Source organism: Coregonus lavaretus (assembly GCF_964263955.1).
Source record: "Coregonus lavaretus genome assembly, chromosome: 15".
Taxonomy (NCBI): domain Eukaryota; kingdom Metazoa; phylum Chordata; class Actinopteri; order Salmoniformes; family Salmonidae; genus Coregonus; species Coregonus lavaretus.
This window is the reverse complement of record NC_140002.1, coordinates 26,059,779-26,131,867: the sequence shown is the minus strand read 5'-3', so window position 1 is coordinate 26,131,867 and position 72,089 is coordinate 26,059,779. Positions and strand designations below refer to the sequence as shown.

The following is a 72,089-nucleotide window of genomic DNA, read 5'->3' as shown; positions in this document are numbered from 1 at the left end:
GACCCAGGTTTGTCGTTCCCTACATTGGTATCAGAAATGGGATGGCAGCAATGACTGTGAAACATCTGATAGTCTAAGCTAGTGACTGGTAGCCGAAGCTAAATTATATTGTGGAATCTCCTTCTACTAGCCCAGAATTCCATCCTACTTTAAGATTTGTGGGAAGTACTATAGTGAATGACTTTCCTTTGGAAAGTATTCAGACACCTTGACTTTTTGCACATGTTGTTATGTTACAGCCTTATTCTAAAATGGATTAAATAAATAAAAATCCTCAGCAATCTACACACAATACCCCATAATGACAATGCAATAACAGGTTTTTAGACATTTTTGGAAAATTAAAAACAGAAATACCTTATTTACATAAGTATTCAGACCCTTTGCTATGAGACTTGAAATTGAGCTCAGGTGCATCCTGTTTCCATTGATCATGGCACACACCTGTCTATATAAGGTCCCACAGTTGACAGTGCAAGTCAGAGCAAGAACCAAGCCATGAGGTCGAAGGAATTGTCCGTAGAGCTCTGAGACAGGATTGTGTCGAGGCACAGATCTGGGGAAGGGTACCAAAAAATGTCTGCAGTATTGAAGGTCCCCGAGAACACAGTGGCCTCCGTCATTCTTAAATGGAAGAAGTTTGGAACCACCAAGACTCTTCCTAGAGCTGGCCGCCCGGCCAAACTGAGCAATCGGGGGAGAAGGGCCTTGGTCAGGGAGGTGACCAAGAACCCGATGGTCACTCTGACAGAGCTCTAGAGTTCCTCTGTGGAGATGTTAGAAACTTCCAGAAGGACAACCATCTCTGCAGCACTCTACCAATCAGGCCTTTATGGTAGAGTGGCCAGACGGAAGCCACTCCTTAGTAAAAGGCACATGACAGCCCACTTGGAGTTTGCCAAAAGGCACCTAAAGAATCTCAGACCATGTGAAACAAGATTCTCTGGTCTGATGAAACCAAGATTGAACTCTTTGGCCTGAATGCCAAGCGTCACGTCTGGAGGAAACCTGGCACCATCCCTACGGTGAAGCATGGTGGCGGCAGCATCATGATGTGGGGATGTTTTTCAGCGGCAAGGACTGGGAGACTAGTGAGGATCGAGGCAAAGATGAACAGCGCAAAGTACAGAGAGATCTGATAGATGAATTTGTATGTTGATGGTAATGACTAAAATTGTTCCACCCCGATTCTGTATGACTGTGTAAACTGTGTTAGAGTTGTAAGGTAATAATAAACCCGCTAACAGAGAAGGGGGTTAGAAACTGCTGAGACAGACATTCCAGGAGAAAGGAGACCTAGAAACAGTCTAACTTAACCATTCTGTACTGTGGAAAGTCACAGGCCAAAAGAAAAGGAAAGCCGCACACTCTAGGAGCTCAGATGCAATAATTTAATATCTTAATAACCAACGTTTCGACAGACAAGCTGTCTTCATCGGGGTATAATGATAGGATAATATACCCTGATGAAGACAGCTTGTCTGTCGAAACGTTGGTTATTAAGATATTAAATTATTGCATCTGAGCTCCTAGAGTGTGAGGCTCTCCTTTTCTTTTTGAAGTGTTTTACGCCGTCAGCCAGCACCTCGCCTAAATAGGTGTGCGTTTCTTTCGCCTTTATCGAAAGTCACAGGCCGCCTAAAGGTGGGCGGAGCAAAGTTCCTTTGTGTGAAGGCATATAAAAGGGCTGTGTGTGTTTTTAGCGCCAGAGGACTCTCTGAATAAAAATGGTTTATTTCTTGCAGACTGGAGAAGTTAATTCTTATTTAACTAGAGTCTTACAACCTCTGGGAATTATTCAAAGCTTAGTATTAGAGATAGAAATTCTCATGACAAGATCCTTAATGAAAACCTGCTCCAGAGCACTCAGGACGTCAGACTGGGGCGAAGTTTCACCTTCCAACAGGACAACGACCCTAAGGACACAGCCAAGACAACGCAGGAGTGGCTTCGGGACAAGTCTCTGAATGTCCTTGAGTGGCCCAGTCAGAGCCCGGACTTGAACCCGATCTAACATCTCTGGAGAGACCTGAAAATAGCTTTGCAGCAACGTTCCCCATCCAACCTGACAGAGCTTGAGAGGATCTGCAGAGAAGAATGGGAGAAACTCCCCAAATTAGCTAAAATTTCTAAAAACCTGTTTTTGCTTTGTCTTTATGGGGTATTGTGTGTAGATTGATGAGGATAAAAAACATTTTAATACATTTTAGAATAAGGCTGTAACCTAACAAAATGTGGAAACAGTCAAGGGGTCTGAATACTTTCCGAAGGCACTGTAGGCCTACACTTCCCACTAAGCATTTACTGACGGCGACATGTTTTGGACATCTTTTTTTGGTGCAATCCAGACCGGCCTTGATTTTTAACATCCAAGGACGTTGATTGTTGATCCGGTTCGGACCAAATCTGAACCAATAATAGACGTCTATGTTACATTCAGATTTTGTCCGGTCTGGACCGGCCTATATTTGGCCCAAACATAGACGTCTATAATTGGTTCAGATTTAGTCCAGTCTGGACCAACCTTGATTTGGCCCAAACATAGGCGTCTATAATTGGTTCTGTTTTGGTCCAGTCCGGACCGGACTAAATCTGAACCAATCATAAACATCTATGTTTCACAAGTTTGGACAGCACAGTACAGTACACTAGAGCACAGCAGAGTACAGTACATTAAAGATGGCGCTGCAGAGATGGACAGCTGCCGTCTTACAGGCTCCTGACCAATTCAGCAGTTTTTTACGCTGATCACAACTTTTTTTGTACATAATATTTCCGCCATCATTTCCTATGACCGAAAACAGCTTCTGGACATCAGAATAGCGATCACAAACCTCAAATTGGATGAAGAATTCTACTTCAACGAGTCAGCAGGTGTGGATGTACTGCTCATTCCGGACCAGGCCCTAATCCCCGGGACGCGAAAGAGGAAGAAACGGCACGAGAGGCAAAGGAGCTCCCTGACAAGACTTGGCCGACAAGTAAATAAACCGCCACTACCCTCCGTTCTATAGGCGAATGTACAATCACTAGAGAACAAACTGGACTAGCTCCATTTGTCACGATCGTCGTAATAAGTGGACCAAGGCGCAGCGTGATATGTGTACATCTTTTAATGCGTACTTTGCACAATACAACAAAACAACAAAACGAAACGTGAAGTCCTCGGTCATACAACACAAACCTAAACGGAACAAGATCCCACCAATGACAAGTGCACAACAGGCTGCCTAAGTATGGTTCCCAATCAGAGACAACAAGACACAGCTGCCTCCGATTGGGAACCACCCCGGCCAACACAGCACAGAAATACACGATCTAGAAAAGAACACATAGAAAACAAAACATAGACACTACACATAGAAACTAACACCCTGACTCAACATATAAGAGTCCCCAGAGCCAGGGCGTGACAGTACCCCCCGCCCCCCCAAAGGCACGGACTGCGACCGCGCCAACTAAACCCAACAGGGGAGGGGCCGAGTGGGCATTCCGCCTCGGAGGCGGATCCGGCTCCGAGCGTGACCACCACTCTCTAACTACCCCCCGTAGCGCCCCTGGTCTGGTCCCGCTGGCTGGAGCTGGACTGGACATCGGTGGAGCGGATTGCTTAGGCTCCGGTGTGAAGCAGCTGACCGGTACCTGACCAGGCACCGGTGAAACAGGCACGGGCTGTGCCGGACTGATGACGCGCACCACTGGCTTGGTGCGGGGAGCAGGAATGGGCCGGACCGGGCTGACGACGCGCACCACTGGCTTGGTGCGGGGAGCAGGAACGGGCCGGATCGGGCTGACGACGTGCACCACTGGCTTGGTGCGGGGAGCGGGACTGGGTTTCCTCATAAACCTCCGCTCCCTCTGCTGCCTACTCAGTTCCTCTCGCCGTGCCTCCACACTCTCCTTCTCCCTCCTGACCAATGAACCCCGTAACCTGGTGGCCTCCTCTCCTAGTCCACAAACTCGCCCTGTAGCTGCCTCCAGCAGCCCTGTCGTCCATGCCGTGTGCCCCCCCAAAAAATGTCTTGGGGTTGCCTCTCGCCTGTCCGACGACGACACTGTTGGCGCCGTACCTCCTCTCTCACCAGGGCTTTAACTTTAGCCCATGGCCCTTTGCCCGCGAACATGTCCTCCCAGGACCACCATTGGCCCACCTGGGCCATCGCCAACCTCTCCAGCTCCTTACCCGGCGTTTGCTCCTGCACACGCTGCTTGGTCCTTGTATGGTGGGATCTTCTGTCACGATCGTCGTAATAAGTGGACCAAGGCGCAGCGTGATATGCGTACATCTTTTAATGCGTACTTTGCACAATACAACAAAACAACAAAACGAAACGTGAAGTCCTCGGTCATACAACACAAACCTAAACGGAACAAGATCCCACCAATGACAAGTGCACAACAGGCTGCCTAAGTATGGTTCCCAATCAGAGACAACAAGACACAGCTGCCTCCGATTGGGAACCACCCCGGCCAACACAGAAATACACGATCTAGAAAAGAACACATAGAAAACAAAACATAGACACTACACATAGAAACTAACACCCTGGCTCAACATATAAGAGTCCCCAGAGCCAGGGCGTGACACCATTCGAGACTATCCTATCAACGGGACCTGAAATACTGTAATATCCTATGTTTCTCGTAGTTGTGGCTGAACAAGAACATGGATAATATACACTGAGTGTACAAATCATTAAGAACACCTGCTCTGCCCTTGACATAGACTGACCAGGTGAATCCAGGTGAAAGCTATGATTCCTTATTGATGTCACTTGTTAAATCCACTTCAATCAGTGTAGATGAAAGGGAGGAGACAGGTTAAAGAAGGATTTTTAAGCCTTGAGACAATTGAGACATGGATTGTGTATGTGTGCCATTCAAAGGGTGAATGGGTAAGACAAAATATTTAAGTGCCTTTGAACTGGGTATGGTAGTAGGTGCCAGGCGCACAAGTTTGTGTCAAGAACTGCAATGCTGCTGGGTTGTTCAAGATTTTCAACACAAACCAATGTGGGATATGTTAGTGCAGGCTAGGCCACATAAGGATAAAGAGGGGAATTTCCCAAGAGATGAGGGGCAACGAAAGTTTTCGGTGGCCCACTACAATAGGAGGATGGCGAACGGGGAGAGAGTGGAGATACCATGGCTTGTCAATTCCAAGCAAAACGATGCAGCCTTCTGTTTTTGCTGCAAACTTTTTTCACACGAGTGCAAATCTGCGCTGGCCAGGGATGGAACCAGGGACTGTAAGAATCTGTGCCACCTCCTCAGCTCGCATGAAAAGTTGCATGAAGACCTAGATAGTTTCCAAAGGTGGAAGGAGCTGGAGATCAGGCTGGTGTCCAAGCAAACTATCGATGCCCAAGCCCAACGGTCTATTGACGGAGAGACTCTCCACTGGCAGCATTGCGTTATGTGGGACCACCAATAGGCTGAATGAGCCAAATAATGGGAACTTTCTGAAGTTTGTGGAAATGCTGGGTATCTTTGATGGAATCATGAAGGAGCATGTAAGGAGAGAACAGTCCAAAGAAACATGTGCACTACCTCTGTAAAATAATCTTTGAACTAAATCATTGACATGCTGGCACAAGAGATCCAGCAGACAGTGTGCAGTGATCTAAAAGCAGCAAACTATTTTTCTATAATTTTGGATTGCACACCAGACAAGAGCAAAACAGAGCAGATGTCCATGGTGGTGCGTTTTGTTTCAACCGAGGATGATGGGTCAGTGCGCACGAGAGAGCACTTTCTGGAGTTTAGTGAACTGCTGGACGCAATGGGGTAGGGCATCTCAAAACTACAGAAACATTGCATCGCCATCATGGACATAGAGAGTGCAGGATATCAATCCGAGGGCTTTTTTTGTGCCATGCAGCGCGCACTCACTGAACCTGGTTCTCTCTGATGCAGCATCGTATTGCTTGGAGGCGGCTGAGTTTTTAAACACCATCCAAGAGATTTATACATTTATACAAGGTTGGAGGCAAACAGCATTGCCGCCAAGATGAACAACTTTGGCTTCATGTGCGCAGTGGTCGTTTGGTATGACATCTTGTTCGAAGTGAACATCACCAGTAAGAGTTTGCAGGCGGTGAGTTTTAACATTTCACTAGCAGTGGAGTACATATCCAGACACCAGAGTTCTTCTCACACTCCCGGCGACAGTGGCAAGTGGAGAGCGCACATCCTCCAAGCTCAAACTCATCAAAAACGACCTGCGCTCTACTATGAGTCAAGAGAGACTCAATGGACTCGCCACCATATCAATTGAGCACGAGTTGTCTTACGAAATCAACCTCCAACAAGCAGTGCATGCTTTTGCTGCCAGGAAGGCCAGGCAAGTCAACTTGTCTTTGAATAAAAGGTACATCCTAATCTCGCTCTCTCACTCTCTTTCTCTCTCTCCCCTCTCGCTGTCTCTCTCAGATGTTTTGATTTCAGGACCATGGACAGCTACCGAGAGAAAACATCGCTGATTGCAGAGGAAAGAGGCCACTCTAGGCGGAGACTAAATAAATAAATGCTGAAACTGATGTTGGACAATCAAATTCGCTATTTAAATAAACGAAATTCGTTAAGGCTGGGTCATTGACATAAAGCTTATTTTACACTGCTCCAGCGAAACGAGGCCCGCCATGCATTTATGAAAGCACTTGTTTCTAAAGCTCAAATGTTCTCACTCTTTTTTACAGTTCTACAGGAATATTAAAATATATGTTAAATATGTTATATAATAGTGTTATTTTTATTGTAATTGTAACAATTATGGGATCGTGCCATGTGGGATAACAGGTGGCATATTATTAATAAGAAACTCGGTTTCCTACTATAGGTAGTTGGCTGCAAAGTGATAGCAACATTGTAACTCTCCGATGCAGGGGTTAAAGTAAAATTCCCTTCTGCCTGGTAAGGGACCTCCTATATGTGCACGCGTGCACCAACATTACATATATAATTGGAGCCTATTTCTTCCTATTCCAAAAAATAAGTGGTAAGCCTACCTGTTTGACCGACACAATTATGCTATCCATAGATGTCGGTATAGCCAAATACTACAATACTGTCGCATGCACTGATTAAATACCTAGGTGCCTGGGGAGGGCTTGGTGTGTTTGGTTAAAACCAGGGCTCGAGTGAGGGTTTCACATACCCTTTGTTAAAGAAAAGGGCAAAAAGGATATCTATTGTTTGCTTGATATTTTGAAATAAATGCATAAAACGTATCCAAATTATATCAAAAGTTATATAAGGATGCTTAACTCCTGCCTGCGAAAGACGTGACTCAGATGCTTATGGGGATATATTGATTCCTCTATGACATTCTTGAAACTGAGCTGCAGCCTATAATGTTCAAGGAGATTTTAAAAAATGGACTTTGCTATTCTATCCCTATTAATTGAGCTTTTCTCTTTCTGAAAAGAGAAGATGTTTGTTTAAACCCAGGCAGCTTTTAGGGAAGCACTTCTGTTGTTGGGTTATACAACGGACCAGTAGTCAGCAGTTGAAGCTTACATTTTTCTGTGTCGGTAGAGCCTCTGTCTGGGTGGAAAGCTAACTTTTGAAAGTGCCATGCTTAGATTCATAAGGATGTCTATTATGTAATTATTTGCAAACAGCGTTGCAAACAAGACACTCTGGTTTGACATTTAGATTTGTTTCTCCCATAGGGCGGCAGAACGTCCAGGGCCGGCCCTTCTCTTATGACTCATCATATATACTGCTGTTACTGTTTATTATCAATCCTGTTGCCTAGTCACTTTATACCTACATATATTTACAGTGCATTCGGAAAGTATTCAGACCCCTTGACTTTTTCCACTTCTTGTTACATTACATCCTTATTAAATTGGTTTTTCCCTCATCAATCTACACACAGAACCCCATAATGACAAAGCAAAAACAGGTTTTTAGAATATTTTTGCACATTTATTAAAAATAAAAAACAGAAATATCACATTTACATAAGTATTCAGACCCTTTACTCAGTACTTTGTTGAAGCACCTTTGGCAGCAATTACAGCCTCGAGTCTTCTTGGGTATGACGCTACAAGCTTGGAACACCTGTATTTGGGGAGTTTCTCCAATTCTTCTCTGCAGATCCTCTCAAGCTCTGTCAGGTTGGATGGGGAGCATCGCTGCACATCTATTTTCAGGTCTCTCCAGAGATGTTCAAACAGGTTCAAGTCCGGGCTCTGGCTGGGCCACTCAAGGACATTCAGAGACTTGTCCCGAAGCCACTCCTGCGTTGTCTTGGCTGTGTGCTTAGGGTCATTGTCCTGTTGGAAGGTGAGCCTTCACACCAGTCTGAGGTCCTGAGTGCTCTGGAGCAGGTTTTCATCAACGTTCTCTCTGTACTTTGCTCCGTTCATCTTTCCCTCGATCCTGACTAGTCTCCCAGTCCCTGCCACTGAAAAACATCCCCACAGCATGATGCTGCCACCACCATGCTTCACCGTAGGGATGGTGCCAGGCTTCCTCCAGACGTGACGCTTGGCATTCAGGCCAAAGAAGTCAATGTTGGTTTCATCAGACCAGAGAATCTTGTTTCTCATGGTCTGAGAGTCCTTTAGGTGCCTTTTGGCAAACTTCAAGTGGGCTGTCATGTGCCTTTTACTGAGGAGTGGCTTCCGTCTGGTCACTCTACCATTAAGGCCTGATTGGTGGAGTGCTGCAGAGATGGTTGTCCTTCTGGAAGGTTCTCCCATCTCCACAGAGGAAGTCTAGAGCTCTGTCAGAGTGACCATCGGGTTCTTGGTCACCTCCCTGACCAAGGCCCTACTCCCGCGATTGCTCAGTTTGGCCGGGCGGCCAGCTCTAGGAAGAGTCTTGGTGGTTCTAAACTTCTTCCATTTAAGAATGATTGAGGCCACTTTGTTCTTGGGGACCTTCAATGCTGCATAATTTTTTTGGTACCCTTCCCCAGATCTGTGCCTCGACACAATCCTGTCTCGGAGCTCTATGGACAATTCCTTCGACCTCATGGCTTGGTTCTTGCTCTGACATGCACTGTCAACTGTGGGACCTTATATAGACAGGTGTGTGCCTTTCCAAATCATGTCCAATCAATTGAATTTACCACAGGTGGACTCCAATCAAGTTGTAGAAACAGCACAAGGATGATCAATGGAAACAGGATGCACCTGAGCTCAATTTCGAGTCTCATAGCAAAGGGTCTGAATACGTATGTAAATAAAGGTATATCTGTTTTTTATTTTTAAGACATTTGCAAAGATTTCTAAAAACCTGTTTTCGCTTTGTCATTATGAAGTATTGATGAGGATATTAAAACAATTATCAATTTTAGAATAAGGCTGTAACGTAACAAAATATGGAAAAAGGGAAGGGGTCTGAATACTTTCCGAATGCACTGTACATGTATCTACCTAAATTACTTCGTACCCCTGCACATCGACTCGATACTGGTTACCCCGTGTATATAGCCAAGTTATCGTTACTCATTGTATATTTATTCCTTGTGTTATTATTTTTCTATTATTTCTCTTTTTTTCTCTCTGTATTGTTGGGAAGGGCCAGCAACATTTTATTTGAGTACAGTAAAGAAAAGTAGAGTATAGTACAGTACAATACAGTAGAGCACAGTAAAGTATAGTGTACTGTATTGTACCCTACTTTACTTTAATGTACTCTATTCTACTGAACTAAACTGTACTGTACTATACTCTACTTCTACTGCATACTGTACTCTACTGAATTAAACTGTACTGTACAAAAAATATATACAGTATATATATTGCCACGTACACCGGATAGGGTGCAGTGAAATGTGTTGTTTTACAGGGTCAGCCATAGTGGTAAGGTGCCCCTGGAGCAAATTAGGGTTAAGTGCCTTGCTCAAGGGCACGTCGACAGATTTACACCTTGTCGTCTCAGCTATTCGAACCAGCAACCTTTTCGGTTACTGGCCCAATGCTCTAACCGCTAGGCTACCTGCTACCCTACTGTACTCTAATGAATTAAACTCTACTGTCATGTACCATACCGTACTGTACTGTCCTCTACTGTACTAAACAGCCGTACTGTAATGTGATGTTCAAACTTGTGAAACCTATGCCTAGACATCTATGATTAGTTCAGATCTGGATCTGGTCCGCACTGACCAAATTTGTACTTTTTTGGGGGGCGGAGCTCATTCAAAAAATACCCAGCATGTGTTGCAAGTGTTTGTTTTTACATTGACATTTTTGTCATCCAGCAGACGCTCTGACAGTCAATGCATTCAACTAATGTAGATAAACAACAACATATCACAGTCATAGCAAGAAGGAAAACCATCTGTTACTGAGAATGTTACTGTAGTTGAAGTGGTCTGTTAGTTTATTCTGTAGGTTGGACTACTTTAAACATTATTGCTGCCAGTTTTAAAGCTTTTGAAAAAGATAACATAAGTGCCAGATGGGAGCGATAATAAATAGGGAGTGTCTCCTAATCTGTGACCGGATCTTTTATTTCTGAGGCTCTGTATCTGTGAGTGTGCAAATTCTCAGAATATCTTGATGGAATTTGGGACTTCAGTCATTTCTCATGCCGAAACCGGATTAAATACAAAATGCCAAAAGACGATATTCGCAATGTCACAAAAAACAAATATATATATATAAAAAATAAAAATAAATGATTTTGTCATGAGTTCAGTAGCATTTGCATGATTTTGTTGATCCACGACTATGTTGTATCGTCATTAGCTAGCGAAGCTAGCGTTAGCTAGCTAGCCAGCGTTAGCTACCTAGCTAGCCAGCCTAGCAAGCTCTAGTCTAGTCCAATGGAAACCGATGCAACCCGGCTGGCTAACGTGGCTAGCTAGATGACCAGTGGTGACAGACAGTGAAATCCCTATGAGATTCAAGGCTCTATTTTCATGGTTAGGGAGAAATCAACCATACGACCATCATATAGCCACAGATCAAATTGATTTCAACCAGTGGAGGCTGCTGAGGGGAGGACGGCTCATAATAATGGCTGGAACGGCGTGAATGCAATGGTATCAAACACATGGTTGATGCCTTTCCACTCATTCCACTCCAGCCATTACCACATGCCTGTCCTCCCCAATTATGGGGCCACCAACCTCCTGTGATTTCAACAGTACTTGATAAAGTCCGCTAGCTTGCTGATCTGGTGTAAAATGTCACTATTACATATGATTTGTATATTAACATATCTGAGACATTTTGGAGAACACTTATGAATCTGTTAAACATTCATACATCTATGTATTTAGCAACTGATTTGCATTTATGGGGTGAGGTGGGGCTAACTAAATAAGAAATGGCAATCCAGGCGAAATGGCAATACAGAAAACATTGTAATATCAAATGCTTTCTTACACTTTAAGATGGGGGGTGCAACTAAGCTCACGTGAAATCATGCATGAAGACAAATGATCTGAAGTATGTAGGCCCCTACCTGCTGAGTATAAAAAATGAAGATGATTATAAATACCCCAAAATAGATTGAATGGGGTTGTCATTCACACAGTACTGATTAAAAATCAAGTGCATTTGATCTAAATATGGGTATATAAGGACATCTAGTGGTCACCGGGATTTTCATTCAGTCACCAGCTACAATAAATGTGTATACCCCTTTACAAGCTTTATGTTGGGTGAGTTCCCTTTCCTATGCAAAAAAAACACAACTAGAGATTTTATGCACTAGCATGCAATGCAATGAGATATTTTATGCAGGTATTTACTTTGCAACATTTATTGTCAATCACTAGAACAAAAGATAATTGCATGAGCTATGCATCTGTGTACCAGCGTTTTTGTAGCGCTCTACTAGCTAGCTAGATGGGGCAGTCCAGTCCCAGAGACAGTCCGTTCTACATGCCTTCTTGACTTCGATACAATGTGTCGTCAATAGTCCCCCACAGTGGACGCGTCATAATACCCATAAAACCTAGCAGTCAAACATGGAAATGGTTCTAATCGTCTTTCCACCATTCATTTTTCACATAGTGAATTTTACAAACACTTCAAATTAAGTATGTGTTTGGTGTAGGCTTACCTTGGCGTGACGTTTTGATAACCGTGTTATTCTCTCTCAGACAAGGTGAGTTTTATCAATATATTCGCCTCAATTTACGCTAATTAGCAACAGAGAAGACCTCAGCAAGACTATAAATTCCTGCAGGAAACTCCTGCACATCATCTCTAGCTGACACTGTCAGCTACCATTCACCAGCGCGATCAAATACCTTCTGTGCCCAATCCATGATGAATCCATGTGCAGTATTGAAATTAATTGAATAGTGTTTAACTTCTTACGTCCCCTTTCTCTGTCTTAGCTAGCCACTCACTACACTTTAGCTAGCTAGTCAGCAAAGCAGTAGATCAAAAATGTATTTTATTTTACTTAGCCTAGATAATTGTTTGTACAGTATGTAGACTTTGGTGTCTATTTCCTGTCATTCATGTTTTGAAAAACAAAACAAATAAAAAATATATTCTACCAGTCAAAAGTTTGGACACACCTACTCATTCAAGGGTTTTTCTTAATTTTTACTATTTTCTACATTGTAGAAATAGCCACCCTTTGCCTTGATGACAGCTTTGTACACTCTTGGCATTCTCTCCGCCAGCTTCATGAGGTAGTCACCTGGAATGCATTTCAGTTAACAGGTGTGCCTTCTTAAAAGTTAATTTGTGGAATTTATTTCCTACTTAATGAGTTTTAGCAAATCAGTTGTGTTGTGACAAGGTGGGGGGGGGGGGGGTATACAGAAGATAGCCCTATTTGGTAAAATACCAAGTCCATATTATGGCAAGAACAGCTCAAATAAGCAAAGAGAAACGACAGTCCATCATTACTTTAAGACATGAAGGTCAGTCAATACGGAACATTTCAAGAACTTTGAAAGTTTCTTCAAGTGCAGTCGCAAAAAACATCAATCGCTATGATGAAACTGGCTCTCATGAGGACCGCCACAGGAATGGAAGACCCAGTTACCTCTGCTGCAGAGGATACGTTCATTATACACTGCTCAAAAAAATAAAGGGAACACTAAAAGAACACATCCTAGATCTGAATTAATTAAATAATCTTATTAAATACTTTTTTCTTTACATAGTTGAATGTGCTGACAACAAAATCACACAAAAATTAACAATGGAAATCAAATTTATCAACCCATGGAGGTATGGATTTGGAGTCACCCACGCTCTGGACACTACGCTGACAGACACAGCAAACCTTCTTGCCACAGCTCGCATTGATGTGCCATCCTGGATGAGCTGCACTACCTGAGCCACTTGTGTGGGTTGTAGACTCCGTCTCATGCTACCACTAGAGTGAAAGCACCGCCAGCATTCAAAAGTGACCAAAACATCAGCCAGGAAGCATAGGAACTGAGAAGTGGTCTGTGGTCACCACCTGCAAAACCAGTCCTTTATTGGGGGTGTCTTGCTAATTGCCTATAATTTCCACCTGTTGTCTATTCCATTTGCACAACAGCATGTGAAATGTATTGTCAATCAGTGTTGCTTCCTAAGTGGACAGTTTGATTTCACAGAAGTGTGATTGACTTGGAGTTACATTGTGTTGTTTAAGTGTTCCCTTTATTTTTTTGAGCAGTGAAGTTACCAGCCTCAGAACAGCCTCAGAAATGCTTCACAGAGTTCAATTAACAGACACATCTCAACATTAACTGTTCAGAGGGGACTGTGTGAATCAGGTCTTCATGGTCGAATTGCTGCAAAGAAACCACTACTAAAGGACACCAATAAGAAGAAGAGACCTGCTTGGGCCAAGAAACACGAGCAATGGACATTAGACCGGTGGAAAGTTGTCCTTTGGTCTGGAATCCAAATTGGAGATTTTTGGTTCAAACCGCCGTGTCTTTGTGAGACGCAGTGTGGGTGAACGGATGATCTTCGCATGTGTAGTTCCCACCGTAAAGCATGGAGGGGGAGGTGTTATTGTGTGGGTGCTTTGCTGGTTACACTGTGATTTATTTACAATTCAAGGCACACTTAACCAGCATGGCTACCACAGCATTCTGCAGCGTTACGCCATCCCGTCTGGTTTGGGCTTAGTGGGACTATCATTTGTTTTTCAACAGGACAATGACCCAACACACCTCCAGGCTGTGTAAGGGCTATTTTACCAAGAAGGAGAGTGATGGTGCTGCATCAGATGACCTGGCCTCCACAATCCCCCGACCTCAACCCAGTTGAGATGGTTTGGGATGAGTCGGACAGCAGAGTGAAGGAAAAGCAGCTAACAAGTGCTCAGCATGTGGAAACTTCTTCAAGACTGTTGGAAAAGCATTCCAGGTGAAGCTGGTTGAGAGAATGCCAAGAGTGTGCAAAGCTGTCATCAAGGCAAAGGGTAGCTATTTGAAGAATCTCAAATATAAAATAACACTTTTTTGGTTACTACATGATTCCATGTGTTATTTCATAGTTTTGATGTCTTCACTATTATTCTACAATGTGAAAAATAGTTTTTAAAAATAAAGAAAAAACCTTGAATGAGTAGGTGTGTCCAAACTTTTGACTGGTACTGTGTATATATATATATAATTTTTTTTTTGGCATTGTCACGGTTTCGGCCGAGGCTGCTCCTCCTTGTTCGGGCAGGTTTTGGCGGTCGTCGTCCCCGGAGTACTAGCTGCCACCAATCTATGTTTCATGTTCGTTTGGTTTTGTCTGGATGTTGTACACCTGTGTCTAGTTAGTCCTCATTAGTGTCCTATTTAGTTCTCGTTGCTCCTCTGTTTGGTGTTCGGAGCTACGTATTCTTCCCTCCGTGTTTGGAGAGGTTTTCGCACATGTTTGTGCGCCCTTTTGTTTGACGCCTGTGTGCGCCGTTATTTCGCCTCCGGGCTTAGTGTTCTCGTGTACTACGTGAAATACTCACTAAAGTCTTTTGGACTTAGCTTCTGCGTCCTGCGCTTGATTCCTGCACCACACCCACCTTCAGCACCCCATGACAGGCATGCCTGTTTTTTTGGAATTAATGTGTCACATATCAGTTTGCAAACAACGTAAAAAAAATAAATAAAGCCGCATACAAACAAGTTCTCTTCTTTGCTTTCTTGAGTAAGGGAGCTCCAAAATGCAGGTGTTTCAGCCTAGCTCAGTGCTTTCTGTGGTGGTGTGTCACTCATGGGGACACTACGAAAATTCAAGCCCCTTGGGTGCTGCCATAGTTACATTAGAAGTGCCCATCCAAGAAGGCTCAAGATCATTAACCACAGATAAAATGACGTCAAATCACGTTATATCTACAGTATCTTTGATTGGACTGATCATGTCAACATCATAATTTCAAAATCTTAGCTAGCAGTCATAATCACGAATCACGTCGACAATCTACTGGCAAATCCTTTTCAATCCTTGTCATATAAAGAGAAATTATAGATAAAATGTATCGGTGCTCATTAGCCATTGGACATAAACATTACACAAGTTGAAATCACAAATTCAACAATGAGTGGTTTGGAAGGAATCAGTGGCTAACTGCAAGAAATCACTAGCCTGCTATTCAGTGGAGTGGCTGTGTGGTCCCAAGTCTGGGATTAAGGGTCTCTTTTCCAAGATTAAAATTATAAACATTCAACAGTTGCCATGCTGTCAATGAAGCATAATTTGTGCCACGCTCAAAACAACTGTTAACTTGGAAGTGTGAAATCTGAGCAGTGAGTTCAAGACAACAGGGAACTCGGGAAAAATCGTGCTCTAACTGGGAAAATACGTTTTGAACGGTCATCCAACTCGGAATTGTAAATCCGGAACTCGGGCCTCTGTCTAGAGCTACGACCTGAAGATCACTGACGTAATCATGATTCGACCTTGTTTTTTCCAAGTTCCTAGTCGTCTTGAAAGCGACATAAATCCAGAGAACGCCAGACTTTGATGACAAAATTTGCCCACCAAGGACGGCCGCGCCACCTTTCTGTTCAAGTGAGCACAGCACAAGGTGAGTCCAAAAATGTATTGTATGCTGCTGCATAAATGATGTAATATGCCAGGAAGATATGTATGCAGTAGCTAAGATAGTATTACTAAGTGTATGTTGTGTAGTAAGCTGTTAGTAGCCCATATGCCTCACCCTAATAATTTGGTATATTTTCCCCTCTTAATTTCGCCTACTGTTCTGTCTTGGTGGTGCACATGTAGCCTATAACCTGTTTTAGAGATATGTAATCATCAAATATTGTAAGAGCTTTCATTGTCTGCTTATACGTCCCCTTTATTTATCCTACGGTTCTGACTTGGTGTACAGGGAGAACACTAAGAACGGTCCATGTTCTGAATTCTGTCGCTGTACATTTCAAAAGTGCTGAAAAAATAGTTATATTGACCATGTCCGTCCTAGCTTGCTCATTAATGTCTTAATCGAAATTACGGATTGCCTCTTATCTGCTTGTCGTCCCCTTATGCCATAGTTTGTACATCTCAATTGTCAGTAGAAACCGCATTTCTTTAAGCACGTCAGCCATGTTTTTTTTTTAGGCAGTAAATGAGTAAACTGTTTCGCTGCCAGACAAGGCTCCGCTGATAGCCAGGTGTAGCAGTGGTAAGGTGTTGGGACTCTGCTGTTGGGACAGCTTTATGTAGGCCCTAACAGTTTGTGGGCCCTGTTTGTCACCATTATAGTGCAATTAATGTATTGTTTAGTGTTGTGTAGTGGCTTTGCTGGCATGCATCCCACATTGTTAATTTTTTTGCCCCACCAGGATTTACATGCTAAAATCGCCACTGTGTAGTTCAGACCTTATGGCATTTTTCAAGGATGAGCATAAGAGCATTAAAAGGGGAGAAGACCACTGTAAGTCTGGCCATGTGGAGAAGTGCAGCTATAGTGAGGGGAAACTTACCGGTTTGGTCAGGGCCAGCATGAGGGATAAAGTTTATCCTGTGTTGGTGAGTGTAGCTATTAAGTTAAGTTTGAGCATTTTAGCAATACAATGTTTTCTATGTGTTCTATACAGCTGTCAACATTCTACAAGGAAAGAGCCACTTAATAAATTATATGATCATTAACCAGATTACCCCGGATACCAGACTTAGATGAGTGATAACTCAGTTCTAGAAGTTACCATTGATGAGAACTAATCAAAAAAATCTATTGACATTCAGAATGATTGACTTTGTTTAGACATCCAGCCTGTATTGTAGTTGCATGAGCAGAGACAAATCTTCAAAGGCACAGTATTCCAAATGAGAAGTAAGTAGAGTTGGATAGGACACACTATGAAAATAATTTGGACGGCTTAACTAGAGAGAGACAGAGGTAGAGTGCATCTAAGGATGGGACAGCCATCACTTCCAGCAGATTTCTTTGCTGAGGGTGGCGTTGATCATGCACTGCTTCTCGTGGGGTGTGCCTGATGTTCCGCATGTCACGCCTCAGGTCTAAAACATGGGGGAAAGGGGACATAAAGTCAACATTTCGATGCATCTAGAAATGCAATGTTTTACAATTTTTTTAATCATATTTGATGAGTTACTGATCTGTCTTTCCACAGGCTCGATGTGCTGTAGTCTCCACAACTGGACGCTTGTGCTCGGATCACACTGGCACAGGATGTCCATGCACCGGATGGCCTGAGGGATGTACTCCTGTTGGACTGGAAAACAAAGTGACATTTGGTCAGTGGTGAGTCTTTTTCAATGCCGTATTAACATCTTTATCTGGACAGAAAATGCATTGTTTATGATAACACAAACCCACCTTGGACAATGACACAAGTGGTCCCTCAACACCCAATCCTCATGCCTCATTGTTTGTTCTTGTTTCCCAATCAACAGCTACTTCTCTGATGAGTGGGTCTTGGAGGTTTACAAGTGCACAGCAAGTCTGCACTAGCAAATTACTATAACAATGCAGATAAAGTGGGCTGAATCTCAGGATTAAAAAAATATTTGAGTCAAGCATTTGCCTTCTCAACATGGATCCTGTTTCCAGCTATGTCTTTTGTGAACTATATCTCACTCTCTGTGAACCTTCCGTGGTTCAGGAATGTTCACAGTGACTCCTGCAGGTATCAAGCTCTAGATCAAGAAGCCTTTGTCTGCAAAATCATGTCTCCAGATGTGAAGACCTTCTCAAACCCTGACATCTGGACAATGGCTGTGTCCGACACAGATCCTGGATAAAGATCACTGCAGTATGTTATCCCCGCATTAGGTGCAACTCCCAGGAGTAGATTGAAGGAGTGCATTGAATGGTACACAGAGTAGGTTTGCTTCTGCCGATCCATCTGACTTGGAGTAGTAACTTCTAGGTTAGTACAGTCAATGACCATCCTGCAGTTTCTGCTGGACCTCTGAAAAGACGCAGGCAAGCACGTTTGGTTATTCTCCCGACTTGGAACAGTCTTCATGATGCTAATGAAAAAAGCTTGTGGATCACATGAATGAAAGTGATGGCAACATTGCTGACAGTGCTTGCACTACAACGGAATAGTTGACGCAACTTCATAAGCGCCATAAACACTTAATCCTCAAATAACAGCACATTGACGCTCCACTTGGCAAAGTAGACAACGCAGTCCATGTAACTTTCCAAGTATTCAACAACGATGTTGAACATGTTATTATATTTTTTTATGTCTTTGTGTGGAAGTACTTTATCGGACAGCTGTGATGCTGAATACCTTTTGTGTGTATACAGCTGATTCTCCTGTAGAACCTTCAACTGTGCTAATGTTTCCTCAAGATGAACCTCAGTGAGAACATTCTGCAACTTTGCAGACAGCAGTCTCCTACATTCTTCAGCAGCCGAGGGGCCTGGAACTTCATCGTCTACCATGGTGGATGTGTCTGGATCTTCTTCTTCTGCCATGGTGGATGTGTCTGGATCTTCTTCTTCTGCCATGGTGGATGTGTCTGGATCTTCTTCTTCTGCCATGGTGGATGAGTTTGGATCTTCCTCTTTTGCCATGTTGGATGAGCTACCTTTTCTGGTAAATACGGGGCCATTTCTCTTTCCCAGCGGAATATGGCAGCTGTAGACCCAATGGTTGTCACTGGGTTTCCAGTCCGCCCGTCTGAAAGACAAAAAAAGAAAATTTTACTAGCTAGGTTGATTACTAAAATACCATAACCCACAGACTTGACTATAGTAACGGTACAATTGACTGGGCTTTGGTCTATCTGCACATCTAAAATCCTACTATGAGGATGGGACATTTCTGCTGGGATGGAGAATTTATCTGGAATGCTCAACTAGATGATCAGGACAGTCTAGGATACTACATTTAAAAAAAAGTCATTTTAGCAGACGCTCTTATCCAGAGCGACTTACAGTTAGTGAGGGCATACTTATTTTTTTCTCATACTGGCCCTCCGTGGGAATCGAACCCACAACCCTGGCGTTGCAAACGCCATGCTCTACCAACTGAGCTACAGTTACTATTAGCCCGAAGAGGTATTGCGATGAGCTATATGACTGTACTTATGATTCTAATTCTCAAGAGGAAAGTTAAAACCCTCAGCCGTGAGGTCACTGAGGAGGACTAACAGTGGTAGGGGGATGTGAGGTCACTGAGGAGGACCAACAGTGGTAGGGGGATCGTCTGAAAGGCACTGACATGCAGGGATGGAACATAAGGATTTTGGGCACTGGCCCACAGACCACGATTTCTACTAGCCCGGGTAACATTCAGGTCCTAAATCTGTGGCATGCAATGTTTGTAAAGGCAAAATTTCACTGCTGTGTCAGACTAGTTTGGCATATTTTCCACTAGCCATTTCACTGCTGTGTCAGGCTAGTTTGACACATTGTCTACTAGGCCAGTCTGAAAAGAACTAGCCTCGGGCTAGCTTAATTGCTATCCCAGCTGACATGTCTGACTTCACAGGTCATTTGATTAGTCATGTACAACAGATGCACTTGTGGAACAAAACTGTTCTTTGTTTTGTATGGGGAAAACATTTAGCCCACAAGTCCTTTGTGAGCTAGCTAGCCAGCTAGTTAACTTTAGCTAATGTAGCTATCTAGCCAACCAAGGTACCTAACTAGCTAGCCCACCAGACGATATTTAGCTAGCTAGCTATTTAAAATTAGCTCACCGTTCGTGTAGTCAGACTTTTCTAAGTGGTGACATGCTAGCTAACCAACTATCCTTGCCATGGTGCCAGCCTAACGTTAGCTAGCAAGTCTGACTACAGGAACGGTGAAATAACGTTAACTAGCTAGCTAAATATGCCTTCCCTGGTGGGCTTACTCTAGCTAGCATATCACCACGTGAAAAAGTATAACTACACAACCCGTGAGCTAACATTAACTAGCTGGCTAGTGTGGGGATCTATTTTCTTATAACTGGATGTGATGCCTAGCTTAGAAGGAATGCATTAATGATTAAACATAATAGGTTTGTGCTGTACTGATATAGACTGTTTAACATAACAAGCTGTGATTCATGTGAGGAGCTGTTAGGGAGTAGGGGGAGATAAGAACTTGTGTCTCACATACACAAACACTGCCTCTTTGTTAAACTGCGCTCAAGGACATGTGTTCTGCTACAGTGGAGAGGAACAGACTATGTCTGAAGTTGCAAAACAACTAGACACCTGGCAACAGTGAAGCGCCAAGGGGCTGGGACCAGCCTGTGCGCCAACGATAGGCTGAGTAAGTCTAAACCACGCTCAGTCTCTACTCTGATTGGCCAGCAGAGAGCGGGAACTATCTCTGTCAGAGTATTTGGAGAAGAACTTAGAACAATGGATCAGTTCTCTGAGTGCCCTGTGTGGTATTTCAGGGGACCCGTATATACGAACATCATATTTACCATTGAAGTGTTTTGCATTAATTAAAATACTAGTATATCTTAGAAGTCGTGTTGACCTCTTTTGTTCCTAATACCAGATTTGAATTGACGCAAATTAACAATTGGTGACCACCGACTGTGATCTGGTAGAAGGGACTTCGCTGGGTATTGTCCGGCCCATTGGACATCTCTGTCATTGGACGGTGTGTTTCACAAAGAGTCCGGACTACTAAAAACAGGTAAGCAGACACCTATTGTTATATAACTAAAGTTCTGCACATTGGCTTTATCCAAATTAATTTTGTGAAACACCTGTCTGATGTAAGTGTACTAAATTATGAAACTATTATGAGTAGATAAGCACAATATTGTGACATGCAAACCTTTGGTGAATGTGATGTTAAACCATGGTACCATAGAGTATTTGTTCTACCGGCAAGGTCCGTAACTACGAGGGTACGGCTAGGTTCGGGGAAAATACTGAAATCTATCGGCAAGGTCCGTAACTACGAGGGTACGGCTAGGTTCGAAGATACAGGGAATAATTGAATTAGTAATTGCTATCGGCAAGGTCCGTAACTACGGGGGTACAGCTAGGTTCGAAGAATTACACCGGCAAGGTCCGTAACTTCGAGGGTACGGCTAGGTTCGGGAAATTTTAGATAGTGTTGCGCTATCGGCAAGGTCCGTAACTAGTACGGCTAGGATCGTAGGAGCACTTTAAAGTACACTATAGTGTTGCGCTTCGGCAGGGAGCTGTACTTGGGGGTACCGCCCAGATCGGAGGAGCACTTTAAAGTATAGGGTGTCATATGCATGAGAGTGTGAATGATCCCAGTGTAATAAAAGAGTGTTTGCAGACGAAATAAAAGAGGGAATGCGGGTTACTAAAATGAATAAACCTGTATACCTTGATAGAAAACTAATTAGGAATTAAAGACGTCTGTGCCTGTCCAAACTGTATAATTTGTGAATAACTGTTGGGTTTGTGGTTGCTTAAACCGTATAACCCGTTAATAACAATTGGGAACATAAATGTAAAATAATGAATAACTAGTATGACTAAACTAAAATGTTTGAACTGATATGATTGAACTGTAACGTTTGATGTTTGACATAGCATAATACTGGTTTTAAATAATTATGTTGAAGCAATTTGGTTTATTATTTGATTTAATGTTTGATGTTTGACATAGCATAATATTGGTTTTAAATAATTAAGTTGAAGCCATTTGGTTTATTATTTAATTTAACGTTTGATGTTTGACCCTGCAAAATACTGGTTAAATAATTAGACTGAAATAATTTGGTTTATCGTTGAAATATAAATATGCACCGACTTTAACTAATTAGGTGGGAATAATTTGATTTAAATAAATAGATAGACGTACTTTAAATAATTAAATAACGGACAAATATTACTAATTAAAACGAAAAACAGACAAAACCTGTTCCGACTGGACACAAAAGGAGGAAAACGCGAGGGGAGGGGCTGGAGACAGCGAGAGTTAGGCTTTTGGAGAGTCAGGAGAGACAGGGGGGTGATTTGTGTCGATTGGGAGTTGGCTGGGAACACCACGGGGCGATTGTTTGAGAGGTGCCTGTGGGTTTCTGACGATATATACGTATGGGCTTGCTTGCCCGAACGTAGACGTACGTAATGGGCGAGAAAGTAGAGAATATGAGTTTAAGGTTGTACCGTTGTTTGATAATGTGATGGGGTTTGATGGGTGATCGGACCATGGCTGGTGTGGGTATGGAAGTAATGTATAAACAGTGGAGAGCCAATAGGGGGCTCCATTGAACTATTATGTTTTGTTGGGCATTTCGGTGGCATAAGGTGAGGTCTGTGTGTATGAGTGAATTCGGCGGCTGGTATGGGTGAAGGGAGAGAGAGCATTATTTTGTGTTACTGAATGAGGTGAGAGTTAAATTACTGAGAATAGAGAAGTATAATGGACACTCCGTAATAAATAAACTGAACCAAAGATGACGTTACTACAGCAATAGAGGATGGTTAATGTTGTTACGTTAGTTTTTAAACCCGATGATAGAGGTAAATGCAGAACGCTGTTTGAGAGTGTGTTTTATTTTTGCTACTAGGGGATTTAATGTTTGAGATGAAAGGGCTGGCTAGTAGGGAGTGATGACGTGGCTGGTTGTGCGACATGGAAGTGGTTGTTTGGGGTACTTTGAAAGCATTGCGGAATGTGTGGGGTGACTGGCAATGTATCTAAAGGTCCCTGGTTCGAACACAGGTAGCGACAGTGGGTAAAGCTTTCGCATTGGGGCTATAGACCTAGATTACTACGTGGATTGAGAAATGTGAAAGGTTGAATTAGATAGCTTAAGTAGAAGTATTCTAGAAAGGTCTATGAAAATTTGTTACAAGGTCCCCCCCCCTCCGCGCCTTCCCCGTTGTGTAGGAAGGAGCAAGGGGAGGGGTGAGAGATAGTTCAAATGATAGGAATATCATTAAATGTATGCTTATCAACGATAGCAAGTATTTGTTTTATTAATTAGGGCCTAATCAGAGAGAACAGTTAAAGAAATTGAATAGCGAACTGAAATGGCGATAGAGCTGTGAAAATTGAGTTGAGGACAAAGGAGAATAATTTATGGCTCTGGTTAGCGGGAGAAAAAAAATAGAGACAGTCAAGCGAGTTGGGTTGAGCTGTGGAATTTCAAGTGGAGGTCTGAATGCTTGACTGGAAGGCAGTGCTTTGATAAATTCTAATTGTTATTACTTTATTCGAGGGGTTGCTTGACGCCAGTGGTGTATGCAAATAGTTGGTGAATTCTAGAACAATAATTTATTTTAGTTACGGGGACCAGGGGATGCAAGTGGCTTTGGCTGTTGTGCTGGGGGAATAGCGCCAGCCTGTGGTGGGTTCTAGATTTGTTAAATAAACAAACTTATATTTTAAACTAAAGTAATGCAATAGGCTACAATTATAACATTATCAGAAAAAGGGCACAATATAATGTGTAATAGTTATTACAATTATTATTGATAGTTATTACAGTTATTATCATTGATCCAGTAATGATAGAATGATAGTAGAGGAAAGGCAAGGGATTCAATCTCATTTAGGGAAAGCAGAAGAGTATGAAGATATATTAGGGAGAAAATACCATTAACTGAGGGATATAAAAGCTGAAAAATATTTTAGCTGAAAAAATATTTTAGCTGAAAAACACAACAGGAATAATTTACCTTACACCCTAATATAGACATCAGACCACACCAGAAGTAGAGATGGCAGGATCACCAGTAGCAATCATGAAGAGAAGGTTCCCAGAAAATAGTGAAGATATTGGTAATATCTCTAACAAATGAGAAAAAGGACCAGAAAGTTAGTAACTGTAACAAAGGAGGGAACATTTGATGTAACCGTGATTGTATTGGCTAAAAAAATGAAATGGCATTTACAGGGGGGACAGGAACAATAGAAGAGGAGACAGATTTTCCTAGGGGGTTGATCAAATAATTGATAATGGATCATTTGAGATGAGATCACATGTAGCAGGGTTAGGGTAATCAATTAAATAATCATTGTATACTCAAGGAATTTTGAGTGGTTTTATGGATTAGTTATGAGGAATTAGATTGATACAAACAATTATTGATGGGTTAGGACTGGGGATATCTGTATCATGTTTTGTGTGTACTACCATCTTTAGATTACTGAAGGTAATTGAAGGTTAACAAAATTATAACCAGGAGAAAGAGAATTAGCTTATCTCATTGGAATGTTGCAAAGGGCTAGGGGGAGCAGTAGTGAAGTTAGGCAGTATTTAGGTTATAAAAATGAGCTACCAAATCAAGTGGGGCCTGGCTATTAGGGGTTGTTGTTTTTCAAATTGGGTTTTTAAAACAAAAAACAACACACCTAGTATGATGTTTATAAAGCCTTGTTGTTTCAATTTTGGGGGGTTTTCAGCAGGTCAAGGGTGATAGGTCTTAGAGTTTTTCGGTTTTGGCTGAGTTTGGGTTATATATAGGTTGGCAGTGTCTTCGGCCGTGACACTGTAGGTTGGCAGTGTCTTCGGCCGTGCCGGCTGTAGCACGAAGCGAGCTAACTTGCCGTTTTTCGAACAGAGTCAGAGTCAACACAGTAGCCATTGTGTGCCGGGTGTAGCACGAAGCTAGCTAGCTAGCCGTTCTTCAAACAAAGTCAACACAGTGGCCATTGCTAGCTACCCAACACGACCAGCTAACTGTACTGTAGTAGCTAAATACAATATACTTGTCCTAGCTAGCCAACGTTTAATCATTGCTGCGTCATGAAAGGAACTTGACACAGACACGAATGATCTGTTTAGTGTGTTATCACACTATTGGTGTGTCTTGGCAGTGTCTTCGGCCGTGCCGGCTGTAGCACGAAGCGAGCTAACTAGCCGTTTTTTCGAACAGAGTCAGAGTCAACACAATAGCCATTGTGTGCCGGGTGTAGCACGAAGCTAGCTAGCTAGCCGTTCTTCAAACAAAGTCAACACAGTGGCCATTGCTAGCTACCCAACACGACCAGCTAACTGTACGGAAGTAGCTAAATACAATATACTTGTCCTAGCTAGCCAACGTTTAATCATTGCTGCGTCATGAAAGGAACTTGACACAGACACGAATGATCTGTTTAGTGTGTTATCACACTATTGGTGGTTTGTTGTGACCAAGTGTTGGTGCTAAACTGTGTGTTAAACTGTGTGTTATTGGATGCTAGCATGCTAGTTAGCTATGGTGTCATAGTTAGCTAGCTGAATAAAGTGGGTTGAGTCTATTCCTTTAAACATTGAACCGCTGTGGTTCACAACAATTCTGATTTCTAAAGGTGGAAGTTGGGAGAGTTTTTGTTCGGGTGGTTCAGTGAAACAATTTTAGTTTCTGAGGTAGAAGTTTTTGGTGAGGGAGGCCCTGCTCTCTCCTCTCCCAGATGCTTAGCTCATTTCATTCCGATCTCCTCTGCATTTTTATAGCCATTTGCTACAGCCTGTCAACTATGCCTCTGCCTATCCCTGTTCTCTCCTCTCTGCACAGGCTACACAAACGCACCACACCGCGCGGCTGCTGCCTCTCTAACCTGGTGGTCCCTGCACGCACCCCACACCTGGATTTCCAGGTCGCAGGCAGCCTCTGGAACTGCAGTTCTGCTGCCAACAAAGCTGACTTCATCCCAGCCTATGCCAACCTCCAGTCCCTCGACTTCCTGGCGCTGACGGAAACATGGATCACCACTGAAAACACTGCTACTCCTACTGCTCTCTCCTCGTCTGACCATGTGTTCTCGCATACCCCGAGAGCATCTGGTCAGAGGGGTGGTGGTACAGGAATCCTCATCTCTCCCAAGTGGACATTCTCAATTTTTCCCCTAACCCATCTGTCTATCTCCTCATTTGAATTCCATGCTGTCACAGTCACTAGCCCATTTAAGCTTAATATCCTTGTCATCTATCGCCCTCCAGGTTCCCTTGGAGAGTTCATCAATGAGCTTGACGCCTTGATAAGTTCCTTTCCCGAGGATGGCTCACCCCTCACAGTTTTGGGGGATTTCAACCTCCCTATGTCCACATTTGACTCATTTCTCTCTGCCTCCTTCTTTCCACTCCTCTCCTCTTTTGACCTCACCCTCTCACCGTCCCCCCCTACTCACAAGGCAGGCAATACGCTTGACCTCATCTTCACTAGATGCTGCTCCTCTACTAATCTCACTGCAACTCCCCTCCATGTCTCCGACCACTACTTTGTTTCCTTTTCTCTCTCGCTCTCCTCCCACACTACTCACTCTGCCCCTACACAGATGGTAATGCGCCGCCGCAACCTTCGCTCTCTCTCTCCCACTACTCTCTCCTCTTCCATCCTATCATCTCTTCCCTCTGCTCAATCCTTCTCCCTCCAATCTCCTGATTCTGCCTCCTCAACCCTCCTCTCCTCCCTTTCTGCATCCTTTGACTCTCTGTGTCCCCTATCCTCCCGGCCGGCTCGGTCCTCCCCTCCAGCTCCGTGGCTTGATGACTCATTGCGAGCTCACAGAACAGAGCTCCGGGCAGCGGAGCGGAAATGGAAGAAAACTAAACTCCCTGCCGACCTGGCATCTTTTCACTCCCTCCTCTCTACATTTTCTTCATCTGTTTCTGCTGCTAAGGCCACCTTCTACCACTCTAAATTCCAAGCATCTGCCTCTAACCCTAGGAAGCTCTTTGCCACATTTTCCTCCCTCCTGAATCCTCCCCCCCCCCCCCCCCCCCCCCTCCTCTCTCTCTGTGGATGACTTCGTCAACCACTTTGAAAAGAAGGTTGACGACATCCGATCCTCGTTTGTTAAGTCTAATGACACTGCTGGTCCTGCTCACACTGCCCTACCCTATGCTTTGACTTCTTTCTCCCCTCTCTCTCCAGATAAAATCCTGCGACTTGTGACTGCAGGCCGCCCAACAACCTGCCCGCTTGACCCCATCCCCTCCTCCCTTCTCCAGACCATCTCCGGTGACCTTCTCCCCTACCTCACCTCGCTGATCAACTCATCCTTGACCGCTGGCCATGTCCCTTCCGTCTTCAAGAGAGCGAGAGTTGCTCCCCTTCTCAAAAAACCAACACTCGACCCCACTGATGTCAACAACTACAGACCAGTATCCCTTCTTTCTTTTCTTTCCAAAACTATTGAGCGTGCCGTCTTTAGCCAACTCTCTTGCTATCTCTCTCAGAATGACCTTCTTGATCCAAACCAATCAGGTTTCAGGACTGGTCATTCAACTGAGACTGCTCTTCTCTGTGTCACGGAGACTCTCCGCACTGCTAAAGCTAACTCTCTCTCCTCTGCTCTTGTCCTTCTAGACCTGTCTGCTGCCTTTGATACTGTGAACCATCAGATCCTCCTCTCCACCCTCTCCGAGCTGGGCATCTCCGGCGCGGCTCACTCCTGGATTGCGTCCTACCTGACCGGTCGCTCCTACCAAGTGGCGTGGCGAGAAGCTGTCTCCGCACCACGTGCTCTCACCACTGGTGTCCCCCAGGGCTCAGTTCTAGGCCCTCTCCTTTTCTCCCTATACACCAAGTCACTTGGCTCTGTCATATCCTCACATGGTCTCTCCTATCATTGCTACGCTGACGATACACAACTAATCTTCTCCTTTCCCCCTTCTGATAACCAGGTGGCGAATCGCATCTCTGCATGTCTGGCAGACATATCAGTATGGATGACGGATCACCACCTCAAGCTGAACCCTGGCAAGACGGAGCTGCTCTTCCTCCCGGGGAAGGACTGCCCGTTCCATGATCTCGCCATCACGGTTGACAACTCCGCTGTGTCCTCCTCCCAGAGTGCGAAGAGCCTAGGCGTGACCCTGGACAACACCCTGTCGTTCTCCGCCAACATCAAGGCGGTGACCCGCTCCTGCAGGTTCATTCTCTACAACATTCGGAGAGTACGACCCTGCCTTACACAGGAAGCGGCACAGGTCCTAATCCAGGCACTTGTCATCTCCCGTCTGGACTACTGCAACTCGCTGTTGGCTGGCCTCCCTGCCTGTGCCATTAAACCCCTACAACTCATCCAGAATGCCGCAGCCCGTCTGGTGTTCAACCTTCCCAAATTCTCTCACGTCACCCCCCTCCTCCGCACACTCCACTGGCTTCCAGTTGAAGCTCGCATCCGCTACAAGACCATGGTGCTTGCCTATGGAGCAGTGAGGGGAACGGCACCTCTGTACCTTCAGGCTCTGATCAGTCCCTACACCCAAACGAGGGCATTGCGTTCATCCACCTCTGGCCTGCTGGCTCCCCTTCCTCTGCGGAAGCATAGTTCCCGCTCAGCCCAGTCAAAACTGTTCGCTGCTCTGGCACCCCAATGGTGGAACAAGCTCCCTCACGACGCCAGGACAGCGGAGTCACTCACCACCTTCCGGAGACATTTGAAACCCCACCTCTTTAAGGAATACCTGGGATAGGATAAAGTAATCCTTCTACCCCCCCCCCCCCCCCCCCCCCCCCCCCCCCCCCCCACTGGCTATAGGGTGAACACACCAATTTGTGAGTCGCTCTGGCTAAGAGCGTCTGCTAAATGACGTTAATGTGCCCTTGAGCAAGGCACTTAACCCTAATTGCTCCTGTAAGTCGCTCTGGATAAGAGCGTCTGCTAAATGACTAAAATGTAAATGTAAAATGTAAATATATGATTTCTTATAAGAATGAATGTCATGAGGACTTAATGAACACTTGGGATAAGTAACATTTATGAAATATTTAGAATAATGGTAATGTTTGGTATACTATGGGATGGAACAGTTCGTTGAATAATTTCAATTGCCTCTGAACTCTGTTTTAACCTTCTGGTGTTAATTAATCATCCACACTAGTAAATTCTAAAGGCATGAGAGGAGGACTTTAAGATAGTTTATTTTACTAAGTTGAGGGTAATTTATAATACTGTGAAAAGTGTGAAGAATATTATAATTTGGTAATAATATATATGATTTGAACCATAAAACAACAGAAGAGAGAGAGAGAGAGCTTTCCCTGAATGAGGGATACCTGTTGCTAGTCAATTGTACTAATCTTAGATTACTTTTACGGGATATAAATAAATTGAGGTATTATCAAATGTTGTCATTTAAATTTCATTTTACGTATGCTTTAATAAACAACAAGTTGTTATTTGAAACTAAATTAATGCAATGAGCTGCAGTAATCAGAGGAAGGCACAATCTAATGCGAAACAGCTATTACCTAGATCATTTATTTAGTAATGAGATCAGGAAGATAGGAGCAATAAAGAAGCAAGGGACAGTCTCAAACATAAAAATAAGGGATGGCAATTGGATGATAAATTACCAATATTAACTAAGTGATTGTTTAGGTAGGTGGTAATATTGACACATGAGCAAAACATGTGTCAAAAGGGGGATGGTAGGAGATGATAAGGAGATGGTAGGATTAAATAATAAATATATACGAAGGAGAGGACAAAATACTTTAAAAAAAAAAAATTGAGAGCTGAACATGTGTAAAGATAATTTATTAACCACACCCGTATGTCAGAGGTTTTGTGCCCCACAGGTGAACTAAAGGAGAAGGTGACCCACTCTATCTAACCAGGTGACTGGTGAGCATCCAGTCCCTAAAGAAGAAAAACTGGAAGCAGGCCTGTTGGGAAGGGCCCTATCAGGTTATATTGGTCACTGCCTTTGCCATTAGAATAGCTGAAAGAGCCACTTGGGTCAACGTTACCCACTGCAAAAAGGTAGGCCCACATGCCAACACCGTTGAACACACACAGAGTTAAAGAGAAGAACTGAAACCAATAGGGTCTGGGGGTAAACTCTGTTAACGAAGATCCTCTACCCCGACCTTTCATCACTGTGGGGTGTTTATAGAGGTGTGAGTATGGGGTAGTACCAAGCAGAAAGACTGAGGACAAGAGAGGGTTGGCGGTTTTTGGGAATATGGATAACTTGAGTTGCATCATAGTCTCGGTAATGGTCTTGATATGTCAAGATCCACCACCAATTATGCTATGCCCTTACCATTGTTAAGAAGTAAAAGAGAAGAGAAGCGACCCGACATACTGACCGTCAAGGACAAGTGGCCTACAAAATAGGAGTCAGAGAAGGGCAGACTGTCAGATTCAAAATAAGGGTTAGGGACGTAGCCAACGGGTGGGGTACATGTCAATAAGCAAATTGGGATTATAAAATCCTATTATATTCGTGTTCGGACCCCACGGCGGATTGTTCCTAGACTCAAGTGTTTAAATACACTTGGGGATGGGGATATGAGACCGAGGGGGACTGAACATCCAGATGGGGGGTAAAGAGAAACAAAGACATCACCAATTATCAATTGGAGACTTAAGTTCGGAAGCACAGGAGAGAATTCTGAACCTTACAGCCCCTGTAACCGATGTGTGGTGGGCGTGTGCCAGTAAAGGCAGTGTAAGGCAGAGAATTCCAAAGGGGTGGCTAGATACGTGCGCCCTGGTTATACTGGTTCAACTAGTTAGAATTAGTCACCAGGAACCAAGGATTAAACAGATGTAGGAGGAGTTTTAACAAGAAGGAGAATAGCCCTATTTAGATGGATGCAATTGGGCTACCAAGGGGGGTATCGGATGGATACCGAGCTATGAAACAATTAGGGGAAGGGTTTACTACCACGTTCTTTTGGTGGGTGACAATAAACAAAATTGTGAATTGGATTAATTATATATATTACGACCAACAACGATTTATTGGCTGGACTAGGGATGCAACGGAAGGGATCTTTTGAACAATTATCCGCCATCTCACTCCTATGACTTAGTAAAAAGAGGTTGGCTCTAGATCAGGCAGAAAGGGGTGGTGTCTATAGAATGTTAAGCCATTGTTGTACGTTTATCCCTAACAATACCAGTCCTGATGGGAGTATCTCTAAAGCCCTAGTTGGTTTAGATAAACTATCAGCTGAAATGAAGAGCATGGCTGGAATGGAGGGAAACGGACTGTTCTCCTGGTTGGGTGATTGGTTTGGTGGGTACTCTGTTGTGGTGGTTACTGGATTTCTGACCCTAGTAGTTGTGTTTCTAATATTAATGTGCTGTACTGCCTGTGTAATTCCTTGTCTGAGAAAGTCTGTTACAGATGTCGTGCATTCGGCTGGTATGATGCCCCTCCTAGGGGCTCAAGAAGGAGATGCAGACACTGAGATGAAGTTGACTGAGGATGACCCTTGGTTTGCTATTGGTGAGGTGGTGGAGTGACACCCTAGAGGGTGTCTAAAAGGGGCCAAAATTTATTAATCCTGTGTTTTATGCTTTATTAATCAAGTTTACCATTGTGAATGTTTATCTTTCCTTATGTGAAGGTTTGAAGTTCCTGGGTGGCTGGTAGCCAACCTAGTACAAGTTGGGTGTAGATGGAAGGACTGAAGGCCTTTTTATTATCATTATTGCCTATTAATAAAAGTGTGATTCTTTTTGTTTGTATTGTATTTTAATGAGTGACACCCTGGAGGGTGTCAATAGGGGGATTCCTGAATTTCCCTGAAATTTCTTGTTTTGGGTTTTCTTGTTTTGGGTTCACACCCAGTGGGTGTGAAAAGGGGGATTGTGGGGATCTATTTTCTTATAACTGGATGTGATGCCTAGCTTAGAAGGAATGCATTAATGATTAAACATAATAGGTTTGTGCTGTACTGATATAGACTGTTTAACAGTAGGGGGAGATAAGAACTTGTGTCTCACATACACAACACTGCCTCTTTGTTAAACCGCGCTCAAGGACATGTGTTCTGCTACAGTGGAGAGGAACAGACTATGTCTGAAGTTTCAAAACAACTAGACACCTGGCAACAGTGAAGCACCAAGGGCCTGGGACCAGCCTGTGCGCCAACGATAGGCTGAGTAAGTCTAAACCACGCTCAGTCTCTACTCTGATTGGCCAGCAGGGAGCGGGAACTATCTCTGTCAGAGTATTTGGAGAAGAACTTAGAACAATGGATCAGTTCTCTGAGTGCCCTGTGTGGTATTTCAGTGGACCCGTATATACGAACATCATATTTACCATTGAAGTGTTTTGCATTAATTAAAATACTAGTATATCTTAGAAGTCGTGTTGACCTCTTTTGTTCCTAATACCAGATTTGAATTGACGCAACTTAACACTAGCTCACTAAAGACGTGTCAATAAAAAGATCACAACAGTCATTATGCTAGCCTATACTGCTTTTCTTTTTAATTGTAAGGAAGGTAACGTGCATTGTACATGTAACTACAGTTGGTGGTTATCTAGCTAATTTTCATAAGCACCTAGCTAACCACAGATCTTTGACCTAGCCAAAATAGCTTGTTAGCAGCTATCAAACAGGGCTTACCTTATCACATGGCTCCTACAACACATCTCGCTTACAGAGGTCTGAAAATGATCAAATGCACGTGTGCTTATCGGAGTAGTGGTTACAATCCGGTACATAGCACAGAACCATTCTTGCTTCTAATCTACGGAGACCTAAGGTTAGCTAGTTATCTACAAAAGGTCAGGGTAAGAAAAAAATATATAGTAAGAAAAAAATGCTAATATAGTTAATTTGAAAGATGCTAAACAACAATACACATGAGAAATACACAATATACATTATTTAAACGAGAAACTACAAAAAGGCGATGACATCTACTAGTTATTCTTTACTTGCTAGTTGTTGCTGATAGTTTGCATGGAGAAATGTGGAGGTTTTTCCCACCCTGCAACACTGCCTTGAGGGATGAAGTCAAAGCTTGCGACAGGATGTGTAGTTCTGTATGATAGCCACATTAACGGATAATTAGCATTTCATTTTGGGGGGAAATTACAGGCTATTATATATTGATAAAAGTTACCTTGTCCGAAAGAGATTTACGTTGTTATCAAAACGTCAAGCCAGGTAGTCAGTGTTGCCAACTCCTCAGTAAGGAAAGTAGCTATTGGCTGTCCTAATAGTCGCTAGAAATCGCTAAATGACGTCATGCATTTGCATAATTGGCCATGTGCATGTAATTGTGATGGACCCTGTAGGAGAGAGGAATAATGTCATGGGAGACAAAAAGTGAGTAAAAAACTCCCTACATTTACATCCCGCCTTGAATGTAAGCCAGGGCGGGATCAGCGAGCGGCGGCTTCCCGCATGAGCGATTCATTTGCAGTCTGGACACGGAGGGGTGAACATCTCCTGCTCTGACTGCAGATGGGAGGGACTGCTGCGGGACGGGGGTAACAAAGCACCCACTGCTCGTTGAGAAGAGTAAGAACGATACGTGCTTTCACGTCAGAGTTTCCAAAAGTCTCCAATAACACCAGAAAAAGTCGCTAGATTTGTCGCTAGTCACTTTTTTGAAATTGTGTCGCTAGAGGGGTCTGAAAACTCGCTAAATATAGCGACAAAGTCGCTAAGTTGGCAACACTGGTAAGCCTACACGAAACACAGACCTTATATGAAGTCGTTCTAAAATGTATGGTGGAAAAACGATTGGGAACCGTTTCCTTCTTCTTCTTCTTCTTCTTCTTCTTCAAAGAGGTTTAACGGCGGTTGGCATCCAATTTGTTGCATTACCGCCACCTACTAGATATTTTGGTTGAAAAATAAAAGAAAGAAATACTCTACCATCTAACTCACAAATTCAAAATTATTATTAATAATTAACACCACCCTTCTCCACTATTTAAATATATTCATTCCTACCTCATGCCCTCAACCTGAAATGATGGGACATCACCACTTAACACTCCCTGTAACTCTTCTGATGTCAAGTCTCTCACACCCAAATACCTCTCTGTAGTTGCCACCACAACCTCAATTTTCTTCGACTTACGTGAAGGGATGGACCCTGCAGTACAATTAATAACCATTGCTATAAACACAAAAAATCCAATCTTACTGAAACATATATTACTTGTTGGTCTATCCCTCTGTACTGGTACATATCTACTAATCTCACCACTCCTTTTCTTGAGAGTGAAACAATTCACAATTCTTTCCCCCATTTGTTTAACTCTGAGCGCCTTCTCCCTCTGCCCAACAGAAACACAAACACTTATCACTAGACCACTTCTGGTTACCCTCATCGATTCCACTATATGGAACCATTTCCGTGTTTGACCGCTAGGTTTTATGGGTATTATGACTCATACTGTGGTACTCAATGACACGTAACTGTCATAGCTATCTTGCCAGCTAATTTAGCTCATCAATCAGTATTTTCTTTGCTATTTCTGCACGATTGCACTTATTAAAGCCTTGAATCTCATAGGGACCTCACTGTCACCACTGCTCATCTAGCCAGCCATTAGCCAGCAGGGTTGCACCGGTTTCCATTGGACTAGAGTTTGCTAGGGTGACTAGCTAACTCGAGCTGATTATCATGTAGCAGAGTATGCTGACTAGAGTCACTAGCATGCTAACATTAGCTAGCTAGCTAATGTCGATACCACATAGTCGTGGGTCCGTAAAATCAAGAAGATTGTGTCTCCCGAGTGGCGCAGAGATCCTGGTTCGAATCCAGGCTCTGTCGTAGCCGGCCGCGACCGGGAGACCCATCGGGCCGCGCACAATTGGCGTCGTCCAGGGTAGGGGAGGGAATGGCCGGCAGGGATGTAGTTCAGTTGGTAGAGCATGGCGTTTGCAACGCCAGGGTTGTGGGTTCGATTCCCACGGGGGGCCAGTATGAAAAATACAAAAAATAATGTATGCACTCACTAACTGTAAGTCGCTCTGGATAAGAGCGTCTGCTAAATGACTCAAATGTTAAATGTAAATTGTACTGAACTCGTGACAAAATCATGTTTTGACATTGTAGTGGCTATTGATGTTTTGGTTATTTGCTTTTTGCTTAGTGACATTGCGAATATAATCTTTTTGGCATTTAATCCGGTTTTGGCATGAAAAAAATGACAGAAATCGCAAATTCCCATGAGATACTTCGATAATTTGTGCACCCACGGATACGGAGCCTCAGAAATAAGAGATCTGGTCACGGATTAGGAGCCACTCCGTAATATTCTGTTGCAATTTTCAGTTGGCTCCTCTTGACTATATTATTGTGATGAAAACATATCTGACCTTGGGTCTGTGGCTTTAGCCTACCTGTTCTAGCTGGGGCCCTTCTGGCGTACATCACGAAAGGAAAATAAATTGAAGGGGATTGATTTACATGGGGGAAATGTTTGTTACTTAGCCTACATCAGATAGAAATGCAATGAATAGAGCTGATGTGCGACCTTATTCTACATGTCAGAGAGGCATGTTTGTTCTACATAGTGTATTTCTATCTGAACTTTCCAAAACGTTGTGTCCTGCTGAACACGCCCCACACTGGAAGTACAGAAAATCATTTAAAGATGCACTAGGCAGAAATTGTGTCACCATTTCCTGGTTGGTCAAATTAAAATAGTTCGCCTAATTTCAGTTTATGTGACAAAAACAAGCAAGTATAGTGTAGAGAATCATTGTACCATCTAAACCGCTGTGAACTATCTTTTCCATAACCAAAGATATTGTATTTTCAGCTGTTTGAAGCTGCTGTACAAAACCGAAAGTAAAAGACGCAAAAACGAAACTTAAGAACAGGAAACATAGAAATAGAGCACATAAAATAGATCTGCCACTTCTTATAGACTTGCTTTCAATGAGAATGACAAATCTATAACACACATTTCTATGTGAATTTGGTTGGTCACTCAAAAAGTTACATATTGCAGCTTTAACTGCTTCCCTGTTGTTAATTAAGTACAATGTTAATTCAAAGTTAATTCATTCATTCAGACTATTTATCACTTACTAAACATATTTGATGATAATGAAGTAAGTTTTGACATGAGTTGGTTCTCTTTAACTTTTGACCAATTTTAAAACAGTTTGTGACGTTGATGCTGCTGTATTCAAGATGTCTCCCAAACATAGAGAATGATAGAGTCCTCTAGTGGCCAAAAGGCAATTATCCCATGGGCAGCGCCATTGAGGGCTTCCACCATGCTTCCGCCCTTTTAATGTCGTCACAGTAGTCAACTGGGTGGGGATTCCTATGGGTTGTAGACTCAATGTCGCTGCCACAGACGTTATAATGGCACAGATATAAAGATGAGTCCTCTATCTATCTCTATGCCCACATAGAGACGATAGGATTATGGTTTAGCTTGCGAATTAGTTTTATTTTAGATTGTTTCTTTTCTTTTTTGTTTTCCTTTAATTTTGTGTTTTGGACAGATTATTAGATGGAGAACGGTGGTTTATCATGAAACTCCAGACTCAGTATGACAGGTATTTTAAGCATTTCTACTTGCATTGCTAATGAAATGTCATAACAACGGTAGCCTAGCTAGCTGCTAACGTTAGCAAAGTTCTGTCACCCGAAATCTAACAGTAATTAGCTAACTAACTGCCATCACTCTCGTTCATCCACCCCTCCTCTCCCATTTAACTATTCCCCATGTCGTTGTTGTAAATATGTGTTTTCAGTCAATTTACCTAGAAAAGTAAGGGTACTGTATTTGTATCATGTCATCAGTGCCAACACGGCCAACAACCTCTTATTTATCTTATATTTGTCAAAAAGCTGTCAATTGTAATGTTGATCTGACAGCTTGCCATAGTTAACGACACAGTTAACGTTAGTTAGCTGTTTCGCTAGCTACTAACGTACGTTAGTTAGCTAACTGTCACTCCCTAAATGTAAACAAAAGAGAAAACAGTTGCTAGATAGACAAGTACAAAAGTGTGTATTGATATTGGTGAAAACACCTTCCTGAATCTCTGACTGTCATTTAGCCAGCCAAGTAACATTACTAGGCTGCATCACAATATTTGTTTATGCTGTCAACAACCTGTAAGTTACTGTAGCTAGGCCTAGCTAGCGAACTTAGCTAGAAAACGTTAGCCAGATTGTTAGCTAACATCTGCACATTATAACCACGCTATCCTCTTAACCTCTAACACTTTATTTGTTGAAGGAGTGATTCCAAAAGAACGTTGAAATCGAGGGAATCACCAACTGTGATGCAGCCTAACTCCAGCGAGCTGGGTGCTCATCAGGCAGGACATGGTTTGTCCCTGACATTACTGCCAGAACTACTGACCAGGACACCAGCAGGGGCTACCGGGGGCTCTGCTATCCCGGAGACTAGTGGAGAGGTCCGGGTACCTATCCTCTCCAGCGGGCCCTGGGAGTCATGTAGAGGAGGGGCGTCATCCCGTAGGTCCAGAGCCAGTTCCAGAACCAGTTCCCACAGCCACTCCCATTCACATGGTGGGGGACACCAGCACTCCCACAGTGAGGCGGACCCGGCTGATGCTGATCTGGAGTCAGGGGAGCCCAGCACCTCATTCTCAGAGCTGCGCTACCTCTTCCGCTGGGTTCAGAAGAGTCTTCCTTTCATAATCATCCTCTGTGCTAAACTGGTCATCCAACATGCCCAAGGTAGGTGTCGGGTAACAGTAACATACAGTTGAAGTCGGAAGTTTACATACACTTAGGTTGGAGTCATTCAAACTTGTTTTTCAACCACTCCACAACTTTCTTGTTAACAAACTATAGTTTTGGCAAGTCGGTTAGGACATCTACTTCGTGCATGACACAAGTAATTTTTCCAACAATTGTTTACAGACAGATGATTTCACTTATAATTCACTGTATCACAATTCCAGTGGGTCAGAAGTTTACATACACTAAGTTGACTGTGCCTTTAAACAGCTTGGAAAATTCCAGAAAATGATGTCATGGCTTTAGAAGCTTCTGATAGGCTAATTGACATCATTTGAGTCAATTGGAGGTGTACCTGTGGATGTATTTCAAGGCCTAAAAATGTATACCTCCACAAGTCTGGTTCATCCTTGGGAGCAATTTCCAAACACCTGAAGGTACCACGTTCATCTGTACAAACAATAGTACGCAAGTATAAACACCATGGGACCACGCAGCCATCATACCGCTCAGGAAGGAGACGCGTTCTGTCTCCTAGAGATGAACGGACTTTGGTGCGAAAAGTGCAAATCAATCCCAGAACAACAGCAAAGGACCTTGTGAAGATGCTGGAGGAAACAGGTACAAAAGTATCTATATCCACAGTAAAAAGAGTCCTATATCGACATAACTCGAAAGGCCGCTCAGCAAGGAAGAAGCCACTGCTCCAAAACCGCCATAAAAAACCCAGACTACGGTTTGCTACTGCACATTGGTACAAAGATCGTACTTTTTGGAGAAATGTCCTCTGGTCTGATGAAACAAAAATAGAACTGTTTGGCCATAATGACCATCGTTATGTTTGGAGGAAAAGGGGGGGGCTTGCAAGCCAAAGAACACCATCCCAACCGTGAAGCACAGGGGTGGCAGCATCATGCTGTGGGGTGCTTTGCTGCAGGAGGGACTGGTGCACTTCACAAAATAGATGGCATCATGAGGAAGGAAAATTATGTGGATATATTGAAGCAACATCTCAAGACATCAGTCAGGAAGTTAAAGCTTGGTCGCAAATGGGGCTTCCAAATGGAAAATGACCCCAAGCATACTTCCAAAGTTGTGGCAAAATAGCTTAAGGACAACAAAGTCAAGGTATTGGAGTGGCCATCACAAAGCCCTAACCTCAAGCCTATAGCAAATCTGTCGGCAGAATTGAAAAAGCGTGTGCGAGCAAGGAGGCCTACAAACCTGACTCAGTTACACCAACTCTGTCAGGAGTAATGGGCCAAAATTCACCCAACTTATTGTGGGAAGCTTGTGGAAGGCTACCCAAAACATTTGACCCAAGTTAAAGAATTTAAAGGCAATGCTACCAAATACTAATTGAGTGTATGTAAACTTCTGACCCACTGGGAATGTGATGAAAGAAATAAAAGCTGAAATAAATAACTCGCTCTATTATTATTCTGGCATTTCACATTCTTAAAATAAAGTGGTGATCCTAACTGACCTATGACAGGGAATTGTTACTATGATTAAATGTCAGGAATTGGGAAGAACTGAGTTGAAATGTATTTGGCTAAGGTGTATGTAAACTTCCGACTTCAACTGTAGCTATACAGTCAGGAACAACTTTTTATTTATCTCAAGTTAGTTTGTATGATATTTCTTTCATGACTTTGTTGCAGGTCTAGCTGTTGGAGTTGGCTTATTTACAACTTTTCTTTACGCGAATAAGAACATTCAAACCCAAGTCTTTCTTCAGGTAAGTCACTAACAGTAACACAATTTCTTAATTAATTTCTACATCAGTGTTTAAACACTATTCAAACCTCTGAATCTGATCCTTCATGTATCTCCTCAGGATCGTCGGTCAAAGATAGAGTGCGTATGGCTGCTCCTCTTCCTGGCGTCCTCCACACTCCTGCTTTACTACACTTTTCTCACTGAGACACTTTACTATTGGTAAGACCCTTCCCGCTACTTCACTTACCAGAGCATACCTGGGCCCAGTTTCCCCATAGCAATGGAATTTATGCTTACGAGTGTTTTTAAATGATGCCTCTTTCCTACAACGGCCGAAGATGTAACATGTGATTCCCAAAAACACTACGCAGAGAGAACGTTCGCTAAGTGCGTCGTTGAGGCATGTGTCGATACTGATAGGATCGAAATAAAGGCAGCGCTGCTCTTGGATCAGCTTTCTCCATTCAAATCTTACCTTAACATTATCATTTTTCCATAATACTGACGACGGATCAGCTCCTAGAAAGATATTATCGCCTTTGACTGCAGATATTGAGGCGTCTTATTCTAATGCTTACCCTATAATAATGCACTAAATCTAGATTTGCTACATCATTGCGCACATGTTGTTACACATCATTAAATATATTGAGGCAAAAATGTGACATTAGCCTACAATTAGCAAAATAGAAAATTGATTTAAATATTATAAATTATATAGGCCTGTAGCCTATACTGTAAGCTATTTATCTTTTAATTCAATCATCTCGGTTTAATTTGAAGCATCGTTTTATCCTTCGCTTTTTTGTAACCATTGCAAAGATATTGGCAATGTATTGTATTTGTAGTCAACTTCGTTGTGAAGTTATCGGCGGTCACAGAGAGACAGAATCAAGATGTTTATCTATGTTTAGCGGAGGCCTCCTGTTTATAAAGTGACGTGCTAAGGAAAAACGCATCTAACGACACACTTAGCTGTTCTATAACTAGCTTTTTCAAGTGCAACTTTAGTAACAGCTCAGAGATTTAACAATGCTCCTTTGAAGCCTTAAGATTATTTTGGGAAACCGGGCCCACAATAGAATAGGAAAACCTTATTGGATACACAATGTGGACATTTTGCGAATGACATCATAGTGGCATAATACACAAAAGAGGCAGACATTAAAATCATCAGGAGCATAATATTGTATCCACATCTTTCTCAGCCTCATCTTCCTGAGCCCGGCTGTTGAGCCCCTGGGTTTCTGGGAGGTCCTATGGGTGGTGGGCGTCACCAACTTCACACTCAAGTTCCTTATCATGGGGTTCAAGTGCCTTATCCTACTGCTGCCCTCTAAACTGGTGACCTACAGAGCCCAGGTAAGGAATAAATACAATACATCTTTATTGATCCACTATACAATTGTAAATTTTTCTGTCACAGATGGAAGGATGCTCTCTCCAGTTGTGTGACTACTAGTAGGCTCTGCTCAGTCTCTTGTCAGATACAGATGACAGATGGATCTAGTCTCCACTGTGGAGGACTAAAATAGAAATCACAGCACTTGTCAGTAGACATACAGTGCATTCGGAAAGTATTCAGACCCCTTCCCTTTTTCCACATTTTGTTACGTTACAGCCTTATTCTAAAATTGATTAATTAACACATTTTCCTCATCAATCTACACACAATACCCCATGATGAGAAAGCGAAAACAGGTTTTTAGAAATGTATGCAAATGTATAAAAAAAACAAAAAACGTCTTTACATAAGTATTCAGACTCTTTGCTATGAGACTCGAAATTGAGCTCAGGTGCATCCTGTTTCCATTGATCATCCTTGAGATGTTTCTACAACTTCATTGGAGTCCACCTATGGTAAATTCAATTGATTGGACATGATTTGGAAAGGCACACACCTGTCTATGTAAGGTCCCACAGTTCAAAGACCATGCCATGAGGTCGAAGGAATTGTCCGTAGAGCTCCGAGACAGGATTGTGTCGAGGCACAGATCTGGGGAAGGGTACCAAAAAATGTGTGCAGCATTGAAGGTCCCCAAGAACACAGTGGCCTCCATCATTCTTAAATGGAAGAAGTTTGGAACCACCAAGACTCTTCCTAGAGCTGGCAGCCCGGCCAAACTGAGCAATCGGGGGAGAAGGGCCTTGGTCAGGGAAGTGACCAAGAACCCGATGGTCATTCTGACAGAGCTCCAGACTTCCTCTGTGGAGATGGGAGAACCTTCCAGAAGGACAACCATCTCTGCAGCACTCCACCAGTCAGGCTTTTATGGTAGAGTGGCCAGACGGAAGCCACTCCTCAGTAAAAGGCAAATGACAGCCCGCTTGGAGTTTGCCAAAAGGCACCTAAAGGACTCTCAGACCATGAGAAACAAGATTCTCTGGTCTGATGAAACCAACATTGAACTCTTTGGCCTGAATGCCAAGTGTCGCGTCTGGAGGAAACCTGGCACCATCCCTACGGTGAAGCATGGTGGTGGCAGCATCATGCTGTGGGGATGTTTTTCAGCGGCAGGGACTGGGAGACTAATCAGGATTGAGGGAAAGATGAACGGAGCTAAGTACAGAGAGATCCTTGATGAAAAACTGCTCCAGAGTGCTCAGGAACTCAGACTGGGGCGAAGGTATACTTTCCAACAGAACAATGACCCTAAGCACACAGCCAAGACAACGCAGGAGTGGCTTCGGGACAAGTCTCTGAATGTCCTTGAGTGGCCCAGCCAGAGCCCGGACATGAACCCGATCGAACATCTCTGGATAGACCTGAAAATAGCTGTGTAGCGACACTCCCCATCCAACCTGACAGAGCTTGAGAGGATCTGCAGACAAGAATGGGAGAAACTCCCCGAATACATGTGTGCCAAGCTTGTAGCGTCATACCCAAGAAGACTCGAGGCTGTAATTGCTGCCAAAGGTGCTTCAACAAAGTACTGAGTAAAGGGTCTGAATACTTATGTAAATGTATTATTTGCTACAATTTCTAAAAACCTGTTTTTGCTTTGTCATTATGGGATATCGTGTGTAGATTGATGGGGAGGGGGGGGGACGATTTAATCCATTTTAGAATAAGGCTGTAACGTAACAAAATGCGGAAAAAGTCAAGGGGTCTGAATACTTTCCGAATGCATTGTAGGTTCTACCAGCATTTTGGGGGCCCAAAAGGTATGGAGAGAAAGCATTAATCTATTGCCTTTCTGTCTGTCCCCAGGGGCGGTGGTACATGCTGACTGAAGAGGTGGGCCAGGTGTACCAGGCTGTGGCTCCCACCCCGCTGTGGTTCCGCTACCTGGTCACCTACCAGAAAGTGGATGGAAACACTGGCCTCACCCTGGGAGTCCTGCTGGCTCTGGTCTACTTCATACTCAAGGTGACTGACCTTATGACTGCACCACACTGCATTTATCAAAGATGTATGCTTCGAAGTGGATTCTTAGTAGTGGAAGTTGTGAAAAAAGTAAAGGCTACATTTTTTCCCCCACCTTTGTTTAAATGTACTTAACGCTTGCTTTTTAAATGTAGCTTTTAGGATTGTATGGACAGTGGGGGTCTTTCCAGAAAACAGTGAGGATATTTCTAAGTGGTGAGGTACAGTACTTTAAATACATCAACATGTCAACTTTTTCCTTAGTGGTGGTATGTGGGTTGACTGACAAGTAACTACTGTCTAATCTTGCTCATGTGTAGATCATGTGTATCATGTGAGTATAATGCCGACACTTGTAAGAGTTTGGATCAGTGTTGACTGTGTGGGTTGTAAATATGTGTTGTTCCTCCTCCTCAGCACACGGGGGCAGCAGCCACCAGGAGCCAGTGCAGTGAGGCTGGGGACATCTGTCCTATCTGTCAGGCAGAGTACAGAGACCCAAGGGCCCTCCTGTGTCAGGTAAGATGCACAACTCATCCATGGGACAGCAAACACTAATATTACTGACTTTTCTTTACTCCTACTATGTAGTCACACATACAAGTTTGATGATTTCAAAATTCCATCCACACAAGAGGATACTCATTGTGTTCCTTTTGATACTGAGCATGGTTGGATAAAGAATACCTGTTTATTCTCTCTCTCAACAACAGCACATTTTTTGTGACGAGTGCATTGCTCTCTGGTTCAACCGGGAGAAGGTGTGTCCACTCTGCCGCACGGCCATCACAGACAAGGTCCACAAGTGGAGGGACGGGGCCACGTCACCTTACCTCCAAATCTACTGAGAGAAGGAGACACTGTTTGCGATGTGTGAATGACAGTTGTATTGACAGCTATACTCCACTCCTCATTGGCTTGTGAAGCTGATGACCACACTGTTCCTCCATTCATTAAGGGCTGTGCCCACTACTGGCCATGTCAGTAAGGGCACATAATATTTGCAATAGGATTGGGATTCATTCAGCACCATGGCATGTTACTGTTACTGCTGCAACTCCCTCTCCGACCATCACTTTTCTACACGACTGACTGACGATAGTTCTCTCTGCATGCCCTCTAGTGCTCTTTTTAGTTTATCTGCTTTTCTTTTCAAACATTTATATTTTTTTATCAGGATGTGGAAATATTGTTTTGTTTTGACAGCCAGCCTAAAAAAAACAGAACAGACAGCCTCTTTCTTTATTAGACAGAGCTGTCAGGGAATAGCCTGGAACCACATCTGTGTTTGCCATTGACCATAGGAGTTGGCAAGACAGCACAAACTGATCTTGCACCAGGCTAGTCCGGGAATACCTGGGGGTTTCTTCTACCTGTAAATAGGGGTGGGTTCATGAGAGGAATATGTTAGAATATAGAAGTATTTCAATCAGATGTATTATATCACTACCTCCTAAATCATAACAAATGCAGACACATTTTGATCTGTGTTTGGTAGATACTCTGTCTTTCAAACACTTCTCTTCGAGTGGCAAAGGATCCTGCGTGTTGCAAAGGGGATGCCATTCTGTGTCTGATATAGGCACTCAGGCTAGTAGTGGTTAAAGATCAAGAAGGTACTCAACACCTTGAGAAACAATAACAAACACAAAGGTTGATGATATAAGAAGTTCTTAATTTTGGGGATTTGTTATTTTCCAGATGACAAATGAGATTGTGAGATTTGGTTTGATCCATAAATTATTTTTCTAAAGCGATGATGGTTACAGCCTTTTTGAAAACCAAAGAGTGGGAGAATCCATTTATTTTATTACCATATTTAATTATGTAGTGAAATCAGTTCATTTTTTATCTTGCATAAAGTCATTCAATCAACAAATGAAATTAAATATCAAATTCCTTTTCTTTTCAATTATAGCCTACTAACAATTGGCTCTGGGCATTTACATTTACTCATGATATAATACACACAAACATGTTTAAGCATGTTATGAACCAACTTTGTCTTTCAGTTATTTACAACCCATTCATCTTTAAAATGAAGTGTGCAGAGGTCTGAGGGACACAGAAAAGCATCAATCTAGCCTGTTCCTGTTCACATGGACTGTTCCTAGAAGGAATTCACAGTAACATGAAACATATGTACCAGTATTATCTAATGTTCCGTTAGGACTGCCATAGAAGTGGACTGAAGGCATATATACTGAACAAAAATATAAACGCAACCTGTTAAGTGTTGGTCCTATGTTTCATAAGCTGAAATAAAAGATCCCAGACATTTTCCAGATACACAAAAAGCTTAACTCAACTTTTGTGTGCAAATTTGTTTACATCCCTGTTAGTGAGCATTTCTCCTTTGCCAAGATAATTCATCCACCTGACGTGTGGCATATCAATACGTTGATTAAACAGCATGATCATTACACAGGTGCCCCTTGTGCTGGGGGCAATAAAAGGCCACTCTAAAATGTGCCATTTTGTCACATCACACAATGCCACAGATGTCTCACGTTTTGAGGGCATGCTGACTGCAGGAATATCCACCAAAGCTGTTGCCAGAGAATTTAATGTTAATTTCTCTACCATAAGCTGCCTCCAATGTCGTTTTAGAGAATTTGGCAGTACGTCCCAACCAGCCTCACTTGCGGGATCGTCTGAGACCAGCCACCCGGACAGCTGATGAAACTGAGGAGTATTTCTGTCTGTAATAAAGCCCTTTTCTGTGGAAAAACTGGGCCTGGCTCCCAAGTGGGTGGGCCTATGCCCTCCCATGGCTGCGCCACCTGCCCAGTCATGTTAAATCCATAGATTAGGGCCTAATTTATTTATTTCAATTGACTGATTTCCTTATATGAACTGTAACTCAGTAAAATTGTTGATATTGTTGCGTTTATGTTTTTGTTCAGTATAGTTGGGTGAGTTCACATCTATTCAGGTACAGTGACTGTCAGTTTAGTTTGGATGTTCTTAAACAACCATGTTTTCTGTGCATAGCTCTTTGAGGCACTGCAGCCAATAACTAGGCTTGGGTAAAGGCAACCTAGGGCCAGGATTCAATATGTACCGCAGAAGATCCGTGCTGTAGCACGGTTGACATTTAAAAGGTAATCTCAGATTCAGCTGACATCTGCAGTGCAATGTAAGTGAAGAATTTCAGGCTTTTAAAATCAGGATTTCCCATGACAATTAAAACTTTCACTGCAGAATTTGTTTTCAAAAACACAGCTTGATATTTAGCACAACTAGATGGCCACAACCATACTTCCCTTAAGTCAGTGTTTCTTTTGCCCATTCCTGTGCAACTGCTGTTATGAGTTGAGCAGTAACTTTGGGGTTGCGTAATCCATCCAGGTTGCACTATACTCACTTTCACAGGGTTCAACTCAGTAATGCTTTTTATTTTGTTGGCATCCATCCACTTACATATTACAAATCAAGATCCAAACCCACTGAAATGTCAAGGAATAAATATATGGGTGAAATATTGACTCTGCTTAACTGTTTGCAGCACTCTTCTAATGAGTTGATCAATCATATTCCCAAAGGCTCACTCATTTTATTTCAGTTGAACACTGAACTATAAAAAGGTCCTCAAGCTACGAAACCACTTGAGAGAAATCACACTCAGATCATTTCTGTGTCAACAGGTTAGAGGAGCACAGAAAACCACTTCATCATTCAAAGACCCTATACCACTAGAGAAACACATGGTCCAATCATCTTCCTCTGTTTCAATTGCATTCCATACACATCTGCAAATACATACAAGTTGTAATTTCTTCAAGAAAGGCACATCCCCAACCCCACATTAGTTTTTGTATTAGTGACTTTTTTGTATTTTTCACCACACACACACACACACACACACACCTAAACTGCCCATGTTTCCAACACTCTGCAGGCATCGTGTTAAAGTTTTCAGAATGAAAGAAGCCGGTAGAAGATGATCCAAAAGTTACTTTCTGAACTTGTCCCTCGTACAGATTTCTATTTTGCACCTTACCTATTCTTAGACATTTAGGACATTGTTCTTAGTTTGGAATAAAGAATTAACTGCTGCATTTTGAGGTTTCTCAAAAGAGATTCATTGGAAATAACCACATACACACAAATAAATAAATGTTAAACGTAATGCAGTCATTTACAAAGATCCATGTGTGCCTGACCTTACAACTGAATATACAATAAATACATTGTTTGCATAGTGTGACTGATGCAGTGGAAAAAATAGAATGGCACTTAAAATAAATAAATCACCATAGAAGTTGATTGTTAAAAATAGATTTAAAAGGTAAGCCATGGTCAATGTGGGAGTGAAAGTTGCTCTGAAGCACACCATACATCCTATCCAATGGAACCTGAAGCCAAAGCACTTTGTCCATTCCTTCACTGACAAGCAGACAACGGGCGGTGATAATGTATATTTTAATAAACCTCAGTCTTGGAATAGGAAATCCTTTGTCAGGATACACATTCACCCAGATAGTATTCAATTGCATTGAACAGGACTTAGGTTTGTAGAGGGCCACACACCAATCAGTCATGGGGTAGGCCAAACAGATTCCAGAGAACAAACCAAATAAACTGCCTGGTTCAAAAATCTACAGACTAGTACAATTGTTTGCTTATTGAATTAGGCATATTTTCAAGTTGATCAAATAACACACACAGTTAAACATGACCGTTCTCTTGGCTATGTGAATGTGTGAATCTGATAGATCCATGGTGGGAGGGAAACTACAGTATCTAAACTCACTGGAGCAAATATTCTGTTACATCTTCAGGCAGAAAGGAAGAATTTAAAGGTCTCAGGCAGCATGCTACCTTTATCTAGACAGAACCTTATGATTGGATTATTATTAATTTGACAAATGTTCCTGTTTGGGGAAGAGGAGGATCAAATGGCTTTTCTCCAGAGGCTCAGACAGTTAAAGACCACATACATGCATACATAAGCTTCAAGTCACACCACATTTCAAACAATCCCTAGTTAAAATGGAATCAGAGTAGAGAGGTACTATCCCCACTGATATCACCAAGGCTGCATAAAGACTGAGGTAAGCATCCATGAAGCACCTAGCCAGGTACATTATTAGACAAATGTAACCTGGCGATTGGCTAAACACTAAAAAGGCAGTGGTGACGAGAATTTGGCCTCAATGCTTTGCTTCTTTCAATTCAAAAAGACAAGCTCTCGGTTGGTCTCTGACAATCACAAATTGGCAGACGCCCAAAAAGAATAGGTCCATAATATTATAATAAACCTGCATGCATCATAATCGTGGAGAACTCATGTGGGTCATCTGAGTAAGTGACACTCGAAAAGGCCTTTAGTCAGTTTACATTCAACGCAAAAACGTACTACATACATACAGGTTTTCCATCTACCTAGAGAGATCCAGTCAGACTGGTAAAGCAGTGTCAGCATTTGGTATTGAAGGAGAAGTGGGGCAGGAGGTAATGCATTCAGCTGAAATAGTATACATTGTGTTTTTAGCTGCCCCTCCATCAGTGTCACCACACGTGGGGCGCATTCAGCAGGACACAACATTCAGATAGAAATGTGTTATGTAGAACAAGGAATCATGCCAGCTCTATTCATGCCATTTCTATCTGCAACGTTCAACAACGCTTGGCAACTGAACACGGCTCATGGTCATGTTCAGTAGGGGTCATGGAAATCTGTGTTCATTGGACGAGTTCAGGTTGTACCTTCCTGTTTCACTCAGTGTCAATACGTTTTCTACATACTGAACACGGCCCAGACATGTTCTACAAGATTTATCCTGACAGGATGTTCAAGTGACAAAGCAGAAAAAAAGGCATTGTTGATTCCATATTTTTTTTTTTAAATGGAACAATGTAATACACTATAGCAGGATAACTGAGTCTACAGTGAATATTGTGTTCTGTGTACATTGTGCCATTGTGATTGATTCCATCTACTGTATTCATCTACAATGTATTCTGTAACCCCTCATCAGCAAGTTCTAAAAAGGAAGTAGAGGCATTTAAGGGGGAATCATCTCCACACTCTCAGCCTTTAAAAGTCTATTACCCAGTTTCATTGATCAATAACGTCTTACTCCTGGTGAGGGAAAGCACTGCTGCATCAGGAGTAACACTGTCTGTCCCCACCCACCTAAAGTACAAAGCACCAGTATGTCATATGAGAAGCCAGCCCAGTGGAGCACACAGGAATCAAGCAGCAGCATCTAGCAGCACTGCTCTCATCTCTTCCTCCAGCTATACTCTACAGGGCTGAAGGAAGTAGTCAAGACCTCTTGCTGTCTGACTAAAGCTCTAATTGGTGGGAGGGAGTTCTCGCCCTAGTTCCTCCTCTCCCTAACAGGAGGCTCCTATAGTTTGTCATATCTGCTAGGGTAGAATGCCCTGTGTGGCTGCCAAGCTGCCCAACCAGGGAGAGAAGGGGAGGGAGGCAGGGATGGAAGGTGCGTCTGGAGGAGCTGGTGATCGGTGCAGACGGTACGTCAGTCATTTCTTTAATTTCTATAAGTCTTTTAAAAGAAAAAAAGAAGTGAATGGAGGAGGATTTAGGAAAGAGAAGCTCTTGATGGAGCAGTGTCATAGATTCATCTGGAGGTGCTTGGGCCGTTTGGCGTAGGGGTAGGCCTGCTTCTTGAAGGGGCCACCTGTGGTGGTGTTGCCAGAGGGCTTTCTGATAGGCAGGGGGGCAGACACCTCGGCAGCATTGGAGCCCATGTCCATCTGCTCCATACCAACCTCCATCGGCTGGTCTCCAGACCCAGAACCCCCAAGGGATGAGGTTCCAGCCTGGGTGAGGGCCCGGGGCCAGCAGTCCCCCCCAGCAAACTTCACTGGGCTGGGGGGCCAGGAGAAGAGGATACAGGGCAAGGTTAGAATAGTGCATTATAGTACTGACTGGGGGAAGGCAGACAGAATGGTGACATTTTAACAGTGAGGATAAATCCCAGTAGAACGAGTACCAGAATGATACTGGATTCAACCACTGGTTGGCAGGACAACGTCAGGTTCTACACAAACCTAGAGGAACATGAGACTGAAAAAAAAACAAAAAAAACACATACCTCACTGGTGTTCTTGGGCTTCCCAGAAACCTTCTTGGTGAGCGGACTTTTGGCTCGAAGGGGAATTTCTCCTTGATGTTTTCGAGGACGGAGGGGGCAACATACGTAAAACCCTGTGGGGAGGTTGTCACAGGGAAGATTACAGCCAAAACAACATAGGCCACAGGACTTGAGCAATGAAACACTCAAACTATATCAGTTTCCAGTAAAAAAAATCATAAAAAATAAGATGCAATGCATTAACCATTTCTCGTAAGAACAATAGTGTAGCTTCTGCCTACCCGTGTACGTGCAGCCATGCACACAGTAAAACACACGCGCACAAACACGAGACCAAATGGAATGTGCAGAGTAAGCAGCCTACCAGGAAGACTTGATTGGCACTTTCGCTGAGCGTGGAGTCATCAGGGCTGTCCACGGGAGTCTGGCTGGTGAACTTCGAGTCAAACTGGCTCACATCATCAGCTGATTGCTGCAATGGAAGGAAAGAAGGAAACCTGTTAACCTCTAGTTTCTGTGGGTCATGGAGGACTTGGTAGGCACAGGTGCTCTTCACAATGGAAATGCTATGAATAAGGAATGACGGCTCACCAGAAAAGGCTTGAATGGAGGCTCCACCTTGCGAGCGAGAAGATCATCCCAGTTAATATGCCTGAAGAACGGGTGGCTCTGGAAAACAGGACAGAATAACTTTACTTTTCCCAGAGAGAAAGCCACAATACACATGAAGGCTGCTCTTTTCACCACCTTCAACAACGTTGTAATAATCCTACAACAGGTCTGTTTTAACTGTATTACCTGGATTTCTGAGGAGTCTCCTGGGCCTGCCCCCAGCCGCAACGAGGCATTGCGTTTCAGCAGCTGGAACAGAGGGATGGGTAATGCAAGTCTGCTCCTCTGATTTCATTTGATCTGACTTGTTACATTTGACCAGGGCTCTCCAAAACTGTTCCTGGAGAGCTACCCTCCAGTAGGTTCACTCCAACATCAGTTGTAACTAACCTGATTCAACGTATCAACCAGCTAATTACTAGAATCAGGTGTGCTAGATTAGGGTTGGAGCGAAAACTATAAATTATAGTAGGTTCAATTATTTGAATTTAGTTTTTATTTTCTTTCCTCTGAGCTCAATGCGCAAATTAAACAGTTTATCTTGAGACAAATCAGATCCAGCCTAAACTGTGCGATATAGTAGGGAGTTGTAGTTTCCAACAGGCAAATATTCTACATAGTTTATTGCATAAAATGTGGTAATTAACTACAATGACCATAATCCATTGCGCATCTACTTGTCCAGTCTGTGTTTATTTTATGCCTGCTACCGAAGAGACAGATAATGAGGGGGATATAGAGCAGCTGTTGCTTCGCGAGGTATCTCTACCTGAAAATACATGATCTAAGTGATTGATAGTTGGTATTCAGCAGTCATAAAAAGGTTGCCTTATTTACTTTGAAGAACTACAAAATTGTGATTTTGTCCGACAGCAGTTCTATAGAGATGAGATGACTTGGAATGAAATAAAGTAATCAAATAAAACAAATGTAATATACACAACTGAAATATTGTATTAAAGTAAATTAATGTCAATAAATTATGGTTAATAAGTGATAAGCAGTGATGGGCAGTCACTACCATCATGGGACTTTTATTGATTGTTTTATTCTGTGTTACAGCATTCAACCCACATAATGCATAGGCATTTAATGTTTAAAAATTATTGAAAAATCTAAAACCGTTATTATATTTTAATAATCGAAACTACCTCAAACACAAATCGCTCAGCACTACAGGACGGTAGCACTTCAGGAACAGGGTTGGAGATACCTGCATTAGACAATCAGAAGGCAGAGTATACCTGAAATGCCATCAAAACACTTCTATTATTAATAATAATAATAATAATAAATAATGCCATTTAGCAGACGCTTTTATCCAAAGCGACTTACAGTCATGCGTGCATAAATGTTTTGTGTATGGGTGGTCCCGGGGATCGAACCCACTACCTTGGCGTTACAAGCGCCGTGCTCTACCAGCTGAGCTACAGAGGAAGTTGAATATTAACGCTGTGAAACCCTTACCTTTTTGAGAAGGTCCCTAGCTTCTTGTGTGAGGTAAGGTGGCAGGTTCAGTTTGCACTTTAAGATTTTGTCAATGGTCTTCTTCCTGTTTTCTCCAGTGAATGGTGGCTGTGGAGTAACATAAAAGGTATATTCAACTACAACACTGACATTATGTCCCCCTGAGGTTATACATCTAAATATTGATCAATTAAATGTTGACATTGTACAAGACAGAGTACATAAGTTTTGAATAAAATAAATGTGTCTCTTGAAAGAGGAGTTGTACTCACTGCTCCTGTCAGCATGTCGTACATGAGAGCTCCCAGGCTCCACCAGTCTACAGCCCGGTTGTGTCCACTCCTCATCAGGATCTCTGGGGCCCTGGAGAGACAGAGGGGAGGGGAGTGGGTGAGGAGGACAGTCAGGTAAGCCTATACAATTTGCAACCAAACACTAATTTCCCCTAACAAAATAGTATGTAAAGTATTGCTCTGAGGGGATGGGAAGTTTACAACAGACTGGGAGGCTGACATTAACTTTTCATTGTTTTAATGATTAGGACCTTGACTTGCATGTATTCTATGGTGCCACAGAAGGTGTGAGTAACCGTGCCGTCATGGATTGATTCTTTACACAGGCCAAAGTCTGTGAGCTTGACATGACCGTTGTTGTTGAGCATGATGTTCTCTGGCTTCAGGTCTCTGTAGATGATGCCTTTCTGATGCAGGTGTCCCAGAGCCATGGAAATCTCTGCCAGATAGAAGCTGCAGAACAGACCTTTTACATCAAGTACAGTCACAGTGTGCTGATCTTTGCCTCAGAAAATATAGCATCTACAGTGTCTTCAGAAAGTACTCACACCACTTGACTTTTTCCACATTTTGTTGTGTTACAGCCTGAATAAAAAAAATGGATTAAATTATGTTTTTGTCACTGGCCAACACATAATACCCCATAATGTCAAAGCGGAAGTTTTTCAAAATGTTTACAAATTAATAAAAAATGAAAAGCTGAAATGTCTTGAGTCAATAAGTATTCAACCACGCATGGTGAAGTTATTAATTACACTTTGGATGGTGTATTAATACACCCAGTAACTACAAAGATACAGGCGTCCTTCCTAACTCAGTCGCTGGAGAAGTAGGAAACTGCTCTGGGATTTCACCATGAGGCCAACGGTGACTTTGAAATAGTTACAGAGTTTAATGGCTGTGATAGGAGAAAACTGATGATGGATCAACAACATTGTAGTTACTCCACAATACTAACCTAATTGACAGAGTGAAAAGAAGGAAGCCTGTACAGAATAAAAATATTCCAAAACATACATCCTGTTTGCAATAAGGCACTAAATACTGCAAAAAATGTGGCAAAGCAATAAACTTTTTGTCCGGAATACAAAGTATTATGTTTGGGCCAAATCCAATACAACACATTACTAGCAATAAACTTTTGGTCCGGAATACAAAGTATTATGTTTGGGGCAAATCCAATACAACACATTACGGAGTACCACTCACCATATTTTCAAGCATAGTGGTGGTTGCATCATGTTATGGGTATGCTTGTAATCGTTAAGGACTGGGGAGTTTCAGGATAAAATAGAAACGGAATGGAGCTAAGCACAGGCAAAATCCTAGAGGAAAACCTGGTTCAGTCTGCTTTCCACCGGACACTAGGAGATGAATTCCCCTTTCAGCAGGACAATAACCTAAAATACAAGGCCAAATCGACAATGGAGCTGCATACCAAGAAGACAGTGAATGTTCGTGGCCGAGTTACAATTTTGACTTAAATCTACTTGGAAAATAAAAAACAATAGGCAAATGTTTCACAATCCAGGTGTGGAAAGCTCTTATAGACTTACCCAGAAAGACTCAGCTGTAATCGCTGCCAAAGCTGCTTCTACAAAGTATTGACCCAGGGGTGTAAATACTTATGTAAATTAGATATTTCTGCATTTCATTTTCAATACATTTGCTAAAATTTCTAAAAACATGTTTTCACTTTGTCATTATGGGGTATTGTGTTTAGATGGGTGAGAAAATACACTACCGTTCAAAAGTTTGGAGTCACTTAGAAATGTCCTTGTTTTGGAAAGAAAAAAAAAAATATGTGTCCATTAAAATAACATCAAATTAATCAGAAATACAGTGTAGGCATTGTTAATGTTGTAAATGGCTATTGTAGCTGGAAACGGCAGATTTTTAATGCAATATCTACATAGGCGTACAGAGGCCCATTATCAGCAACCATCAGTCCTGTGTTCCAGTGGCACGTTGTGTTTGCTAATCCAAGTTTATCATTTTAAAAAGGCTAATTGAACATTAATTCCTTTTGCAATTATGTTAGCACAGCTGAAAACTGTTGTGCTGATTAAATAAGCAATAAAAAAAACTGGCCTTCTTGAGACTAGTTGAGTATCTGGAGCATCAGCAATTGTGGGTTCGATTACAGGCTCAAAATGGCCAGAAACAAAGAACTTTCTTCTGAAACTCGTCAGTCTATTCTTGTTCTGAGAAATGAAGGCTATTCCATGCGAGAAATTGCCAAGAAACTGAAGATCTCGTACAATGCTGTGTACTACTCCCTTCACAGAACAGCGCAAACTGGCTCTAACTAGAATAGAAAGAGGAGTGGAAGGCCCCGGTGCACAACTGAGCAAGAGCACAAATACATTAGTGTCTCTAGTTTGAGAAACAGACGCCTCACAGGTCCTCAACTGGCAGCTTCATTAAATAGTACCCGCAAAAAGAAAAGATTTAGATGGGCAGTCTGAGATATGGCTTTTTCTTTGCAACTCTGCCTAGAAGGTCAGCATCCCGGAGACGCCAGTTTTATTGCTTCTTTAATCAGCACAACAGTTTTCAGCTGTGCTAACATAATTGCAAAAGGGTTTTCTAATAATCAATTAGCCTTTTAAAATGATAAACTTGGATTAGCAAACAACGTACCATTGGAACACAGGACTGAGGGTTGCTGATAATGGGCCTCTGTACACCTATGTAGATATTCCATTAAAAACCAGACGTTTCCAGCTACAATAGCCATTTACAACATTAACAATGTCTACACTGTATTTCTGATCAATTTGATGTTATTTTAAAATGGCCAAAAAAAATGCTTTTCTTTCGAAAACAAAGACATTTCTAAGTGACCCCAAACTTTTGAAAAGTAGTGTATATCAATTTTTGAATTCACGCTGTAACAACAAAACGTGGAATAAGTCCAACAAGCTCTCTCAGTCACACGTCAGAATTAGACTTTCATCCATGTTTGTCATTGTTCCAAACGTCAAATTTCAAAGTGTTTAAGGTTAGGTTTAGGCATTAACGGCACATTTTTAAGGTAATGGTTATGGATTGGGATAGACTTAAAACAAAAATCTCAAAAACAACTTTCTATCGCTGGATTAGAACATGCAACCTTTGGCACCAGAGGCAGACACCCTAGCAAAACCGTAACCTACTTGAAGGTAAAAGCGCCCACTGTTGCCCCTAGAGGCCATTTTCCACGTCATCTCCCGACGTCCTCAGACATGGATGGACGTCAAATTCTGACTTGTATTGCGGGTGACCTGGCTGAATAAGTCAAGGAGTATGAATACTTTCTGAAGGCACTGTATATAGTTAAAGTATGACGAAAAACCCTTCCGTCAAGCATCAACAGCAGATATTTTCACAGCCCTTTTTTTTTAATGCATCCTTTCAGATTTGCCTTTAGCCGCCCTCCATTGCCCTCGCTACATTCTAAACCTGATGTGTTGTGCTTTGAACATCATTACATTTGTCTGCTTCTAAAAAAGGCTCAACCTTATGCTATGTAATCACTACCTTCATCTCCTGTCTGTTGACACATGGGAGTGAGGACTGCAGGTTCCAGACACTCATATCTATTCTACACACTACAGATTCACCACTCCAGCATGACTGATCACTTACCACGCTGTGTCCTCCATAAAGATCCCCTCTCTTTCCAATTGCATAAACAGCTCCCCACCTACAAATTACAAATACAGCATTTAATTGAGCTTTGCCATTGTGTGCGAATGATGTGTGTTGGTGTACGCTACGCTGTGTTGTGTGGTTTGTGTATCTGTGTGTATGCGCACACACCATGCCTCAGCCACTCACCAGAGAGGTACTCCAGGATGAGGTACAGCTTGCCCCCCGTCTGGAAGGCGTAGATGAGGTCCACTATGAACGGGTGCTTCACTTCCTCCAAGATGTTCCTCTCTGCCTTGGTGTGAGCCGTGTCCTTAGCGTTACGCACTATCATGGCCTGGAGGGATCAAACAAGGCTTGGATTGTCAAGCACTGTCAGCATTATAACAATGGTAGCACTTTACATTCACAGCAGAGAACAAAGTGGTAATAACCTGGTAATAGTAGTTAGTCACCCCAAATGAAAAACATTTCTTACACATAGGAACTGAGGTATGATATGCATTTGAAAAGTAACACTACTTTACACTAGAGGAAATTCTTTATCAAGAAGGACACACTATGGTAGGTAACGGACTACCGGTTCCAGAAGTTCTGAAGACATAACAGCATGAAGAAAATGCTCATTTGGGATCTGGTTTAGATGACTATTTCGCTGCTCTCCCTTTTTCCCCAGCCCAGTGTAAGTGAAGGGAGAGAACCTCCTCTGCTCTGCTCTGAGCCATTTCATTAATGCCGTTATCTTCGCCCTCAGGTCCAGAACACTTGCAAATCTTGTTGGCTCAAAGAAATCCAAAACATTCAAACTACACTGAACAAAAAAATAAAAACGCAACATGTAAAGTGTTGGTCCCATGTTTCATGAGCTGAAATAAAAAATCCCAGAAATGTTCCATACGCACAAAAAGCTTATTTCGCTCAAACTTGGTGCACAAATTTGTTTAAATCCCTGTTAGTGCGCATTTCTCCTTTGCCAAGATAATCCATCCACCTGACAGGTGTGGCATATCAAGAAGCTGATTAAACAGCATGATCATTACACAGGGGCACCTTGTGCTGGGGACAATAAAAGGCCACTAAAATGTGCAGTTGTGTCACACAACACAATGCCACAGATGTCTCAAGTTGAGGCAGCGTGCAATTGGCAAGCTGACTGCAGGCATGTCCACCAGAGTTGTTGCCAGATAATTGAACGTTCATTTCTCTACCATAAGCTGCCTCCAATGTTGTTTTAGAGATTTTGGCAGTACATCCAACCGGCTTCACAACCGCAGACCACTTGTAACCACGCCAGCCCTGGACCTCCACATCCGGCAGGATCATGGGGGGGTGCTGAGGAGTATTTCTGTCTGTAATAAAGCCCTTTTGTAGGGAAAGCCTCATTCTGATTGGCTGGGCCTGGCTCCCCAGTGGGTGGGCCTATGCCCTCCTAGGCCCACCCATGGCTGCACCCCTGCCCAGATGTGAAATCCATAGATTAGGCCCTAATTAATGTATTTCAATTGACTGATTTCCTTATATCAACTGTAACTCAGCAAAATCTTTGAAATTGTTGCAAGTTGCATTTATATTTTTGTTCAGTATACTGCATTTCAGGCGTTGGGTACAATAGTAGATCTGTTTCAGTTGGATTAAGCCTGAGCCCTGTGGCAGAGCTAGAAGCCAGAGCATGAGAGCAGAGCACAGTCGGTCATTAGCGTGAGGCTCTGTGCCTACCGTGCTACACAGCCACTTACAACATGCAGAGTGCTGGGTTCTGACACAGATTAAGTCAACCATGCTAAACACCAATGCTGGGACATGTCTGCTGCACACATAAGAGTTTCCATAACCTCGTCCCAGGCTAAATTGCTACCGCATATAGAGCCTGGAAACACTGCAACAAAGTGGGACTTGAAGGGGGCGTTTATTGAAATCAAGGCAGGAGAGAGAGCCTGCTACAGGTGTAGGCCTATTAGATGGGACTTCGAAATATTCAGAAAATCGGCAATCAAAATAAATGTTCTCTCACAGCGACTATATTATTTTTGTTAAACCCAATTGATTCTGAGTTTGGGCATAAAAGGTTTATGTGAAAACTATTTCTAAGATGCATACTCTCCGATTTCCCAAACTCGCTTCCTTGGTTAGCTTAAAATCACTTGTGCTGCTCGCACTTTGAAGTCCAAAGGGGTGGTTCTGAAGGTTATGCTAGATGGTGATGTACAAAGATCTTGGGTTTCATTTGGCAGTGATGATGGCTGCTGGTTGGCTAGTTAAACACCTTCATCCTCAGTAACAGATGTAGAATAGGAATCTGAGCTCTTAGCTCCTGCATGGTAGCAACAGTAAATACAGACTCATAAAAACTATAAACAGAACAACTATTACCAAAACCTGTAATGCTTCTGGGAAACAGAGGTGGGTTCTGGGGCCAAGATGCAAACCAGACGGGCGGTCGTCAATTACAGAAAGGAGGCCGAGCAGATGCAAAGAAAAGGGGGAAAACAAACAGCCCTGAGGATTCATGGTAAGTCGTTTCAGTAGATTTTTTGAGTTATGGGTTAGACGGCCTCACTTCTGACTGCGTGCCTGAATGAATGCACCGGTGCCTTCCGTATACTACTGTAACAAAAGGGTCAGTGTCCAATCTGGGCTCATTGTCATGTCAATACTTAGAGAATAACTCTAGAATGAATATCACAGAACTTAAGTGTGCAGTTCCTTAGGGGCAGACGAGAAAACAAGATAAGTATCTCAACCTGATGATAACCCAAACAGCCCACCTTCTTCAAGACCTTCATGGCGAAGATCTTTCCCGAAGTGGCACCCAACATCTTACGAACTTGAAAAACCTGAATGTGATTGGGGGAAAGAAAAAACATTAATTTCACTGAATTGATGCAATCTATTCTAAAGGGAAGACATGGGAATACTCACCTTTCCATAGCCTCCTTTTCCTAAAACCCGGAGCAACTCAAAGCATTCCGGACGAATCTGCTCCGTTCCTTTGTTGACGCTGTCTTCAGAGATTTCAAACTTTTCACAGTCATCCATGTTACTTGAAAAATAATAATAAAGACAACCGTAATTCACACATGTCAAATACACTTCATTGCAGTGAGTCAATGTTGAATCGACCTGAATGACAAGTCCTGCACAGTCAACTTTATCTGAGGTGTTCTATCATCTCAATTGTCCTGTATCTGTTCATCAAAGCATACATCATAAAAATGATTTAAAGTTTTCCTGTAATTGACAAAAATCTGATTACACCAATCCCTGTAGGGCAATTATATTGACACCTAAGACAAAACATAAAAACACAGGATAACATGACAAAGAAGAATAGTGTGGTCAAACGTGTTGTGGTAAGTGTGCCACAATAGCTTGAGTGCCAAAATATACAGGCTGAACCTATGTTGTAAATACTCACAATTCGAACCCGCTGCATTCGCTCATTTGGATCTAGCAAAAAAAAGAGAACTTAAAGCCAGGCCCCACAGGCTGAAATGATTTTTTGCATCTACAGTGCATTCGGAAAGTATTCAGACCCCTTCCCTTTTTCCACATTTTGTTACGTTACAGCCTTATTCTAAAATGAATTCAATAAAACAATTCCTCAATCTACACACAATACCCCATAATGACAAAGCAAAAACAGGTTTTTAGAAATGTTTCCAAATGTATTAAAAATAAAAAAACAGAAATAACTTATTTACATAAGTATTCAGACCCTTTGCTATGAGACTCGAAATTGAGCTCAGGTGCATCCTGTTTCCATTGATCATCCTTGAGATGTTTCTACATCTTGATTGAAGTCCACCTGTGGTTAATTTAATTGGACGGACATGATTTGGAAAGGAACACACCTATCTATATAAGGTCCCACAGTCGACAGTGCATGTCAGAGCAAAAACCAAGCAGAGGTCAAAGGAATTGTCCGTAGAGCTCCGAGACAGGATTGTGTCGAGGCACAGATCTGGGGAAGGGTAACAAAAAATGTCTGCAGCATTGAAGGTCCCCAAGAACACAGTGGCCTCCATCATTCTTAAATGGAAGAAGTTTGGAACCATCAAGACTCTTTCTAGAGCTGGCCGCCCAGCCAAACTGAGCACTCGAGGGAGAAGGGCCTTGGTCAGGGAGGTGACCAAGAACCCGATGGTCACTGACAGAGCTCCAGTTCCTCTGTGGAGATGGGAGAACCTTCCAGAAGGACAACCATCTCTGCAGCACTCCACCAATCAGGCCTTTATGATAGAGTGGCCAGACAGAAGCCACTCCTCAGTAAAAGGCTCATGACAGCCCGCCTGGAGTTTGCCAAAAGCACCTAAATGACTCTCAGACAATGAGAAACAAGATCCTCTGGTCTGATGAAACCAATATTTAACTCTTTGGCCTGAATGTCAAGCGTCACGTCTGGAGGAAACCTGGCACCATCCCTACGGTGAAGCATGGCGTGTGTCTCCTGAGTGGCGCAGTGGTCTAAGGCACTGCATCGCAGTGCTAGCTGTGCCACTAGAGATCCTGGTTCGAATCCAGGCTCTGTCGCAGCCGGCCGCGACCGGGAGACTCATGGGCGGCGCACAATTGGCCTAGCGTTGTCCAGAAAAATGAATTTGCGTGGTATGTGCATATGTAATGAGATCGCCTCATTTGCATATTTTAATACAAAAAATTATTTTATTTGTGTCTACATTTAACTGGTATTCAGTTGATAGTGATGATTAAGAAAAAACATTTTACAGCACCTAATGGTACTCTAACTGGAACAGGTGTATTATTGAAGTTGCTTCCTGATGGAGAAGGATCAGTCCTGTTAAGGCCAGGCACCACACCCTAATAGGGATTTTTTCCCCTCTTAATCATATCACAATCAATTACCAGTTTAATGTAGACACAAATAAAATACTTTTTTGTATCTCAGAAATAAAACTACTATTTGCTACTGTGTATTCAGAAGGGACTTTTTTGATTGCATCTCAGTCTAGTGACAGACAGCTGCAAAAAAAACTACCTAATGATTCTAAAATAAATTATGTATGAAAGAGTAGAACGACTTGTTTCACTTGTCCACATCCAATGATGCCGAAATCTGATTATAATGCGCATGACAGAGGTCAGGTGGATTTATGTGTTTTTTTATTTTATCTAGACAATTATTAACTAATGCACTTCAGAAATATGTTCTGGTTGTTAAACTAATCTATCAATGCGTGTCTCCTTTATGTCATGTCTATCTAACTAAGCATGGATACTTTATTGAGAAGACAGGTAGGCCTACAATGTTTTAGTTGGTTAGTTAGCCAGCTAGCCACCAACGTCAAGTCCGCCTTGGGTTCCGCTTGCTAATGGCTAGCTAGCGCGAGTTAGTTTGCGCCTCCCTTCTTCACTAGTAGCTAGCTATAGCTACAATAACGATAGAACCTAGCTAGCTTATGTTTTGCTTGGTAACTCACCCCATCCTCGAGTTCGTCGTCAGATTCATTTTCGTCCGGCTGATCCAAATCAATGTCGAATATCCCGGCCATGGCCTTTGCTTGGTCCCTCTCTCACTCGGTGCTAATGAAAGGCTCTTCTTCACTGCCTCATGGAAACACATTCCTCGCCGGCTACAGTAGAAACCATGCTGCAGACCAAACAAAATTCCAGAGGGGTTAAATAAAACAAGCCAAGTGTTGAGCATGCGCACTGCTGAAATGAAATAGTATTATCACAGATAGAACAATGAGACAGATATTTCACTGGATGTTTAAATGTGAAGCATCCGCTTGGCGTTTCCACTCACTACCAAATATGGTAGTGAGAGAAAGCCCAGTGGCGAGCAGTGGGAGAAGATAGAACGAGATGGATTTTGGCCAATAATCTGAAATATTCTCATCGATTAAACATTTGATCTGAATACAGTTTTCTGTTCCCAAAACTACAATATGTTATGAACAGAGTGGACTAAGGTTTGTAAACTTTACCCTTTACAAAAGTTTTTTTAAATCGCGTTGTTTAGAAGACGTGCAAAAGCGAATTGAGTTATTGCATACGCGCACTTCACAGGGTAGGCGTTCCCTAACGGAAATATGCACATGATGCTAGAACGCGCCAATAGGATCTCGCTAGCTCGTGCTTGGCTCTGCCCCCTCCTTGCTTCTTCTGCCCACTATGGCTAATTTGTTCCCATTGGAAACGACAGTCTGTGGTCTATCTTGGTTTAGTTATAACATCTTTGGTATTATCACAAAGACAGTGGTCTAAGGCACTGCATCGCAGTGCTAGCTGTGCCACTAGAGATCCTGGTTCGAATCCAGGCTCTGTCGTAGCCGGCCGCGACCGGGAGACCCATGAGGCGGCGCACAATTGGCCCAGCGTCGTCCAGGGTAGGGGAGGGAATGGCCGGCAGGGATGTAGCTCAGTTGGTAGAGGATGGCATTTGCAACGCCAGGGTTGTGGGTTCGATTCCAGTATATATATTTTAAAAAATTAAGCACTCACTAACTGTAAGTCGCTCTGGATAAAAGCGTCTGCTAAATGACTAAAATGTAAAATGTAAACAAGGAGTCAGATATTTCACCAAATGTATACATCTGAAGCAATTTCCACTCCCCACCATATATGGTAAGGAGAGTATGGAGCGAGAAAAAGTTCACATCGAAGAAAAGCCCGATCTCAATACTGTTTTCTGTTCCCAAAACTAAAAACCTGTTGCGAACAGAGTGCAGTAATTTTTGTTGACTTGACCATTTGCCAAAGTTTCAAAAAATTCCGTTGTTTACAAGGACTGCAAGGGCGAATTTAGTTATTGCACACATGCACTTCACAGAGAAGGCGTTCCTTAACGGTAATTAAGTGACAATGCCCTCGAAGCTGGTGTTTGAAGGATTTATTGGAACGGGTGTTGTTAGACCCGAGAAGAAGTGGAGGGCCAGCAAACCGTGCCAATATATCCTCCAAACACCGGCTTCGAGGGCATTATCACTTTTATACAACCGGTTACCAACATATTCAAATAATGATTGACATATTTTCATTAAAAACGTTATTTTGATTAATTTATTCATTCTAATATTTCCTTCCACAAGATATAGTCCCGACACAAATCTAGGCTGGTAGTTCGTTCTATCTGTTCGGTTGCCAGAGACACGACCCAGTCCTTCAGTTCTGTATCTATGGACGCGACCCCAGTCGTTCGTTCTAAATGTTCCATTGCCATACTGGTTGGCAACATTCTTATCCCTTGCTTGCTAGCTTGCCAACTACGGCTAACTTACAGTCATGTCAAAAAGTAGCTGCATTTGTTTGAGCTGTTTTCTAGTGACATTTATTTGGTGACATCCATAACAATGAGCTAATGAGGTGCGATTTCGCCTGGCATAAAAAATGTGCTCATTCATCAGGACACTGTTGTTCAGAGGAGCTAGCCAACAACACAGCAAACACAATAATAATAATATGCCATTTAGCAGACGCTTTTATCCAAAGCGACTTACAGTCATGCGTGCATACATTTTTTTTTTGTATATGGGTGGTCCCGGGGTTCGACCCCACTACCTTGGCGTTACAAGCGCCGTGCTCTACCAGCTGAGCTACAGAGGACCACAATCATTTTAAACTGAAGCTGGAAAGACTGCAAACGATCTGCACTTTGTTTCGTTTTACCTTTTTTCAATGGACATTTCTTTGTATATATCCATAAAAATGATGCCAGCTGATTCATGATTTCGACTAGTTGAGAAATGCTGCCTGTCTGTCTCCTCCCTACATGTTCATTACAATTGGACAGCTGGAGATCGAATTTGAATATTTAAACAATGTTGCAAATGTTGGAGAGACAGACAGCAAGGTTTATACAAATCTCCGCTGTTGAAAACTAAATGTTAGTCTAAAAGAAATGTGAGATAATGTCAGGATGCTTTTTATAATGGAGATCAAGTTTATAAATTGCCTGGCTGGGCTGATGAGACAGTGGATTGCGCAGTCAGATGGAACAGAGTAAGTAGGCATTTTAATGTTGTAGATTTAGCAGGTGGTAATTTGTCGAATAGACACCGGCTGGAATGTGGTCTTAGCCAATCAGCATTCATGATTAGACCCACCGTTGTATAATATGCAAATATATGCTAGAACGTGCCAATAGGATCTCGCTAACTCATGCTTGGCTCTGCCCACCTCCTTGCTTGTTCTGCCCACTGTGTTTCATTTGCTCCCATTGAAAACGACACAGATGAACTAACTTGGGTTAGTGGGTTAGTTATAAATATCTTTGGTAGAACAATGATACAAATCTTTGGTATTATCACAGAGTTTGTAAACCTACTATACAATCTTTGGTATTATGATAGTAGCCTAATGTCCATTATTTTTATTATTTTTAATTTGACCTTTATTTAACCAGGTAAGCCAGTTGAGAACAGGTTCTCATTTACAACTGCAACCTGGCCAAGATAAAGTAAAGCAGTGCGATAAAAACAACAACACAGAGTTACATATGGGGTAAAACAAAACATAAAGTCAAAAATACAACATAAAATATATATACAGTGTGTGCAAATGTAGCAAGTTATGGAGGTAAGGCAATAAATAGGCCATAGTGCAAAATAATTACAATTAGTATTAACACTGGAATGATAGATGTGCAAGAGATGATGTGCAAATAGAGATACTTGGGTGCAAATGAGCAAAATAAATAACAATATGGGGATGAGGTAGTTGGGTGGGCTAATTTCAGATGGGCTGTGTACAGGTGCAGTGATCGGTAAGGTGCTCTGACAACTGATGCTTAAAGTTAGGGAGGGAGATAAGAGTCTCCAGCTTCAGAGATTTTTGCAGTTCGTTCCAGTCATTGGCAGCAAAGAACTGGAAGGAATGGCGGCCAAAGGAGGTGTTGGCTTTGGTGATGACCAGTGAGATATACCTGCTGGAGCGCATACTACGGGTGGGTGTTGCTATTATGCCCCATATGTGTATTCTATTTTTAAGTGGATTTCGCCATTTTGAACATCTTTTTATATTTTCTTAGGTATCTTATCTTATCCTTCATCAGGCACAAAGGGATGTGTGTGGTATGGCTCAGAAATTAGCCATGATTGTGATACTGTAGTCAGTCAGTCACAGGCACGAATGGACTGGCATCTTCCTTCCAACAACAAGTATGATTGCACTGTGACAAAATGTTCACAGCCTTTTTCTGTATTATCACTTGATTAATTCTGATCATATTGTGTTTCGTAATCTAGCTAACCTGTAACCAGAATAACTGTTTGTGTGCGGTTTTCCTTTATCGGCTATAGATGGCAGTGAGAACAAGGGAATCCTTCTTTGGACCTCTTGAGTCTTGTAGTGATCTTAAAGTGCCAACAGGGGGCGCCCATATGGTGTTACCAAAGATTTGTATTGCTAAACTCTATTCTGTAGTTTTACAGTTTGCCTCTTAGCCTGATTCAGGTGCAACTTGTCTTCCTGTTGTAGAATAACCCACATACATGTACACATTTGTTCACAACACACACAGACTTATTCAACCAGAGGAGAAGAGGACTCGCAGGTGTTCCTCAGATGGTTGACTTTGTCTAGAGGACTCAGTGCTCCCAGATTAAAGGGGCTGTGTGTGTGTGTGTGTGTGTGTGTGTGCGCGCGCGTGCGTGCGTGTGTGTATAGTGGGTACACACTGCAGTTACAACACTCTCTGCCTTGGCATGCACATTAGGATGTTTGATTAATTAGTGGTTTGTTCCAATGAGTAACTGTCTGAGACACAACTGAGTGATATGCAAACTTTGGCCAGGTTGTTGGTGAGGAGAAGTGAGAATGAAAATAATAAAAAGGATGATTGGAAGAGAGGAAATGAGAGAGGAAGACAAATGTGTTCAAATCAATAGACACGTTTGGTTTTATTTCATGAGAGACTGTGGGTGAATATGCTGTCGAGATGACTGTAGATCACAGGAGGTTGGTGGCACCTTAATTGGGGAGGACAGGCTCGTGGTAATGGCTGGAGCGGTATAAGTGGAATGGTATCAAATACATCAAACACATGGGTTCTATGTGTTTGATGCCATTCCATTAGCTCCTTTCCAGCCATTATTATGAGTCGTCCTCCCCTCAGCAGCTTCCACTGCTGTAGATGACTGTGCCAGATAGAAACAAGCTTTGTCTATCAGTAACAAATGGCTCCCTTCTATTGGCTCCCTTCTCTCTAGATTAAAACAGGGGCTTTCTGGTGTTGATACGTGTCGAAAGACAGAGAAAAAAATTATTTAACAATTATTGCAAAAGAGAATTTCCAAAATGGCTTCAAAGAAGATGAGGGAGGGGGGAAAAGTTGGACATTAATTATTTGCTCTTCGATGGTTATGTTGTCGGTTTCTTCCCTAAAAGAATCATCACAAAATCCTGATGGTGTTCTTTCTAAAGGATATGCACCACAAGGATTCAAGGGTGTTCTTTTGTTAGGTATTAGTCAGTGACACAACAACCACCAAAAATGTAATGATTACAGTTATGCAAATTATTAATTGGAGTGAATGGAATGTGGTGAGATTTGTACAGCGGGACAGAGCAGAACAGGTTGTGCCAGCCTGATGATTACCAGGGTGTGTCTGTTCTCCTCTATATTCTAACAGTTCACACGCACACGCACGCACACACACACACACACACACAATCTCTCTCTCTGTATCATGCTAGCTTTGCCAGAGGAGCCGGAATCTGTTGCTCAATCAAATCCATGTTTTGCCAACTGCCCATATCTGACTGTACGTTAAATGGAAGCACAGAAAGAACCAGTTTAATCCGATTTTAGGATCACTAATCCTAACAACACTATTGGTCTACAATTACCATCAGTAACACCAAGTTTACTGGCTTTAAATAAAAACCTTTAAATAAGCTGTTTCAGTCATGCAGCTACAGTCATTCTGAAACAGCATATCGATTAACATGAATGTCACTATGACTACACACTCAGATTTACTGAGTTATAACAACATGAGAACATGCCGTTTGAAGCAGTTGATTAGTTAGATCTCTGTAGGCTATAACACCACAATAAAGGAAATTATTTATGCCATAGCTGTGAAATGAATTCGTAGTTTAATCTGTTCAGAAGTGGTTATTGTGTGAGCCTGCGTGCATGTGTGATTTTAGTGGAAAGCCCCTGTAACGGCACAATAGTCAGTTTGGAAGTGCCCAGTGGGCAAAAACTAGTGAAATCAACATTGTTTCAAACTAATTTAAACAAAAAAATTTAATGTGAGGAGTGAGGACATTAAATCAATGTGGAAAACTGATTGGATTTGCAAAAAGTCATCAATTTAAGGGAATTTCATATTTTGTTCACCTAATTTTTCACCTAAATCGAATGACAGGGTGAAATGTTTTTGTTATTTTAAGGTGAATTCACGTTAGTTGACAACTCAACTAAATGTACAGTGGCTTGCGAAAGTATTCACCCCCCTTGGCATTTTTCCTATTTTGTTGCCTTATAACCTGGAATTAAAATTGATTTTTTGGGGGTTTGTATCATTTGATTTACACAACATGCCTACCACTTTGAAGATGCAAAATATTTTTTATTGTGAAAAAAACAAGAAATAAGACAAAAAAACAGAACTTGAGCGTGCATAACTATTCACCCCCCAAAGTCAATACTTTGTAGAGCCACCTTTTGCAGCAATTACAGCTGCAAGTCACTTGGGGTATGTCTCTATAAGCTTGGCACATCTAGCCACTGGGATTTTTGCCCATTCTTCAAGGCAAAACTGCTCCAGCTCCTTCAAGTTGGATGGGTTCCGCTGGTGTACAGCAATCTTTAAGTCATACCACAGATTCTCAATTGGATTGAGGTCTGGGCTTTGACTAGGCCATTCCAAGACATTTAAATGTTTCCCCTTAAACCACTCGAGTGTTGCTTTAGCAGTATGCTTAGGGTCATTGTCCTGCTGGAAGGTGAACCTCCGTCCTAGTCTCAAATCTCTGGAAGACTGAAACAGGTTTCCCTCAAGAATTTCCCTGTATTTAGCGCCATCCATCATTCCTTCAATTCTGACCAGTTTCCCAGTCCCTGCCGATGAAAAACATCCCCACAGGGGATGGAGTTCTCGGGGTGATGAGAGGTGTTGGGTTTGCGCCAGACATAGCGTTTTCCTTGATGGCCAAAAAGCGCAATTTTAGTCTAATCTGACCAGAGTACCTTCTTCCATATGTTTGGGGAGTCTCCCACATGGCTTTTGGTGAACACCAAACGTGTTTGCTTATATCTTTCTTTAAGCAATGGCTTTTTTCTGGCCACTCTTCCGTAAAGCCCAGCTCTGTGGAGTGTATGGCTTAAAATGGTCCTATGGAAAGATACTCCAATCTCCGCTGTGGAGCTTTGCAGCTCCTTCAGGGTTATCTTTGGTCTCTTTGTTGCCTCTCTGATTAATGCCCTCCTTGCCTGGTCCGTGAGTTTTGGTGGGCGGCCCTCTCTTGGCAGGTTTGTTGTGGTGCCATATTCTTTCAATTTTTTAATAATGGATTTAATGGTGCTCCATGGGATGTTCAAAGTTTCTGATATTTTTTTCATTACCCAACCCTGATCTGTACTTCTCCACAAATTTGTCCCTGACCTGTTTGGAGAGCTCCTTGGTCTTCATGGTGCCGCTTGCTTGTGTCCCTTGCTTAGTGGTGTTGCAGACTCTGGGGCCTTTCAGAACACGTGACACTTAGATTGCACACAGGTGGACTTTATTTAACTAATTACAGTGAGGGAAAAAAGTATTTGATCCCCTGCTGATTTTGTACATTTGCCCACTGACAAAGACATGATCAGTCTATAATTTTAATGGTAGGTTTATTTGAACAGTGAGAGACAGAATAACAACAAAAAAATCCAGAAAAACTCATGTAAAAAATGTTATAAATTGATTTCCATTTTAATGAGGGAAATAAGTATTTGACCCCTCTGCAAAACATGACTTAATACTTGGTGGCAAAACCCTTGTTGGCAATCACAGAGGTCAGACGTTTCTTGTAGTTGGCCACCAGGTTTGCACACATCTCAGGAGGGATTTTGTCCCACTCTTTGCAGATCTTCTCCAAGTCATTAAGGTTTCGAGTCTGACATTTGGCAACACGAACCTTCAGCTCCCTCCACAGATTTCTATGGGATTAAGGTCTGGAGACTGGCTAGGCCACTCCAGGACCTTAATGTGCTTCTTCTTGAGCCACTCCTTTGTTGCCTTGGCCGTGTGTTTTGGGTCATTGTCATGCTGGAATACCCATCCACGACCCATTTTCAATGCCCTGGCTGAGGGAAGGAGGTTCTCACCCAAGATTTGATGGTACATGACCCCGTCCATCGTCCCTTTGATGCGGTGAAGTTGTCCTGTCCCCTTAGCAGAATAATACCCCCAAAGCATAATGTTTCCACCTCCATGTTTGACGGTGGAGATGGTGTTCTTGGGGTCATAGGCACCATTCCTCCTCCTCCAAGCACGGCGAGTTGAGTTGATGCCAAAGAGCTCGATTTTGGTCTCATCTGACGACAACACTTTCACCCAGTTCTCCTCTGAATCATTCAGATGTTCATTGGCAAACTTCAGATGGGCCTGTATATGTGCTTTCTTGAGCAGGGTGACCTTGCGGGCGCTGCAGGATTTCAGTCCTTCACGGCGTAGTGTGTTACCAATTGTTTTCTTGGTGACTATGGTCCCAGCTGCCTTGAGATCATTGACAAGATCCTCCCGTGTAGTTCTGGGCTGATTCCTCACCGTTCTCATGATCATTGCAACTCCACGAGGTGAGATCTTGCATGGAGCCCCAGGCCGAGGGAGATTGAAAGTTATTTTGTGTTTCTTCCATTTGCGAATAATCGCACCAACTGTTGTCACCTTCTCACCAAGCTGCTTGGCGATGGTCTTGTAGCCCATTCCAGCCTTGTGTAGGTCTACAATCTTGTCCCTGACATCCTTGGAGAGCTCTTTGGTCTTGGCCATGGTGGAGAGTTTGGAATCTGATTGATTGATTGCTTCTGTGGACAGGTGTCTTTTATACAGGTAACAAACTGAGATTAGGAGCACTCCCTTTAAGAGTGTGCTCCTAATCTCAGCTCGTTACCTGTATAAAAGACACCTGGGAGCCAGAAATCTTTCTGATTGAGAGGGGGTCAAATACTTATTTCCCTCATTAAAATGCAAATCAATTTATAAAATGTTTGACATGCGTTTTTCTGGATTTTTTTGTAGTTATTCTGTCTCTCACTGTTCAAATAAACCTACCATTAAAATTATAGACTGATCATTTCTTTGTCAGTGGTCAAACGTACAAAATCAGCAGGAGATCAAATACTTTTTTCCCTCACTGTATGTGACTTCTGAAGGTAATTGGTTGCACCAGATCTTATTTAGGGGCTTCATAGCAAAGGGGGTGAATACATATGCACGCACCACTTTTCCGTTATTTATTTTTTCAAATTTTTTGAAACCAATTTCGACTATTTTGTGTATGTCCATTACATGAAATCCAAATACAAATCAATTTAAATTACAGGTTGTAATGCAACAAAATAGGAAAAATGCCAAGGGGGATGAATACTTTTGCAAGGCACTGTAAATCAAAACTAGATGTTGAACTGATGTTTATGCCCAGTGGGGGCGTGTGTGTTGTCAGAGGAACCCAATAACTTTACCATGGTCCGTTTGGAACAGGTGAGGGGTTGAGGGGTTTCTTACTCAGAAATGAAACCCACATGCATATTCAGAAGACAAACAGAGACTAATGACTTGCATCAGTGCATACGGTTTGTGCAGAATGGAGCAGGTGAAGATTTTCCTCTCTCACTTTTTCCCACAAATACATGCAAATCACTGATAATGTAGTAGGAGACATAAGAGAAGCCGAGACACACCCTCAGACTCAGGACCAATCTGCCTCTTCCCCTAGTAGACATTCAGCACTGTACCTCATGGTCTAACGTTGTCATGTGGTCCTCTTTTGTCCTCATGCTACCACCTCACTACAAAGGTGGTGGTTATTTTAATGAATTGTTTAGTTGTGAGACTTGTGCCATTTTCTCTTCCTCTTCTGTGTTTTAGAAAGTGACCTTATGGGAGACAGATACTGAGAGAAAGAGGCCATGTTTGTAGTCACTGACTAGTGTCATTTTCGTATAAGCCTGCTCCTGAGGTGCACTCAGATGTGACATGGTAGAGGCCCAGAGGACTTCTTCCAGACTATTACAATGGCTAACCAGTGGAGGGCATTATCATAGGCACATCCCAGACCTGCCTGTTGAAGTAGACCACTACGAACTTCACCCTGGAACTAAGAATACATTCACATGAATATCCTAATCAGCTAGATGCACACCCTATCCACCCATCCCACCACCAGAATAAATTCAACTCCAAAAGTATTTGTGAGTGGAGTTAAGTAGATAGCCACATGTGGGTTCATTGGGTAGTAGGAGTGAAAATGAAGTCAGTGATGTTCCGGCTTGCCTCAGAGAGAGAGAGTGAGCTGTGTGTGTGTGTGACTCGGGCAGTCATAAAAGCACAAACCACCAGCAGGCTTCCAGATGCTCAACACATGGGCAGATCGATGAGCAGCAGCAGCCACACTGATACTGGTGGTGAGGTGGTTCATATGCAAAAGGAAGCGAAAATAGAACAAAAGTGGCCTCATCATTTGAATACTGCTAACCAAGCCTGATTTGCATATTGGTTGGTTTTCAGCATCATCATTATAAGCCCTGGAAGGGTATCTGTGTCATGGTCTGGGTGTTCTGGGTAATGTCCTTATTATACAGAGACCGATGTCACATCTTACAGGCTCCATACACTCACCGTCTAGTTTATTAGGTACACCCATCTAGTACCAGTCGGACCCCCTTTGCCTCCAGAACAGCCTGAATTCTTCAGGGCATTCTACAAGGTGTCGGAAACGTTCCACAGGGATGTTGATCCATGCTGACGCGATGGCATCACGCAGTTGCTGCAGATTGGACGGTGGTACATTCATGCTGTGAACAGCCCTTTCCATCTCATCCCAAATATGCTCTATTGGGTTGAGGTCTGGGGACTGAGCAGGCCACTCAAGTAAACTGAACTTGCTGTCATGTTCCAGGCGATGTTTTTCTACTCCTCAATTGTCCAGTGTTGGTAATCGCGTGCCCACTGAAGCCACTTCTTCTTGTTTTTAGCTGATAGGACTGGAACCCAGTGTGGTCGTCTGCTGTAATAACCCATCCGTGACAAGGATCAACAACTTGTGCAATCCGAGATGCCGTTCTGCACAACACTGTTGTACTGCGCCGTT

The 72,089-nt window shown here is 42.7% G+C and overlaps 2 protein-coding genes across 2 annotated transcripts; one reads left to right on the top strand and one right to left on the bottom strand.

Moving 5' to 3' along the window:
• Positions 1–36,296: 36,296 nt before the first annotated feature.
• LOC311142959 (E3 ubiquitin-protein ligase RNFT1-like) lies at positions 36,297–44,750 on the top strand. The gene is made up of 9 exons (XM_084178730.1): positions 36,297–36,503; positions 37,193–37,659; positions 39,327–39,403; positions 39,503–39,603; positions 40,593–40,746; positions 42,596–42,754; positions 42,907–42,972; positions 43,169–43,270; positions 43,465–44,750. Exons 1-9 carry the CDS (start codon positions 36,478–36,480, stop codon positions 43,597–43,599), a joined length of 1,287 nt encoding a protein of 428 aa, XP_084034856.1. The 5' UTR covers positions 36,297–36,477; the 3' UTR covers positions 43,600–44,750.
• A 2,409-nt stretch (positions 44,751–47,159) lies between these two features.
• Positions 47,160–61,438, bottom strand: LOC311142958 (ribosomal protein S6 kinase beta-1-like). Its single transcript, XM_084178729.1, has 14 exons — positions 61,265–61,438; positions 59,242–59,273; positions 58,746–58,866; positions 58,592–58,660; positions 56,016–56,163; positions 55,824–55,881; positions 52,455–52,646; positions 52,173–52,263; positions 51,901–52,008; positions 50,620–50,682; positions 50,413–50,490; positions 50,186–50,293; positions 49,822–49,934; positions 47,160–49,595 (listed from the first exon to the last, which is right to left on the bottom strand). Exons 1-14 carry the CDS (start codon positions 61,334–61,336, stop codon positions 49,337–49,339), a joined length of 1,512 nt encoding a protein of 503 aa, XP_084034855.1. The 5' UTR covers positions 61,337–61,438; the 3' UTR covers positions 47,160–49,336.
• Positions 61,439–72,089: the final 10,651 nt, after the last annotated feature.

Excerpts from the sequence above, each read along its gene's own strand:
- LOC311142958 (XM_084178729.1), bottom strand. The coding sequence starts at position 61,336 with ATGGCCGGGATATTCGACATTGATTTGGATCAGCCGGACGAAAATGAA. Across the intron at positions 56,164-58,591 it reads CCATGAAGGTCTTGAAGAAG|GCCATGATAGTGCGTAACGC; the intron begins GTGGGCTGTTTG and ends TGATCCCTCCAG. Across the intron at positions 50,294-50,412 it reads CTCCATTCAAGCCTTTTCTG|CAATCAGCTGATGATGTGAG; the intron begins GTGAGCCGTCAT and ends CTTCCATTGCAG.
- LOC311142959 (XM_084178730.1), top strand. The coding sequence starts at position 36,478 with ATGAAACTCCAGACTCAGTATGACAG. Across the intron at positions 39,404-39,502 it reads AAACCCAAGTCTTTCTTCAG|GATCGTCGGTCAAAGATAGA; the intron begins GTAAGTCACTAA and ends GTATCTCCTCAG. Across the intron at positions 42,973-43,168 it reads GGATATTTCTAAGTGGTGAG|CACACGGGGGCAGCAGCCAC; the intron begins GTACAGTACTTT and ends CCTCCTCCTCAG.